General features: G+C 42.3%; 2 protein-coding genes across 4 annotated transcripts; both read left to right on the forward strand.

Moving 5' to 3' along the window:
* The first annotated feature begins 9,390 nt into the window (after positions 1 to 9,390).
* On the forward strand, positions 9,391 to 15,590 carry LOC103755580 (zinc finger protein 91). The gene is made up of 3 exons (XM_018088739.1): positions 9,391 to 9,432; positions 9,634 to 10,224; positions 10,890 to 15,590. The coding sequence occupies exons 1-3, from the start codon at positions 9,399 to 9,401 to the stop codon at positions 13,538 to 13,540; spliced, it is 3,276 nt and encodes a 1,091-aa protein (XP_017944228.1). The 5' UTR covers positions 9,391 to 9,398; the 3' UTR covers positions 13,541 to 15,590.
* A 2,255-nt stretch (positions 15,591 to 17,845) lies between these two features.
* Positions 17,846 to 49,255, forward strand: CDC5L (cell division cycle 5 like). 3 transcript variants are annotated; one of them, XM_018088740.1, is made up of 16 exons: positions 17,846 to 18,132; positions 21,175 to 21,278; positions 22,097 to 22,258; positions 23,036 to 23,163; positions 24,035 to 24,134; positions 24,218 to 24,436; positions 25,635 to 25,779; positions 25,894 to 26,082; positions 27,489 to 27,637; positions 29,294 to 29,456; positions 30,505 to 30,669; positions 32,172 to 32,252; positions 32,586 to 32,831; positions 35,577 to 35,774; positions 47,483 to 47,695; positions 48,785 to 49,255. In XM_018088740.1, exons 1-16 carry the CDS (start codon positions 18,088 to 18,090, stop codon positions 48,887 to 48,889), a joined length of 2,412 nt encoding a protein of 803 aa, XP_017944229.1. In that variant the 5' UTR covers positions 17,846 to 18,087; the 3' UTR covers positions 48,890 to 49,255. The 3 variants fall into 3 exon arrangements, with proteins under 3 accessions (XP_017944229.1, XP_017944230.1, XP_017944231.1); XM_018088741.1 differs by lacking the exon at positions 21,175 to 21,278 and having other exon boundaries at positions 22,104 to 22,258; positions 48,785 to 49,248; XM_018088742.1 differs by lacking the exons at positions 25,635 to 25,779; positions 25,894 to 26,082; positions 27,489 to 27,637 and having other exon boundaries at positions 48,785 to 49,248.
* The last annotated feature ends 11,693 nt before the right edge of the window (positions 49,256 to 60,948 follow it).

The raw sequence follows: 60,948 nt of genomic DNA on the forward strand, positions 1-60,948 counted from the left end.
ACCTACCACTTCCCCTCCCTGGACACAAGTGTCATAAGTATCCCATGGTGGGACATTCAAATCTAGGGAGGACTCTTACATCCAGAGGGTCCCCTATGTGTGGAGGAACCCCAAAATCTGAGAAAGATCCCCAAAATTTGGGAGAGGAAAAGGGGGAGTAACGGTGGGCTTGTCTTGGTGTCCTGAACATCCCATAGTGGGGCATTAAAAACTGGGGGGTCCAACATCCTGGGGGGATCTGTGGTGTCTGCTCAGTATCCTGGGCATCCCCTAAGTGTCCTTTCAATTATTTAATTGTTAATTATTGATGTTTCAAGCTTCAGTTATACAGTTCAATAATAAATCTCCTCCTGGCAGAAAGGAAGAACATGGAGTTTTTATCCCAAACTTTTTGTCTACCCTGTAGTCTTATCAAAGGTACTTCCAGTCCCCTCATCACCAGAGGTGGTTTGTTTAATACACCAGACTTGCTACTGAAATTTAGCCTTCAAGATGGTCAAAGGATAAATAGACAAAGATTGTATGCCAGGGAACAGGGATTGGATGAGGAAGCTTTTCTTTGTAAACCACAGGCCACTGGCAGCCTTGGAGTAGGTGGACAAAGGGATTAAGTATGGACTGCTGTGATAATGAAGACCATGGACTAGATCAACCACAGCAGAGGAGACTCAGGTACTAAGAGAAGGAATACACTGTTAGTACAGGACAGCACATGCACAGCCTTTTGACCCAGTGAGCCCCTGTAGGAGTCTGTGACTCACTTTGCTCTGCCAGCTCTGCTGTGAGAGTGCTGACCCTCAGCAAAACAATAATAAAAAACAGAAGCATGATGTTATCTCAAATTGTGGCACCCTGCTGCTAAATGAATGTACGCCGAAACCCTGGGGTTTGCAAAGCCCACTGAAGGCAGTGGAAAGATTCCTCTTGACCTCAGTGGGCTGTGAATCATCCTCAAGTGGGAATAGAGCTCCAGTTCCAGTGGCTGGTCTCATCTCCATGCAGGTTAGTCCTGGGGCAGGTCCCATATCAGCCATGGTGTTTGGTGGGTGATAAAGCTATTTGTTGCTGATAAGGACAAACACACCCTCATTGTACCCTAAAATGGGGATGGGATGAGTTCATCTAATCCCATTAGACATCTACATCTAAGTTAAACCCACTCCAGTACTCAGTGGAGAAAAGTCAACATTTCATCTGCAACTCATTGCTCCAAAATGGACATCTAAAATAGGTCAGATGATTCACACTAATTTCCTGTTTCTTCCCATTGACAATAAAGGGAACACAAACATGTGGTGGGAAGAATATCACTCCAAGTATCTTCATTAGACTAGCTCCAAAAATGTTTTCTTTTATAGCTGATTGCTAAATCAAACAGCCAAGTCAACACAAGATCCTAATGGAGACAGGTTCAAGTAAACCCAGTTGGCTTTCAGTTGTCTTGCGTGAACTACAGAGCTTTGCCTCAGTAGGATTTTATATTAACAACATAAATATACTCCAGTGATAAAATAGCCTTTCATGTACCCTGTTGTGGTTGCATGGTCTGGGTCATAGGTCTAAAATGGTCTCAGGTATATTTCAAAGATAATAATAATAATAATAATAATAATAATAATAATAATAAATGGACAAGAGGTTTCAAATTATCACCACGTATTAGTTCTCAGAAAGCTCTCATCCCAGTGGTGAAGAGTACACGGGGAAATTCAGCACCAAATTCAGACCTAAAGGACATGTCTACAACTGAGTTTGGACTCCCATTATGCTCAATGGAGAAGGAGTCAACAGAGACTGGAACTCACTTGCCTGAACATAGGTATCTAATTTAGAGTGACCTGAATCTAATTTAGAATGACACTAAGCTCTGTTGGCTGTAGAAAATCACTCTCCAAATGAGGAATTTGGCCACCACCTCCAATGCAGTCATGACAAAAAGAAGTCACCTAAAACTAGGTAATTGCTGTTGAATCTCATCCACTGGAAACTGCCCACTTGGTTGCCCAGAAATAACATCCTTACCTGGTCCATATCCTGACAGGATACAGTGGGATGAGATGCCCCATGTCCTGGACCACTAGGACTGTTATGTCAGGAGTTAATCATAGCATCATAGAATCATTAGGGGTGGAAAATACCTCTGAGATCATTGAGTGCAATCATTAACCCAGCACTGCCAAGCCCACCACTAAACCATGTCCCCAAGTGCCACATCTTCATGTCTTTTAAATTGCTCCAGGGATGGTGACTCCACCACTGCCCTGGGCAGCCTGTTCCAATAACTGATAACCCACTTAATAAAGAAATTTCCCTTGATATCCAAACTAAACTTCCTCTGGTGCAACTTGAGGCCGTTTCTTCTTGTCCTATCACTTGTTACTTGGGAAAAGAGACCGACTACCACCTGGCTACAACCTCCTGTCAGGGAATTGTAGAGAATGATAAGGTCCTCCCTGATCCTCCTTTTCTCCAGAATGAGCCCCCCCAGCTCCCTCAGCTGCTTCTCATCAGACTTGTGCCCCAGACCCTTCCCCAGCTCTGTTGGCCTTCTCTGGATATACTCCAGCACCTCATATTAAGATTAAAAAACAAACAAACAACAAAATAAACTTTGAACTAATAATTTTATTTTAAAGCAAAGTTTCTCTCTATATATTTATTCTAAAGCAACACTTTTATAAATGGGAAAAAAAGGTTTTGTACTTGTGGGTTTGCTCATACTGAGAATGAAAATATACTGTGAAACTTTGACTTTTACCATGAAATGGAAATGCTGAGTTTCACGTAGCTCAAGTAAATTTGGTAAAGCCTTGCAAAGATGAACTGTACAACATCTTGAGCACAACCAAACTCATAAAGTGGCTCCACAAGAGGACATGTAAGTACCACTGCCAGTCTTTGTTGTGTCAGTCTGATCCCCTCCCACCAGATGTTTCTTGGATGATAGTCCAGACAAACCAACATAAATCTTCTCATGAAATTACCCCAAACATAATAGAGCCCTTGCATATTTGAAAAGCTCTATTCAGAAACACAGCTTCTTACTTGGCACTTACCCTCAAAATATTCTTCACTGTCAGCAGCTATTAAAAACAAGAATAACAATGGCTATTTCTATAATAGCTCTGTTTTGAAATCTCAGAGCACTTTGTGAACTTAACAGATCTATCTGAGCTGTACGGACTCACATCAACTATTAGGGAATGCAGCTCTGTTTGGGGCAAGAATTGGACTTCTGTTCTCAAAAACTCTATAAAGAAATACAGATAAGCATGAAGACAGATTTATGAAAGCGGGGATACCTTCCACTATACCAAGTTTCTGGTCCAAACTGGCCTTAACCACTTCCAGGGATGGGGCAGCCACAGCTTCTCTGGGAAACTCGTGCCAGTGCCTCCCCACCCTCACAGTAAAAATCTAAATATAAAGCCTTTTGACTGCTAAATCACCCTCATAATCATCCTACTCTAATGAGCATTCCATACCATTTGGTGAATGCCTCCATCACTTCCAGCATACTGTGTAATTGTCACTTGTGCCAGGCAAAATGATGGAAAAGAAAGATTATTTTGTACTTGCATTAATTCACTTGAAACTAGATTTAGTACTCTGCAACATGCAGAGGAAAATCAATTCTGGAGAGAATTTTAGTATCACATAAAATGCCACTCGTGTTTTTCACATTATTAAAAGAATAACTTAAAGTATTTTAGGACGGAATAATCTAAGCTGGAAGGAAAATACAAAAATAGGCTAGGAGAGACATGACCTGTTTAACCAGGGAAAACGTTGCAAACACAAAAAGCTTTGGCTACTCCTTTTCCATAATTTTTCATCATTTTCAGTCTTGTCAGCATGAATAATACCGTTGATTTTTGCTATGATTGCAGAATACAAAACAAAGTTGAAAAACAGTTGAAAGACCATTTCTCTCTTTTGCTTTCAATTGAAACACCCTTTCCAAATGCAGACAAGTAATGAAGCTGACTAAGACTCCACAGAACATACCTGATCAGCGTATAGTCCAGATTTTGAGGCAACTTTTTAAGAAATATTTTTAAACAATAAAAAAGAAGTTACTTGCATGTTATAGCAACCCTGTTTCTAGATGAGGTTGTCACCTGATTTAGCAAGGAAACAAATCTTCTCTGGTCATTCCTTCTGTTTGTTTCTCTGTCTTGCTCTTTGTCCTGGGAAATTGTCCCTGGCTCATGGTAACAAACTGCACCTGGAAATTGTTCAGGAGAGTTTTAGTTTGCCTGGATCCAAGCCAGAGTAACCTGGTCAAGTGGCAGGTGTCTCTGCCCATGGCAGGGGGTTGGAACGAAATGATCTTTAAGATGCCTTCCAAACCAAACCATTCCATGATTCTATGATAAGCCAGGCCAGTACCTTGTTGACTACAGATGGATTGAGTTCTCCTGCCTTGTGCAGGTGTCTGCTGCTGTTTAATTTGTTGGTGTAGCCTGGTAGAGACAGAGAGATGGATGGATGGATAATATCCAAATGGCAACTGGGATCTAGCCATCCAATTTTGGAGGGTGAGAGAAATTCACAATAGGGCATGACCAGATCACACCAAAAGGGCTCCAGCCAGCAAAAAAGACCTACCACACAGAATCATAAAATCCTAGAATGGTTTGGGTTGAAGTGACCTTAAAGATCATCTCATCTTTGTCTTTCATATCAAAAAGGCACAAGAGAACTGCCCATCCCTGGAATTGTTCAAGGCCAAGTTGGATGGGCTTTGGAGCAACCTGGCATAGTGGAAGGTGTCCCTGCTCATGGCAGAGGGGTTGGAATCAATGACCTTTAAAAGGTCCTTCAATCTCAAACTGTTCCGTGATTCTATGAAGAGAAAAAGAGCAAATTCAGTAGAATGGACCATGCTCAATTTATCAGAGAAAAGGCTCTGTATTTCCAGGTTTTCCTGAGTTCTACCTTGTAATAGTTGTCTCCTGATTTAGGGAAATGCTGTGTATGTCAATAAATCAAACTCTGTTTCCAGTACTGAGAGCTGAAAACACATAAGAGCACTGCTCTGTTCTCTTAAAGCAATGTGAAGAGCTTGAAACACTTTGCAAACAGGAGGGATTTTCACAAACCTGCAGAAAAAAATCAGGAATAGAAATCAAACTTCCTGGCTCCTGTGCCCTAACCATAAGACTGAATTTCTTCTCTAGTCTTACAGCTTCATCAAGTTCAAGGTGAACTTAGTGACAAGGAGTTCTGCTTGGAGCAGAAAGTATTGGAACACAGAGTGGGCTGGGACTTGGTGTCTCTCAATCCCCAGCTCCATCTCTCTGTGGGTGTTTGGTGTTAGAAGGCTCTGTCCCTAAGTGGTGCTCAGCTCTTTGTCCTCACTGATGTGTTTTCTCCTCTTCCCTCTGGAACAGACTTCAGTGGAGCTGTTTGCAAAAAAAGGAGGGTGGAGGGGGAAAGGTCAATGGCTTCATGAAAAAGAATAAAAAACAACAACCCAGCAGGTCTTACAGTAAAAGAAGCCAGTTAGTAAGTCTTGGTTTGTTACTGCAACATCCTGGCTCTTACAAAGCTCTCAGTTGCTGTAGCTCCTCACAGTCCTAACACAGCCGAAACTGTGCTGACAAACCCTTCTGGAGATATTTCCCTCTTTACATCACCTGCTCAGGTAATTAATGACTTCATTTCCGACTTGTCCAGCCTTTTTTCTATGCTTTTCCAGCTGGATTTGTATTCAGCTACCACCTCTCCTGCTCTTATTGCCAGACCATAGCTGCTCTTACATTATTTTCCCAGGAATAATTCTCTGACTTTCCCTGGCTTAAAAGTGACATTATCTTTTATCCCTGGACTTTCAGGTTTTTTGTTCAAGTAAGAGATATTTCCAGCTTGATTTTTTGTTATGTGCTCTGGCTGGCAAACTGAAGGATATTGATACAAGATATTATGAAATTACTGTCACAAGCCCTTCCAACCTACAGCATTAGATGCATGAGGATAAAAAACACTGCTTTAGCAGCAACCTAAAGTCATTGCACTCTCAAATTACACATTTTAGGTCAATCTTATGTTAGTTGAGGTAAATCTGTGCAACTATTCTGGCCACAAAGATGTCCAAAATCCATGCTTCAAATAATTACATTTTATTGGGGTTGCTTCAATTTCTCATAATGTCCAATATTTCACAGAATCACAGAATGGTTTGAGTTTGTGGAAGGGACATCTTCCACTAGACCAGGTTGCTCCAAGCCCCATCCAACCTGGCCTTGAACACCTCCAGGGGGCAGCCACAGCTTCTCTGGGCAATTTGTGCCAGGGCCTCGCCACCCTCACAGGGAAGGATTTCTTCCTAATACTCAATCTAAATCTACTCTCTTTCAGCTTAAAGCCATTCCCCCTTGTCCTATTCCTTACAAAAATCTTACCACAACTCTTGTTGCATGTTAGAGTGTGGGCATAAGCACTGTTGCAGACAGACTCTTCTCACTCCAATGCAAGTTGAATTTGCAGAAGGTAGTTTTGTGTAATGGGCTTGTAAAGGCAGCTGCAACCTTCCCCACACCCCCTTTTCATGGCCACATTTATTCCTCGGCCATTGCATGATCACTTTGATCACTGGATGATGGCATCATGAAGAACTAGAGTGAGAGTTATAGTTTGTTCCTTTATGAAAAAGAGTGAAAATAGTTTCAAGGGAAAAGACTTGGCATTTACAGCTTTCTAAAGACTATGCAGAGTTTTGCAGGTTTTCTAGTGAAGGAGCTATCTTTTTTTTCAAAGTTCATGCTTTTAAAAAAAAGAAAGAATGGAAGCAGATATTAATCTCCTTTCAGTGAGAATATATGAACAACTAAAATGAGCTGGGGGTGTTTATACTGGAGAAGAGCAGGCTCAGGGAGACCTTCTCACTCTCTACAACCACCTGGCAGGAGGTTGTAGCGAGGTGGGGGTCGTTTTTTTCTCCCAAGTAACAAATGATAGGACAAGACGAAACGGCCACAGGGGAGGTTTAGATTGGATATTAGGAAATATTTCTTCACAGAAAGGGTTATGAAGCACTGGAACAGGCTGCCCAGGGAAGTGGTGGAGTCACCATTCCTGAATGATTGAAAAACATGTGCTCAGAGACATGGTTTAGTGGTGGACCTGACAGTATTAGGTTAATGACTGGACTAAGTGACCTTAGAGGTCTTTTCCAACCTGAACAATTCAGTGATTTTAAGATTCACAATGGGTTTCTTGCAATTTAGTATCTTTACAACAGCTGGGGGCTTTTTTGCATTTTGAAAGTCACCCATGGAATGGGAACAACAAATGTGTGGAATATGATCTTCCCATTAGCTTTGATAATTACAACTGAAGTTATATGCTTTCCCTCCTCAATTTCTACTTGAAACTCAGATCTTCTCTACTTCCCCTTCCGACAACAGACTGGACCAGTCGAACAGGGGCAGGATTACTGAGATCCGTCCAGTATTTCAGGTTGTTCCACTGCAGAGCCTGTGGCTGCAGAGCCATCTTGTGGAGGCGGCTCAGACGGGTCTGCCAGGACGAGACTTTTTTACTTTTTTTTTTTTTTTTTTTTTTTTTTTTTTTTTTTTTTTTTTTTTACATGCTACAGCTTGATCTGGCAGGAAGAAGTCTAGGCAAGACATCCTGCCCACCCAGCATCTGCTTCACCCACCCTGGAGTATCAACAAGTCCTCTAACTCTGTAGAGATTCCCAAATTCCCTGAGAGCTGAAACACAGAAGCCAATATTTCTCTCATAATTTCCTAATTTAATACTCCCAGCCTGGAGGGTTTTGACAATGCTCCTGTCGCAAGGTTTTGCCACTTCTACTTGAAAATATAAGGATGCCATCTGAATTTCACACACTGAACAAATGTGCCTACAAATGGGTGCAGCTCCATGTATGCCAGGTACAAGGCTCTGAAATTAAGGCACATAATTAGTTCTTTACAAGTTTTTTTGTGGGGGAAGAAGACAGGAATAGGGGAAATTCCTCTCATTGGAATGGCTAAACATGCCACCCCTTCTGGAGATACCACTACTGAGTACAGGGTCTGGAAAACGAGAGCTTGGAATCCTATAGCAGTGCAGGATGTGGGATCACAATTGAGGGGGGTTATAAAATACTGCCAGGACCAGGCTGCTGAGAGCAGGGGGTCCATGGGCTGACAGGACAAGGACCTTGCTAGGCAGGGTCAGTCATCTGTTGTCTCCAACTCTGGTCTCCACAGTTCAAGGAAGACAAGGAGCCACTGCAGAGGGTCCAGTGGAGACCATGAAGACGATGAGGGGTCTGGAACACCTCTCTTATGAGGAAAGACTGCAGGAGCTGGGCCTGGTTAGTCTGGAGAAGAGAAGACTGAGAGGGGACCTCATCAATACATATAAATATCTCCAAGGTAGGTGCCAAAAAGATGGTGCCAGACTCTCTTCAGACTCCCTTCAGCGACAGGATGAGGAGCAATGGCCATAAAGTAAAATACAAGAAGTTCCATCTCAACAAGAGGAAGATTTTCTTTACCTTGAGGGTGACAGAGCACTGGAACAGCCTGCCTAGAGAGTATTTTCCCTCTCTGGAGGCATTCCAAATCCACGTGGATGCATTTCCATGTCACCTGCTCCAGGTGACTCTGCCCCAGCAGGGTGTTGGACTGGATGATCTCAAGAGCTCCCTTCCAACCACAACTCACAGAATCAGACAAGCAAAGAATCACAGAATGGTTTGTGTTGGAAAGAACCTCAAAAATCATCTCATTCCAACCACCCTCGCGTGGGCAGCGACACTCTACATATATATAGAATTTATATATGCATATACCTACATATTTGCACACGTAAATGTGTCTGTATGCAGATTTATGTATTTCCCACTCTCACCCTTTCAGCCTGATCGGCCAAGGGGAGGGAACAGGATGAAGCCTATAGTGCTGTTTGTGTTTCTACGAATTTTGTGACTTCTGCCTGTGACTATTCTATGATTCTGTCAGCCCCTAGCAGGGCAGGACCTTATTGTGAGAACAATCCCGATCTTAAGACTCTTAATGATTCTGAAATCTACTTTTGCAGAAGGAGAAATAACAATTAAAATTGCCTAAAACGGGAATAGGTTTCGCAGAGCTTTTGAAACCCCCCATCCCAACCCAGGGCGCATGTAAGGGGCAACTTAAATTCAGCTTCAGACCAATAAAAGCACGTTTAAAATTGAGCTTTAAGCCACATTTAAAAGCCCCAGCGCTGGGACAAGACGGCCCCAAAAGAGGGGCGGGCGGGGCCACTCCTCAGGCCACGCCCCCCGTTCCGTCCAATCAAGAGGCGGTGTCCTGGCGTCCCCTGGCCTGTTCCCCGCCGCGCACGCGCGCGGGGGTGGAGGTTGGATTTTAGCGCGGATCGGGACAGACCGGGAGATGCCGGGGATTGCAGAGCCGGAGGGGGACAGCGGTAGGTGCCCGATGCCCCGGCAGGGACCCAGCGTGGCTCCCGCGGGGGATGAGGAGCCCGAGTGACCGGAGAGAGCGGGGAAGGTTGAGGGAGTGAAAGTGCGCGGGGCCTGCTGGTGCTTGCGCATGCGCACTGGGCATAGAAGGGTGGGTGGCTTGGGGTTTCCTGGGAATTGCGTTGATTGTCTGTCTCTGCCCGCAGAGCCAGACGTGTTTCAGATCGTGCTGCCAATCACTGTCTTGGTGCTCAGCGATGAGGATTTTCTCCAGGGTGATGCTGAGGAGCAGGACGTGTCCGTTCCCGAGGTGGAGCAGGATTTTAACTTAAACAACAGCGTTTGCCTGAAAGATGTTGTGGCACCTTCAAACGACTGTAGCAGTGTAGGCAGCTGGGATGAAAACAAGACTATTTCAAATGAAGATAGTTGTGTTAAATACTCTGAAGAGAAGTGGCTTGTTGAGGGTGTGTGCAACGCATCAAAATCATCTTTAAGTGATGGGTGTGGTGCAGGCCTGGAGAAATGTGGCCAAAATTGCACGTTACCTACATCGCCTTACGAAACAGAGATAAACAAAACCAGTGGTGGAAAAGAATGTGATGGTGGCTTTCAGAAGATTCCTCCTCTCCTCTCTGCTGGCAGAGAGGTGAGAGATGATACCAGCCCATTGATGTTGCCAGCGGTGCCCAAAAAAGAAGAAGAACCTGGCAGTGTTGCAGGTGTTCTTTGTGGTGGCAGTCCAGAGGGACAACCAGAAATCCACAAGGAGATGGAGCCAGTTGCTGTAATGGAAGGTAACTTGTTTAATAAGATTAGTGCAAGAGTTTAAGAAATCTGGTAAATCTCAAGTTTTTGAAATAGGAAAGTGTATAAAACAATATCAAACCCATTTATTTTAGAGTAAGCATTTAAAATTAGATTAATATCATGTTCAGCAGAAGGAGAATATTGGCTGGAATAGCCTTAGTTCTTTCACGCAATTGTGAAAAGTAGTGAAAGTACAAGAAGTTAGTACTGTTTCACTCTACTACAGTGACCAAAGGGGTGGCCTTTCATCAGGGAAAAGGTTCTGAAAATAACAAAGTTCAAAAAGGATCATATTTGTGAGAATGGAGCCCTAGCAAAGTTTGATGATAGTACTTTGATACGAATTCTGGCATGAGGCAGTTTTGTTAAAAAACTGTAGGGAATGCAGTGTTGTCCTGCGAAATTCAGCTTTGAGTGAAAAGAGAAAGTGGAAAGGAGGTGGCTTTTCACTGGGAGCAGCATTTAAATGTTGGGGGCAAAGGGGAACATGAAGAGAGGCATTAGTAGAAAAAATGGATATAGGGAAATACTAAGGAAGCAGAAGAGTGCCAAGCAAGTCATTAGGCAATTTGGGATTATTACAACCAATTAATAATGAACATTTGTGATTGTATGAAATGTCATACATGAGACTTTTTATATCTTCCTGTAGATCCTGATTCTTCAAAGAATGATAACGAAGCTGATACTGAAGCTGATAACAAAAAAATAAGCAAATTTGAAGATGAAACTCTGAGTTCTCTTCTGGAACATGGCTTAGAGGAAGAACAGAAATTTACCTATAATTGTTCTGATCCATTTCTTAATGGATGTTCTCCTACTTCTAAAGAACTTCCAAAAGATGTAGGGAAACCTGAGGTGAATGTTTCCACTTCTGCTGAATCAAATACTACTGGAGAGCATATTTATAAGACATTAACACCATTTCCTAGAAAAAGATATCGGCAACAAAAAGTTGTTTCTTCTCATGCAATACAAAAAGAATTTCAAAGCCAGCAAGAAGGTTTAGAGTGGCAGAGTAATACTTTGACCCTCTCACCCCTTTCTAAAACATCTCGTTCTACAAATAAGCATGAAAGATTGAATTTCAAGTGCAGGTTTTGCAGCTCTGTGTATAAATGCAGTGCACACCTAAAGAAACACATTTATTCAGCTCACAAAGATGAGAAAATACATAAGTGCTGCTTTTGTAGAAGAACCTTTTTCTTCTTTTTCAACCTTAAGAATCACCTTAAATTGCATAAAAAAATTACCAGGTTGCAAAAGGCAAGAAAAAACAGAACAAATGCAAGAAAAGGGAGGCAGAGAGGATCTGAAGAAGGGACATCTGAGACCAAGAAAAGAGAACGTAAATATGAGAAATTTTTTGTTAAAATTGAAAGGGACTTTACACCTCTGTGTGTGCCAGTTAGTTTTTCCTGCAGAATGTGTTTCTTTGCTTCATCAAATCCAAGGAGTTTTATTCATCACATGAAGGGCCATAAAGAGAGACCACCATACCAGTGCCCTCAGTGTGACTACTCCTGCACTACCTTTTCCTGCCTGCTCACTCACATGTACTGGCATGCTGGGTATAAGCTGTACCAGTGCAGATTCTGCAGCTTCTTTTCATTATATTTTGCAAGCATGGTGAGGCACAGCTCCATCCACACAGGGGCTAAACCATGTTCCTGGGAGTTCTGCCAGTCAGCTTTCAGCAGCAGCTTGGAGCTAAAGAGACACAGGAGGCTCCACACAGGGACAGAAACGTGCCAAGGGCAGGAACTTGACTGTGGAAGTGGAAGAAAAAGAACTCGAAGACCTTTAAAGAATTATTCATGTGATGAATGTAACCTGGTGTTTTACGCTAAAGGAGATCTCAGCTTGCACAAGAAATTTCATGAACAGTTCGAGGCTAATGGTTATACAGATCAGAGCAATAAATACCACAAAATAGGCAAAGCTGAGAGTGATTCTCAGGGCCACGTTTCTCTCTTTGGTAGAGAAAATGATTGTCTCAGTGGGGCAATGCTGGCTTCAGAAGTAGACTGTGAGCAAGCAGGTGATATGCAGGGCAGTAAAAAAATGCGCTCTGGAAAGAAATTCCCTGAAAACAGTCTTGGAAGCAACAGCCTGGCTATTACTGGGAATAGATCAGAAGTCACTCGGACTTCACACAAAATGGATGCTGTCATTTACAAAGAGGAACCTCTCTTCAAGTCAGAGGCCTCTCATTCACAAGTGCAAGATGACAGTGCATACTATAACTTTGTGGAAAACTCAAAGGATTCATGTTCTTCCACTTTAAATACATTCAGAACATACATGTGCCAACACTGCAGTTATGCTACTGATGTTCAAAACAACTTCAGGCTGCACCTAAAGATACATACAGATGAAAGACCATTTGTATGTAAAGATTGCAATAAGACATTTAAAACATCAAACCGTTTGCAGAAACACAGCCTCCTTCATGTAAAGAACGAACAGGAGTTGGGCAGTTGCCTCTATGTGGAGAAGTGTTTGGAAAATCTTGAATTGCATCGTGAAATTCATGGAGGCACGTGTCCAGAAAGGGATTTTGGTTCCTCAGGAGGTTCAAACAGCTCCTTGCTTGGTTCAAAAGTCTTTGGAGTACAGCCAGATGTTCAGAGGGACAGGAAAAACGATTTGCTAGCACAAAGTCAGCCACCATTCTACCAGTGTGCAGAGTGCAGGTACAGTACTTACAGTTTAAGCAACCTTGAACTCCACATAAGAACTCACACGGGTGAGAAACCTTACAGCTGCACTGTTTGCCAGATGAAATTTCGTACTTCAAGCCACCTGAAGAGACACAGAGTGACACATTTTAACACAGAGCATTTCAAATGCAGGAACTGTGACTACTCCACAAACCAGTGGCTGGCCCTGAAACGTCACCTGGCTTTGCACTCCGGCGAGGGAAGCTCATCTCTGGGCACAGCTCATCTCTGCGATCACAAGGAGCTCCCTGTGAAAACGTACCGGTGTGAGGAGTGTGGCTACTGCACGGCCCACAACGGGAACATGAAGCCCCACCTGCGGATCCACAGCGGGGAGAGGCCGTTCAAGTGTGGGCAGTGTGCCCTGGCCTTCCGCACCTCCAGCCACCTCAAGCGCCACCTGCTGACTCACTCGAGGCTGCGCTGCAGGAGGTGTAAATACTCCACGCTGGATAAACGGGCTTTCCAAAAGCACACAAAAACACACAGAAAAAAGTACACCTGCGAGAGGTGTAATGTGGCACTGTCTACCCAGAAACTGCTGGAAAAGCACAAGCGGCAGCACAAGGATGGGATATAAGGTTGGGAGTTGGAACTTGGTTCTAGAGTGGTTTGTGTGTTCAGTTGGCACTTGGTTCTAGAGTGGTTTGTGTGTTCAGGACAAGGGCTGGTAAGGGATGCATCCAGCATTTTGGTCCAGAGAGTGAAACTTGGAGGACTGGTTTGCTCCAGGTTTTTCAGAGAGGTTCAATTCTAGCACAGGGTGTGCTAAAGATCTTGGAGACACTTCTTCATGCCTGAGTAACTGCTTAATACCATGAGTCCTGTTAGGATTTGGCCATCACTTTAAACAGTTATTCTGTGCCACTTATTTTCTTGTAAAAAAATTAATAAAAATCTCTTTTCTAACTGAAAGAATGCTTAAAGGGAGGGAAAGAAGTACATGTTATATAAAAATTATTAGTGCATCTGGAGGCTTAATGCTACCTCCCATCTGCTGAAAGTTGCCTCCCAGGTTCTTTTGCAATACTTGTAAGAGAAGAAAAAAAGTCTCTCACAAAACTATGGAAACAAAATATTCATGTCATCACTGCATAACTGTGATATGAAGATGTTTTCTATATGTTTATAAAAGGTTTATTAGGCAGTTTCCTTGTTTGTAGTTTTGATAATTTTGTGAGCAGTCCGACAGGAAGGGTAATGTCCTGAATAATTTATTTTATGATACTGAGAATCCTTAAATTAATCTTCAGTTTTATGTTAGTGTCTAATGTTAATAACTGTGGTAGAAAATGCCTTACCTTTTCTCAGGCTGGTAGTTACTGTGTTGTTTGTTACAACAGATGAGGTAATTTTCAAATAACTTCTGTTATTTTGAGCACCTGCTGATAATTGTGAATGCTATTTAGTTACATTGAAAACCTTAGGAATGTCTTGAACTGCTTAAATTTATTTTAAGAACTTAACTGTTCATCTAAAATACCATGTAAGAGCCACCTGCACCAAACAGTTGGTACAGAGTATGGTGAAGGCAAGTGGGTGCTGCTTCCAGTTTCTATTTATATCTAGACAAATCTTTGGTTGTTTTACAGTTACAGAGTTCTAGAAACCTTGAGTGGACATCACTGACTGTGTTAAGTGGTTTTGATAACAATGTTTTACTCTCTTGTGTGAGGAAAGACAACAGCAAAGGGCTGGTGTGAACTGTCCCCTGATGTTACAGCTCAGTCCATGAAGAAGCAGAATAAACCTGTAGCTTAATTTAGAGAATGTAAACATGGCACTCGTGGTGCTTTTCTACTGCTCCTAAAATGTGTGCTTTTCTGTAGAAATACAGGTAATGTCTTGCAGAGGGTTTCTGGTAAAGCAGGAGGGAGGTTGGATATTGAAAAGCCATTACATCATCCTGGGCAACCAGCTCTGGGTGGCCCTGCCTGAGCAAGGGCTTGGACCAGATGTTCTCCAGAATTCCTGCAGCCATTCTGTGATTTGGAACACGATTTTTCAAGAGTGGACTGAAACTCATGAATAGATGCGTGGATTTAAGGCCAGATCAGCAAAGGTATTCAAGTGATCTGGTTCTTTGCAGCTGAGGTAAAGTCAGAAAACTGCCTGAACCATGGTGGTTACAGATGTTTGTAGTACAAGCTGGGAAGTCACCATTTGGGAATGAATCATTCAGATCTTGGAACGATTGAGGCAACCACCTGATACAGTTGTGAGAAGAATGTTATCCTGTATGAAGAAAGAAAAGCATTTCTGGGAAATATTAAGTTACATAAATTTGGAGGCATTTTTACCTGCATTACTGTACAATTCTGATGGCTTATTTGAAGAAAAATTCCAAAGAACAGGTACGAAGAAGAAACAAAACCAACGAAGAAATTGTAAGCCTTTATATCAGATGAGACTAGGAAAGCTAAATCTGGTAGAGTTTAAAAGTGTGGTGTACAGTGATAAAGAAGGGAGCCCAGTTTATAGGGATAATTTAATTTCAGTAAATTTTTACAAGAGTTGGTGAACATCAGTTTCTTCAAGATGTAAGAATAAGATATTTTCAGATGGAGCTTGACAATTTTGTAAAAGTATTCCAGGTTGTTGCTTCTAATAAACAGTTTTTTGACTCCTGACATTCTCCTCTGTTCTTTATACACTGGACTGCATTTTGGGGATTCAAAGGTATTCTCAGTCTGCCAAGTCAGTGAAATTTAAAAGTAGAGGCCTACTCAGATAAGACATGGGCTGTTCTTGGTAATTTTTTTGGTAGCTAAAAGTGTAATACTTTTTATTCCTGCGTACTTTAAACAAAAGCCTTTCCTAAATCATATTAAGACGTTTCCTATTTCAACCAAAAAACTTTGCTTTATTTTCTCTTTGAACATATCTTGAATAGAGACAAACAGCTTGAGCACAAGGGTGTCATTTTAGCTGCTGTGCATCTTCTAAATAAGTGAATAAAAGTTAAAGAGAGGGTGAAGTCAGTGAACATAGGTCAGACCTCTGTGGTGTGGTGGTGCATCCTCCCTCTCAGGCCACACCCTGAACTCAGAAATGCTCCTTAGGCCTCAGCCTTGAACAGCACCTGGGCTCAGCTCCTCTTGAGCTTATCAGAAACACTGTCTGCTCCTGAGGACTAGTGCTGTCTAATGAGCTCCTGGGTTTTAACAGCCTTGGAAAGTTATTTTTAATGCCTGAATAATAACCCAAGTGGAACAACATTTTTGTTACTAAACTCCCAAAGTTACTGACCTGAATTGCAACCAGGCTGGAAAATCAGTGTGACCAAAACCAACTCTCTTGTGACCCTACAAGCAGTGGTCCTAAGGGAGACCCTTGGAGCTCTCCTGGCCCACAACAGGCTGTGACCAGCACCTCCCTGTGAGCAGGATACCTCTCAGAGCCAGTGAACTCTCAGGTTTGCTGTACTTGAAGGATCACTGCCAAACAATTACAACAGATCCTGAGCTCATACCCCCACTCCTCAAGGCTCAACCCTTCGCCCATTGAGAAGATGCAAAGGCATCCAATGTGAGTATGTCTCTGAACTGGAGGGGAAATTTTCACAGGTATACCTTTTACACACTCCTTTAGGTCTGTGTGTGTGTGTGTGAATATGCCTTAGCAAATGTGCTATGAATGTTTTTCTCCTAGATTCCTAAGTACTTTAGACTTGTAAATAAGATAGGCCTGTGAGTTACTGTTCTGCCTATAGTAAATTCTACATGAATCTTTTGTTAAATTGTTTAAGTTATTGATTAAGTGCTGTTAAGTGCTGTTAAACCTTCAGGCCTAAACCACTGGTCAAGCCTGGGGTTAAGTTTGGCAGCACGGTCCCCTCTGAACCTTGTGACTCAACAGGATGGTCTCACTTATTCCTTTTTATTGTTACCCTTTCCCATCCTTACCCTTTTTTTTTATTTTGTCCCCAGCATCCACATCCATAATTTTTGGTTGATTTAGTTTTATACTGATTGATTGATTTTAGATATTCAGATTTCTCTTTCTGTGCTTTAACCACAGAATAAGTAGTAGTGTGAACATTGCCAGCTTTTACCTTTATATTAAATCTGTTGCTGATGCCTTTGCCAGTGATACTTTGAGTGACCTAAAGGACTCATTTGTGACAAACTGGTGTGGTTGGCAGGAGATATCACTGACTACTTACAAAAGGATGGAGTAAGTCCAAATCCTCAGTCCTCAGACGGATGGGCTCAGGGTAACTGGCATGATTGGAAGGATGTGGAGGAACATTTAAACGCAGCTGGGTATAAAGTCTGGGAAAGACTGCAATAAAAAGACACGTGGTTAACCACCAGCGAAATTTACCTACAACAGAAGGAAATTAGACAATTTGGGGGTTACTTTATTGAACATTATTATGTGCTGCTGCCTCAGTGTCCATTTGGGCTACATGGAATGGTTTGGGTTGGAAGGAACCTTAAAGACCATCCAGTTCCAACCCCCATGGCAGGGACACCTTCCGCTATCCCCGGTTGCTTCAAGCGCCATCCAGCCAGTCCTTGAACACTTCCAGGGATGGGGCAGCCACAGCTCCTCTGGGCAACCTGTGCCAGGGCCTCCCCACCCTCACAGGGACGAACTCCTTCCGTCCATAAACGCACGGGTTGTTTCCTCAGATTAACAAAACACACTATAAAGACGACATTACGGAAACTGATTTCCTTCCTGCCGTTCCTATCCTTCCTTATTTGAGTCCCTTGGGGAAATGTGAAGGAATTTTAAGCAAACCCCCTTTAGATCCCCGGCGTCGCCCGGGCCCCTCTGCCGGGCGCTCCGCCGGCCGCTAGGGGGCGCCAGCGCGGAGAGACCCTCAGGGAGCGGAGGGTGTTGCGCATGCGCGGAACCGCAGATCCGCTTCCCTGGGAGAGCAGTGGCCCCGCTTTCCTGGAAAAGCCGTCGGTTCTTCTTCCCTGGAAAACCCGCCGACCCCGCTCCCTGCTTCCCTGGCAGATCAGCCAGCCCCGCTTCCCTCGCCCTCGGCACCCCCTCCGGCGCTGAGGGCGCCTGCGCGCGGTCCGGGCCGGTCCCGCTGAAGCGAGCGGTGCTCCCGTCCCCTCTCCGCTCTCTCGCTCCAGGGACTCGTCTCCCCCTCCCTTCGCCGCCAAGATGCCGCGGATTATGATTAAAGGCGGCGTGTGGCGGAACACCGAGGTAGGACTCGGCGGGGTTTGTTTAATGCCTTGTTTCCCCCTCAGGGCCCGGGGGGAGCCCTCCCTGGTGCGCAGGCGCGGGGGGAGTGGGGGGGAGTCGTTTGCGCTTGCGCGGGAGGCTCAGGTTTTAGGGTGTCTTTGGGAGATTGGGATTTGCTGGGTCCTGCTGGATCCCGCTGGGTCCTGCTGGATCCCGCTGGGTCCTGCTGGGTCCCGCTGGGTCCGGGCATGCGGAGGGTTTGGGGGCTGCAGGAGCGAGTCCAGAGAAGGGCAGCGCAGCTGGGAAAGGGTCTGGAGCACAAATCCAATAAGGAGCGGCTGGGGGGCTTGGCCTGGAGGAAGGGAGCCTCGGGGAGATCTTATTGCTCTCTGCAGCTCCCTTAAAGGAGATTGTAGTCAGGTAGAGGTCGGGCTCTACTCTCAGGGAACTAGCAGTAGGACAAGAGGGCACAGTCTTAAGCTGCGCCAGGGGAGGTTTAGGTTGGGCATTGGGGGGAAATTCTTCACAGAAAAGATGATTAGACATTGAAAGGGGCTACCCAGGGCAGTGGTGGAGTCACCATCCCTGGAGGTGTTCAAGGAAGGACTGGACGTGGCTCTTAGTGCCTGGTCTAGTTGACAAGGTGGTGTTCAGCCATAGGTTGGACTCCATGATCTCAGAGGCCTTTTCCAGCCTAATTGATCCTGTGATCCCGTGGCTCTGTTGGACTGCATTTCCCAGCAGCCTGTGCCTCCCTCCTCACCTGCTGCGGCAGTGGGCGAAGGTCACATTGATGTTGTTTCTCCTGAGGGCTGCAGATTGGGAAGCTCAGCCATGTGTGTGTTGTGTCCTTTCCTCCAGGGAAACCATCCTCACAGCCCTGGAGGGAAAGGGTGAGCCCTACAATGCTCCAAGATGTCCCTCTCACAGGCTTGTACTGCATAGTCAGGTTTCTTATGCTCTAGGGGAATGAGGCAGCAGGAATCTCTTGCATTTGGAGATCTTTCCGAATGTGAAAATGGCAGAGTCACAGAATTTTTTGGGTTGGAAAAGACCTTTAAGATCACCCAGTCCAACCATCAACCTGGCACTACCACCACGGTCACAATTAAACCATGTCCTCAAGTGCCACATCCACCTGTTTTTTTAACAGTTCAGGAATGGTAACTCCACCGCTGCCCTGGGCAGCCTGTTCCAATGCTTTACAACCCTTTCCATGAAAAATATTGTCCTAATAAGTAATCTAAACCTCCACTGGTGCAACTTCAGGCCATTTCCTCTTGTCTTGTCGATGGGTATGGGCTCTTCCTCTGCAGCCCCAAGTGTTCTGTGAGTTGTTCCAAAAAAGAGCAGCCCCCCCTTCCCCCCTGTTTTTGCTGTCACTTGCTCTCAGAACTACAAGTGGTCATGAAAAGGAAAACTGTAACAGGAGAAATCAAGGATGTGAGTTTTTTTAGAGACAAGTTTAAAGCAAAAGGATGTACCTGGCACTGTAAAACCCAGAACCCTGTCACTGTGTGCTGTGAACACCAGGCATGTGCACAGTTCCAGAAAGCAGTGAAGAAAAAGTAACAGAAGATAAAACGTGCTGTGTTTGCTTTTTAAGCCCTTGTGACATGTCAGTGATGTGCCAGGAGGCAGCTGAATTGGGGGTCAGCAGAGGACAGGAAAACCCAGGTTAAATGTTCACCCCATTCCTATGGCCTTCCATAGCTGATTAATTTTGGTGACTGTGCATTAAACAGAATCATAGAATGTCTTGAGTTGAAAAGGACCCAAAAGGATTATCAAGTCCAACTCCTGGCCCTACACAGGACACCACCAACAAACCCACAGTGTGCCTCAGAGCTTTGTTCAAATGCTCCTTGAGCTCTGTCAGGCTTGGTGCCATGACCACTGCCCTGGGCAGCCTGTTCAGAGCCCAAATAGGTCACTGTTTTACCAATTTTTGTGCACCAGAGATAAAATAGGTGCAATTTTTTTAAATTAACATTTTGGTTACACGTACAACATTAAAAATACAGCGTGGAACCAGCTGATATCAGGTCATTCATAAAATGACCAGTTACTTGCAAAAAAGCCTGTTAATGTCACCAGTGAGGCTCCTGTGTCCCATAAAGCACCAAGTAAATTTGGAAAAAAGCCAAAGGGAGGGTTTATTATTTATTTCATGACAGTAATTACATGAATTGTTTCCTGTAGCAGCTGGAGCCAGAGCTGATCATTAGGTCAGAGTTAGAGCTGCTCTGGGAAGTGTCTGTGAGACAGTGCCTGTCCTTGATGACAAACATGTGCACAGTGCAGCTGAGCACACTGAGCACAGCTACCCTCCCTGAACACTCACTGGATATGGAACAGGAGCATCTGTGGCTGATGAGACTGCAGGAACAGTTTTGATTTTAAAATACCACTTGATTTAAAATACCACTTTCTCTGAGTAAACCGGAAATACTGAACCCATTTATCTGTGAGGAGGGGAGAGAGGGATTGATGGATGAACTGACAGACAGCTGATAGAGTTCTGGCTTTTGATCAAATCTCAGTGCACACTTTGACGTAGGTGAACAACATGACTCCCAAGCTGCATCCATTACATTTTCACTCCATTTGAATTAAGATATGAAATAAGGAGATAATTTTATGGTATTATTTAAAACAAGCCACCCAGAGGTATCATCAATTCTACTTTTTTTTTTTGCAATTGCGATGCAGACAAAAACTGCCCTTCCTCTTTGTTGCTGTCCTTCAAGGAAGGCATACAGAGCCTTTAAAAACTAGTGCATTAGAGAGCATTGAATTTTGGAAGTTCTGTTGGATATATGAAGTTTGGAACACTAATCATATGTCTTTTTCATTTAATCTTTATTGATTTCATTGGCCTTCGAAATTCAAATCCGTATTCATCTTGAGAATAAAATGTGGGAAAGAAGCAGCAGTGCTGTGCTGTTTCCACTGGGTCACCTCTTAGATGAAATACACTGTGTTCTCCTTTGGTTGAGCTCACATTTTCTGTTTTGCAAGTTTTTGTGATCCATAACAGTGTTTATTTATTTTTCTTTTAAGGATGAAATTCTGAAAGCAGCTGTTATGAAATATGGCAAAAACCAGTGGTCTCGTATTGCTTCGTTATTGCACAGGAAATCAGCAAAGCAGTGCAAAGCCAGATGGTGAGTGAGAGGTGCCATGTCTGGAATATAAGGTTCATAATTAGTGGAAGTTTAGACATTACCACAGACTAATTTATGTCCTCAGAACAACAACAGATTAAAAAGTGTTTAATTTTATTGTGGGTATTTTGAATTCTTATTGTTTGAAAATAGTTGAACAAAAGTAGCCAGATGTTTTCTTTGCCAGTGACTGCACTGTTACCAAATGCAGGATCACTTAAAATTATATACTTAAAATTTTTTTCCCTGTATTGAAACATTTTTTAATCAGTGGGTATTGCCAAGGAAATAAAATTGTAAGATATTAATCTCTTTTACATATAATTTTTTAATTTCTTGTAATAGGAGTTTGGCTTGAGACTAAATGTTTGGAAATTGCACTGTGAAATTTAATTTTTTATAAAAAATAGGAGCTTAAAACTAATTCAAATACATACAGTATGAGTCTGTTTGAAATTCAGACTTAGTTTGTCAAGTACTGAACTGCACATATTTATTATAATACTTCTTATAAAGGTAACAGTACTGGAACAGTTGGGGATTAGTAAGATAATTGTTGAAGGCTCCAGACCAAACAAATCTACCATTTCTGGTATCTTTGATTGTTGCAATTTTTAATTTTCTTTTTCAGGATTAATTTTGTGACTCCTTACTTTTCCAGAGTAGAGTCAAGGAAAGGAAGAAGAGGCAATATTTGTATGAAAAATGCTTGATAAATAATACATTTTAGAGCTCAAATATGTATGTCATAAAAATGCTTGAAGACAAATCAGTGGGTAACTTGGATCTGTCATCCTTAATTTTTTCCCTTTTTGCAGGTATGAGTGGCTGGACCCGAGCATCAAAAAGACAGAGTGGTCCCGGGAAGAGGAGGAGAAGCTGCTGCACTTGGCCAAGCTGATGCCAACCCAGTGGAGAACCATTGCCCCCATTATTGGGAGAACTGCTGCCCAGTGCTTGGAGCACTATGAATTTCTCCTGTGAGTTTCTCTTTGGCCAGAGGTGCAGATACCTGGAAAATCTGTGGAGTTTGCTGTAGGGATGGTGTGGAATTATGGTAGTTTCAAGTTGACTGAGTCCTTTTGTAAGGAAATCTTTAAGGATTGTTTCTTTTCACTCACTGTGTCTGGCTTGAAAGAAGAAGCTCCTGGAACCAGGAGAGCAGGCTGGAATAGAGATAGGTGTATATTTTCTTGCTCCTGGTCATCCTGGCTTAGAGGAGTATCAAGACTGATGCTTTTATTAGGCTTCCATTTAAGTTTTATTTAGGTAGTTTTTGGCTGGCTGATCAGCAAGAGTGGATGTGTAAGAGAGGAAAAAAAAAAGAGACATCTCTGTATGAGAAGAGAAGGAAAGTGCTATTTTCCTTTGTGACTTTTGGTAATTCTGGTGAGATTGGTTGAGTATAAAAGCGTAATGGGAAACTTGATATTTTGTTTTGTCACACTGCTTGAATTCATGGTTTTATTGTTAAAGATTACCTGAGGAGATTTCTCTTACAAGCTGTATCACTATTGTATTTTATGTAATATTTTAATGTTCTAGTATGTTGGTTTCTTTCTCATGTCTGATTTAAGATTATGTAACTGTACCACACTCATGAATTGTATAAGAAATGTATTGTCCACAGTACAATTACAGATTACTTTTTTATAGTCAGTCTTTGGGGACATATATTATTATTATTGGAACAGATATTACTATGAGCCTGGGGCAAACAAAGAACCAGTGGTGAAATACCTACAATGTGTTTTTAGGGACAAAGCTGCTCAGAGAGACAACGAGGAAGAAACTGCTGATGATCCTCGGAAGCTGAAACCTGGAGAAATCGACCCAAACCCAGAAACCAAACCAGCCAGGCCAGATCCCATTGACATGGATGAAGGTGGGTTAGGAGTTTGTTTACTGTTTTTGACAGAAATCTGATTTCTTTCATTTTTCTATTTACTCAGCCTCTGTACCCTGGTTTCTTCTGTCTTTTTTTTCTCCATCCCCTGATCATTAATTTTCTTACAGGTTTTGTCTTATTTCTGTATCAGGCCAGTCAATCATACTTTTCCAGTTTTCCTTTTCTTAGTGTGTTCTGCCTCCTTATCTCTCATCTTCATCTCTTACAATGACTGACTGACCTTTGCTTTGACAACTGCTCTGCTTGTTTGCATTCAAAGTTGGGTATATTTGTCTTTTCCCATCAGCTCACACCTCTCAGATGAATCCATGCTGAAGCACTGGAAAACTACATGACTTTTTCTTTGCCTTGCACATAGCAGTGTTAAACTGTTTACTAACTGTTAAACTGTTTTTTGTTAAACTAACAAATGAATATTTCTATAATTCCATGAATGGAATAGTTTTAAACAGTCACAGGTTCACAAATACAACGCTCTTCTGGATGAAAATGCAATTAACAAGTTCTCAATATAATACTCTTAGATAAAGATGTAAATGAAATTTTTCTTCCATTAATGTGGTCAGTTTGCCTCTTTATGTAAATATTTTGATTTGCTGTAGGTATTAGTTGAATTATTTTCAACATTAGGCTTTTTTCTAAAAGTCTTCATTTCATCTGGCCAATGATTTAGTAAATATATTGGGGCAACTTGAAGAAAACTAGTTTAGTGATGATGCAGAACACCTGTGAAAATACTGATTCATTCAACTTTTAAAAGATTGTTTTATGATCTCAATGTCACTTTTCTCCTTGCCCTCATCTTGTAAGTGCAAAGTCATATCTGTGTTTATCTGTACTGTTGTAGATGAGCTTGAAATGCTGTCTGAAGCCAGAGCACGTCTGGCTAATACCCAAGGAAAAAAGGCCAAGAGGAAAGCCAGGGAGAAGCAGCTGGAAGAAGCTAGGTAAACTTTTGTTTGGTTTCATAAACTGGGACTGCTTTTCTTCCCCCTGCACTTTAAACCATATGGTGTTACTGTTCCTTTAGACGTCTTGCTGCTCTCCAGAAAAGACGAGAACTTCGGGCTGCTGGGATTGAGATCCAGAAGAAAAGGAAAAAGAAGAGAGGGGTGGATTACAATGCAGAAATTCCATTCGAAAAGAAACCTGCCCCTGGTTTTTATGATACATCAGAGGAAAACTACCAGTCCCTGGATGCAGATTTCAGGAGGTTACGTCAGCAAGACCTGGATGGAGAATTAAGATCGTAAGTGTGGGTTATACTAAGGAGGGAATGGTAAATATGAAAAAAACCAACTTATATATGTGTGTGTTAAGTGTATATATATATATATACTTATATATTTAATATATATTAATTAGTGGGCAGGAAATGTGTTTTCCATGGGACAGATATTAGTGCAGGTTGATTCTACCTATTCAGTCTCCTGTATTTTTATCTTTCCAAAGGGTCCAGTTCACCTTTTATCTATAATCACCTTTTATCTATAATCACCTTTTATCTATAATCACCTTTTATCTATAATCACCTTTTATCTATAATCACCTTTTATCTTTCTACTAGTTTACCCTTTGTCTATGGGAACGAAATTCCTCATACATGTTCTTCCTCTTTAAATGGAAATGTTTTTTGAGGTTTGTTTTCTTTTAGCAGTTCATTTGCTTGTGTATTTAAAGTCCTCTGTCTAAGTACTAGCCTTATTGAGATTGCTTACAGGAGTAGATTTTGCTTGTAGTATGACTTTTGATGGAATTGATTTTAAGTTGAAGGTCCTTAAATGCTTAATTTCTCCCCATCCCCCCAAAAAATCCCCAAGCATGCAGCTGAGAAGTTAAATGGACCATGAGCAGTATGGTACAGATTTAATTCTACAGTTGCATTTCCCACCACTTCTGCCAACTGCTTTTTGCTGAGAGTCAGTCCAGTGCCTTGTACAGTTTGGTTTATTAACTTGTGAACTGATTTTTCTGTATGGCTCCTTATTCAGAAGGTCGGGCTGGAGCTTCAAACTGAAGCTTATAATTTCATAGTCTACCTCCACTGCTATTTGAAGAAAATACCATTTTTGCTAAATACTCAAGAGAAATTGGTTCCCATATCCCACAGAAAATGTTCATCTTCCCTTAGCTGTTGCTGGAGAAAAAGAGACTGTTCACATCTCCTTATTTTTACTGTCGCAGTTCTTGGCCTGACATTTTCTTCTTGCTCCAGTGACCCTGTTGATTGTAGTTGAAGCAGCCTAAGAGCTGAACCTGTTGGGTGATTCTACAATTTTGAAGCAGGTTCTGCTGCAAGATCTGCAGATCACATCTAATTACCCCTCAAGGTGCTTCACTCTTCCTGCAGCACATATCCAACTTTTGATTAGGGTGTTCTTTGCTTGTTTGGTTTACTTTGTAGCTGTTCTGTGTGTTCTGAGATGATTCTGTTGTCCACATGACAGGGAAAGGGAGGGAAGAGAGCGCAAAAAGGACAAGCAACATATGAAACGGAAAAAAGAGTCAGACTTGCCCTCAGCTATTCTGCAGACGAGTGGAGTGTCAGAATTTACCAAAAAAAGAAGTAAACTCGTGCTTCCAGCTCCTCAGGTGAGGTGTTCATTGATAATAAACAATTTATAAGTTGTGCCAAACGATGATTTCTGTTTTACCAAGTGGGGTTGTATCCTATCTCACTGTGCCTTGGGATTTTCTCTTTTAAAGATCTCTGATACCGAACTTGAAGAAGTTGTAAAAGTTGGCCAGGCCAGTGAGATTGCTCGCCAGACTGCTGAGGAATCTGGAATTACAAACTCAGCTTCCAGCACTCTTCTCTCTGAATATAATGTGACCAACAACAGCATAGCACTGAGGACTCCCAAAACTCCGGCAGCACAGGACAGGATCCTACAGGTAGAGCATCAGTGTACAGAAGGAGTTCTTAGTTTTAGAGCAGTGGTTGACTGAAGGTGTAAGTACCAGAGAAACATTCCTTAGACTGTTCAAATACTGGGATTTGAACTGACACATGATCTCCAGGACACACTGAAGGGCACAGAAGTAGATCCTCTGCTACCTGATCATTTGTCACTATGTTTCAAAGCACTACCATACTTTTTCCTTCATCATGTATTGCCTGAAGCTTTTAACCATTCTCCTAGTGTCTTCTATAATTTCCCTTTCTCGGGTGTCTCTCCGTGTTGAATATATATTTATGAGTTCACGTCCTTCAAACAGTGTATTTTGTGTTCAGCTTTTATTTCAGTTAACAAGTAATTAACTGCAACAATATTTTACTAGCACTTGATTGGCTTAAAACCACTTAAGATAAAGTTTGCCAAAACATTCCTTTGCAACCTCCAAATTATGTTTGTGTTACACTAATTGTGTGAGTGCCTGGATTTTTTCAGAAACCAGTAGTGTTGGATATTATTTTGTTGAGTGGAGGGAAATGGCTAAATGGAATCAGTGTGGCTGGTGTGTAAAATAAACAAAATTCCACCCCAAAAATCCCACCTCAAAACAAAAACCACCCCAAACCCCATAATGGGCTGTATTTCAGCAGTTTCTTGATAGGAGAAAAGGGAAGGTTCCTGACTTTACAGATAATGACCTAAGTCTCTATGCAGTATTTGCAGGAATGGTCATATTCACCTTCAAATGGAGTATTCTGATCCAAATTTATATCACAGTATTGTGCATATATGCACAGCTCTCTAGATGGATTAGTGTTCTGGGAAGATAATTGCTATTTGCAGTAGTATAATTTCCTCAACTCATTTTCAGAGTGACTTAATTCTTCATTGTAACAAGGAAAAAGAAAATAAATATTAGGAGGATATTCATTAGAACCCAAATTGGGTCATGGACCAAAAATCTGAATAGTGACCATCTCTTGGACCATTCTCTTTGAAATGCAGCTTGGGTAACTTCATCAAATTTGGATTTCAGAGTGTAAGTATACTCTTCCCTCTGAAAATCAGATTCCTTGGGATGACTGGAGTATTCAGTCACTAATAAATCTTTTAGATCTATAGAGTCTGGCAAACTGAAAGAAGTTGAAACAATAAGTAACCCATTCATTTTTGCAGCTCCAGTTTATAATATATTTTACTGGAAATGAAGATTCAAATCCCTTTCAGTGTTCGTAAATATCAGTGTATGGGTGTTAAAGTTTTGAACTTTTAAACATTTTCCACAAACTGATGTTCAAATGACTCTTCAGCTTTTTTTACTGCTACTGAACCTGTTAAACATGTATAGCAGAGTGTGACTGTGAATGTTGTAGTCAAACACTGCATGTGTTTTCTGTTACACAGGAAGCCCAGAATCTGATGGCTCTCACCAATGTGGATACCCCCCTGAAAGGAGGTCTGAATACTCCTTTGCATGAAAGTGACTTTTCAGGGGTAACACCACAGAAACAGGTTGTTCAGACTCCAAATACTGTGCTTTCCACACCTTTCAGGTAAACAGACTCCTTTTCTGATGGGTGCTTGGGTGGGTGTGTATCTGTTTGGAGGTGGGTGGACAGAGCAGATTTTGATGTGTGAGGTAATAGCTCATGATCAGTCCTTCAAAACAGATTTTAATTCGCTTTTATTTCAAGCCCTTGTACAAATTTCTCCTTCTCCATGTCTTTAGAAAGCTCAGCCATGTCCTCTTCATTTGTATTCATACAGTGTATGGCTCACTGGAGTTTTGGTCCAAAATGTGGCTTTCTGTGGTCTGGAGCAATATAAAATATACTGGAGTAATACAGGAGTATAAATAGTAAGATGGAGAGTCATTCTGTGTGTGGATCCTGGCCTTTCCAAAGTATTACCTTGGAGTCAAAGGTGTGGGAGGTCCCTTAGCCAAACCCACACTGAATTTTTGAAAAGCTGGAGTAAATATTTTACAAGCCATATATATCCAAAATAAAATATTTCTTATATTGCCAGTCTAAATAGTACAGAATTGCTGGTTTAACTCTTACAGTGGGTCCTGAACAAATATATATCCCACAAATGCCAAATACCATAACAGCTAAAACATGTTACACTTGGTACATTTTGTCTGTCAGGTTTTTCCACTTAGGTTCTAATTTTACTTATATCATGCTAGTAGGAAAAGTGGAGAATGAAATAAAAAGGACCTTTATGGCAGCTTTTCCAAAGCAGCTTTATTTTGTTTAGAAGCTGTGTGCAAAAGCCCTGCTCTTTTAATTCAAAGAGCAGCTATGAAGCAATGAATCCTTTTTTTGGAGATCTGTTGATGTCAGCGTGGTGCAGAAAGAATGGAGTGATCTGGCTGTTCATTTGGGTTATTTTATATTTAAAAATGTAAAGACATTCTGATTTTGTTGTTTGACTGAGATTTTTCTTTGTGGTGGGTTTTTAGCGTCTGAAGTTCAGAATTGCACATGTTATTGTGGTGCCCGTGTATCAGCTTGGCTTGCTCCCAGAAATGCTCTGACAGTGGGAAAATCCAAGACCTTGAGCAGAGGGAAAAATAAATCCAACCGTGGAGTGGCACAGGATTCATGTAGTAGGTCACTGGGATAGAGAACAATAGTCCTTCCCAGTCTCAAAGAGAAGCTGAGGCCCACAAAATCTGAGACTTAGTCCATTCTTCCTATTCACAGGTGCTTAGAAGTAATTATTGTAATGTAATTACTCCTTCAAGAGTCAGTGAAAGCAAAGAGGCGTCTATAGGGTGATTCATTCGGCTGTAAGATGGGACAGCTGTTGAGCCAGCTGATTCTGGAGTGAATGAGCTGCCCAGGTGGTGGGGAAGGCAGAGCTTGCAATTCAGTCCTGATTACTGTATCCCAGGATAATGCCTGATGACTGGGAATCTCGTCTCTCAAAAGCAGCAGTGGGAGTTTGTGTTGGTGTAGTTCCTGAAGCTTCTCTCAACATGATATGCCTGCATTTTAGCTTGACAGGTCCTTGGTTACCCCTTGGCAGGTTTAAACAATGTGTTTTTTGGATTCTTCTAATTGCACATTACAGTTTCACTGCCTCACAAGAAAAAACTCTAAATGGAGTGTATTGACTGTGTTTATGTAACATTTTCCAGCATTCAGACTTCAAGTAGACCTCTTTAGGGAAAAAAGTACTGACTAACTACACTTCTCTAGAACACCCTCTCAGGGATCAGAGAGTTTAACTCCTCGAGGAGGGCTGACTCCCAAACCTGCGCTTGGCACAACTCCTGGAAGAACTCCACTGCGGGATAAACTGAACATCAACCCAGAGGAGGGAATGGCAGATTACAGTGACCCATCTTATGCAAAACAAATGGTAAGAAGTACTTAAGCAGTGGAATTCAGTGCTCTGTAATTTGCAGGGTTTTTAATTTTCATCTGCTGAACAGAATTTCATTTTGTAATAAAAGCAAGTGTTATTTCTTCCACCTGTCTGCAAGTCTGTCCTCATCACATGATAAAATCAAATCTTTATATGAAAGAACAAAAATCTTGCCACTTAGAGTGGCTTTTGGTGTGCTCAGTAAAGCTCTCTAAAGCTGTTTGTTGAAGAAGACATAGTTAAGTTTCCATCCTACTTGTATCTTCAAAGCTGAGCAGAAAATATATATCAAGCAAAGATTGGTTGTTCTTGCAATCCTGCACAGCCCTCAAATCCCTTGTCATTTTGGCTTCCCCATTTACCTACAGGGCCTTTTCATCAGTCTGTCGTGTTGACAACACTGAGCTAAAGGAGTTTAATTTTTGCCATTAGGAGCACTTGGATTTGAGATGTGCAGTAATCTGAGTCCCATCCAGATTCTTTCATCACCTTTGGCAACAGATGTTTCCATTCTTGGAGATGCAGCCAGATGGACCCTGCCAATTAGACATGGTATAAAAGGGGCTATCCCTAATAGGGAGCACCTTGGGAACTCCTTTTATGTGGCTGGTTCTGCAGCCTCAGCTGTGGCTTTGGATATCTCCCACCTGAGCTATTGACAGTTCTCTTTTTGGCCTAGGTGAGGATATCCACTCCAGGTTTTTGGCTAGTTTTCACAAAAATAACTCATGTTCAGAATTTCAGATTTCCTCTTGACTTGAAGCGAGTCCCTTCCAACTCAGAATATTCTGAGAATATCTGAGAAGTTTTATTGGATGTCTGTGATTCTGTCCTAGCCTTTTTATAGTAAAAAGGCTTTTTGTTGCTAAAAGGAAAACTGGGACTTCAGTTTCCTGATGGACTCTGCTGGTGCTTTCTGGCTTTGCAGCAGACTAAGATGGACAGGTGATATTAGCAGTGTACTGTTCTGTCTGCTGATGTAGGTGATTGTACTGCACCTCAGTGCTTCCAGAAGCATCACATCTTCCTGCTATTCCAACAGGAGAGAGAGTCTCGTGAGCACCTGCGCATGGGACTCATGGCCCTCCCTGCCCCAAAGAACGACTTTGAGATTGTGTTACCTGAAAATGCAGAAAAAGAGCTTGAAGAACATGAAGTAGATGAAACCTTTGTGGAAGATGCTGCCGATATAGAAGCCCGCAAACAGGTTGGTGTGTGTGAGATGTGGATACAGCCTTCTGTTTAAAATAAAATGTGTTCTTTGTATGGTTCCTGTAGCTCAGTGGAAGATTCTTCTACAGGATAACAAAGGGGAATGTGCCTGTTTCCTTTGCTGCCATTGCAATATACATACACAGAATAAATCAGTTTTCTCTCTAAATCCTGTTCTTAATTTGTTAATGTTACATATCACATAACATTTTCCATGATGAAACGTCTTTGAGTTTTTTTCCCCAGAAGGTAAAAATGTGATAGAGGCACATGCTTGATTTTAAGCACATGAGAATTGTGTTTTGGTTTTTTTTCCCAGTTTTAGCTTATCCTCTCAAGGCTAAAAGTTGCTGAAATGCAAATTCAGGCAGGCTGGTGGCACACAGATAGAAATGTGCCATGCAGTGAATTGGTACCTTTGACTTGTACCACAAGATTACCCAGACAGCCAAGTTGTGAATGTGTCCCTGTTTTTTTGTTTTGTTTAAGAATCAAGGAAGGCTAAGAATCAATACTTGATTTTATTTAAGAATCAAGGATAAAGTACTAGCTTAAATTCTGCCAGTTAAATGGTTGTACTGGCCAGTACTTAGAGACACTTCAAATTTTTATAACAACAGTCCCTTTTTCATTTATTGCTTATCCTAATTTTTGTGATTCAAATACCTTCAAATAAATGGGTTTTTTGAGTCCAGAGAGGTTTTTGCCAGTGTCTGTGCCTTGACAAGGGAACAAAATATTTTAAAAAATCCTATGCTTTGTTATCTTTGAATAGGATAAACATTTCCCAGAATTTGATTCCTAGCATGCCCCGTTTGGGGAGGAACATGTTATATACATGTATATGTATGTCTTGTGCATAAAAAGTCTGAATAAATATTAGTATAACAGAGGAAAGAATTTGAGTTGTACCATCATACAGGAGAGGTTTTCTGCCTTTCAAGTGAAGATGTGATGTGCTGGGATTAGAACATGGAAGATCTTGGTCATTGTTCCTGAAGTTTTGTACAACACTGACTTTTCCTGTTATTCATTGCCTAAAAGTGTATTGTAAAGAGAACTCATGTTTTTACACTTTGACAAGTATTGCTTTAGTGAAAAAGTCATTGAAGATGACAAGTAGAGTCCTGGCTGTAAACTTAAGAGTCTTTCTTTTCCTGATGGATTTCATCTCTGGAGAGTTAGAGCAGTTGTCAAACTTGATGTGGAGAAATGTGTAAAGAATGATGGAGTTGAGGCTGAAAGAGAGCTTGATGGCTGGAAATGAGTTTGGAAGATCTTTTTTTTAGAGTTAGTCTGCTGTGCTCTTCCCATTCACTTTAGAGGCAGTAAATTATGTTGTCATCACATTATTTAGCTCTGGCTTCATAACATGAAGTCTTTATTCTTTAAGGAATCTTCACTGCATTAATCAATTAGTTTTTATATCACATACATTTCTAGGAAGCATCTGATTGTGTTACAGTAGCTGGAATAACTCTTGGCTTGTTTGTGTAGGCCCTCCGGGAAGCAGAGCGTGCCAAGGAGCTGAAGAGAATGCACAAAGCTGTGCAGAAGAATCTACCACGGCCCTCAGAAGTAAGTGGAAACAAAATTCACTCTTAAAGAAAGAAAAAAAAAAGAAATAAAGATTTTAACTGTTATAGGAGAAAATACAGTCTAAGTAGATCATGAGAAAGTGAAATCTTTATTTAAGTGTGCTGATTTCAGCTTGAAGGGAAACTCACAGCAAAGTTGTCATCTCCACAGGTGTTCAGATTGCTGTATGTGTATCACACCACAGGGGATTTTGGCACTTGTTCTCCAGGGTTTAGCTGATACATAAAATATATACTTGGGTGGAGATCTATGAACTTAATGTGATCTTTGGTGTATATGATGTTTATTAACTTTCTTTTTATTCCTGGGCAGGTTAATGAAACAATACTGAGACCCTTGAATGTGGAACCACCTCTAACAGACTTGCAGAAAAGTGAAGAGCTAATAAAGAAAGAGATGATTACTATGCTCCATTTTGATCTTTTACACCACCCATTTGGAGAACAGCTTAGTGGTAAGAAAGGGAAAGGCCCAGGATTTGGAAGCAACAATGCAGAGCACATGGCTTACTTGGAACAAAATCCTTATGAGAAGTTCTCTAAAGAGGATCTCAAGAAGGTGAGAACTATATGGCCTAGAGAGACCTAATATCTCCTTATTGACATCATACTGTAATCTCACAAAAAAAGGAGAATCCAAGCCTGCACAGAATTCAGTTAGGAGATCTCCAGAGGGCTGTATGAAGAGTTGTAATCATACAATCGTTGAGATTGGAAAAGATCTCTAAGATAATCAAGTTCAATCATCCAGCACTGCCAAGCATTAAGTAAGGATAAGTTATGAAGTTATTAAGTGAGGATAATTTAGGTGCACGTTCTCTTTTCTGTGAGTTGATGTTAATGTGGGCACGCAGCAGAATGGTGGGGATGCTGTATGTGCCCATAGACATTGTTATTTAGATACAATTTTGAATATGCTAATCATTTTAGGTAAGGGTAGGAGCTGTAATACCCCAACAGTTACCAAATTCTACTTCTTTGTTTCTGTTTAGGGTTAAATCATTGAGGCTTTAACTAGGTGTGCTATCCACCATCTGCTGCCTCTGTATTTTATTAATCCAGAATTGCAAAGCACTTTTTTTAAAGCAGTGCAGACTAAATAGGACAGTGGTATCAGCTTGTAACTTGGAGCAGGAAATCAAGTTGTTTAATTATGCTCGTCAGGCTTGATCCAGGAGAGCTGTGCTGGTGCAGAGCCTGCTGGGCTGTGGCAGCTGATCTGACAGCATACCTGGTGCAGAAGTGCTGAGCAGGCACAATGGTTGCTGGCTGGAGTGAGTGGGTGTTCTGGGCACTCTGTCCTGTTTTGCATTGTGATCCCAAGTTAAACAGCAGCCCTGGACCAGGGTTCCGGTTCGGAGTGTTCAGTTATTTAAGCAGCTACAGATGTTGCCTTTTGCTGCCAAGTGACAGGCAGGCAGTTCAGGCACACAGGGCTGTGGTTTGGGTCTTTCAAAAGAGCCTCACCTGTGAAGCTGTGCCAGTGACCTTTGACCAAATGCTTACAGGAATAAAAGTGAGTGGAAAGGACAAACTCACTTGCCACCAAGTCATCTGTTTTATGCAGAGTCCTGCTTTCTGAGACCTGTGCTCTGACAGTAGGTCTGGTGTCTCTACACCTAAATCCCTTATTATTTTCAAGTGACTCTAAAGATACACAAGCAGTCTCCTTGACCATATCTGACCAGTGAATCGAGCCTAAAATGACGAACACTGAACAGTATGTACTTCCAATTCTCCGTTAAAAGAAAAATTTTACTTGAAGATTTCTTAGTAGGAGAAGTTAAAGATGGAAAATACAGTTAGATCATGAATTTCACTGCCCTGCCAGTGTCAGATTGTTCCCTTAGGAATGCTCTCCAATTGCTTTTTCTGGTTGTTTTGAAGTTCAGTAAGGTTTTCTATCACTTCCCTTAGAGACTATTACATGGTCCAGTAGCTTTTGTCTGGAAACTTTCTTCAGAGTCCCTGGAAATTCTGTCTCCTAACTGATGGGCAGAAGTTCTTTTGCATCCTTGCTCCTGCTTACTCTTTAACATTCGGCATAATATTCCCTCTTTGTCTAAAATCCAGTTCAAACCAGGAATTTTTCCTATCTCTCTGCTCTCATCTGGGGCTTGTTTATTTTTCTTAACTTCCATTTGTTTTTAGAACAACTTCCTCCTAAAATCCCTATACAGAATGCTCTTTTCTTTTCCTGATGTGTAGTGTCTTTTGGGAAGGATTAGCAGTGGTGCTGAGCACAGTGTGCTGAGCTCTTAGGGATGGGGAACTCATCAGTGTCACAACTAAATAGCCTTAAGTAGTTCCTCACAGTGTACTAATAGAGGCTAATTGAAAGAGAACCTTTATAAGATTCAGCTTTGTCAGGTGTGGTTAGATGATTCCTATTTTATCTGTGTTGACCATCAAGGACAAGGAATTAATTTTCCTTTCCCTGAGATCATCTGATCTGATGATGCCTGAATTACTTCCTGGGCAATATGCTGTTATAAAATATAATGTCTGCTTGAAGATACTGACTGCTGATATGGAAATTTGTGATGCACATGCAAATCCTGTTGAAAGAGAGGACATGGCCATGCACTTAGAACCAATGAAATCCAGATCAGCAAATATATTTTAGCTTTTTGGTTACAAATAAATTCAGATGGACCTGGATGCCTGTGTAGTTTCGTGGGCCAGGCTCTTTGTCAGAAATAGTAAGAGTTGTGAGAACAACTCAAAACGTTTCAGTTCACTGTAAGTTACTTTTTAAGCTGGAAAGAGCAGAGTGTTCATATCTCACTAGTTCTCTAGCCACAGAATGTGTTCAGAGGAGTGTTTCCTGCAGTGGAGCTTACACAGCTCACCCCTTACTGTTTAGACTTGACTTTCCAGGTTGTGTGGACAAGGGCAAGCAAAAGGAAATGAAAAGTGATTTTTGTTTCATAGAACAGCTGCTTCTGTCTGTACAGTTCTCCCTCCCCTCAAGGTCCTTGCTTTTATCTCTGTTCTTCTGCAGCAAGATGAAGTATCTTGCTGTGCCACAGCTTTCATTAGCCACGGCAGAGTGATGTCAGGCTTGGCCAAATTATATAAAATGAGGGATAGTTGCACTGTGAGCAGCCTCCTAGCCTGGGTTTCATTTATAATCCACAGCATCTGTCTTTGATTTCATAGTTAGCTTAACCTGGTGGTGAGCTTTTAGTATGAAAGGAAAAGCTGCCCCCATGAGTTGCACATTGAAGGATTGAAAAGAAGAAGAATTTTCTTGTATCCTGTGTACTGTAACTGCAATTTATTTCTCATCCTTTCCCAACAGGCACAAGATCTACTGGCACAAGAGATGGAAGTGGTAAAGCAAGGAATGGGGCACGGAGAGCTGTCAAGTGAAGCTTATAACCAGGTGTGGGAAGAATGTTACAGCCAAGTGTTGTACCTGCCTGGACAGAGCCGATACACGAGGGCCAACTTGGCCAGCAAAAAAGACAGGATAGAGTCACTTGAAAAGAGACTTGAGGTCAGTGTCCCTTTTTTTCCTGTTTTTTGCACCTGTTTTTGGGGTTTTTTTTTAGAGTTTCTCTCCTTGTGTTTCGTTTCTTTTTTCTATGTAAGAGTTAGAGGTTACTGTATAAATCAGGCAGGTGTTTTGGTGGGATTCCTTTGAAAAGGTCATTGAAGGTGTAGCACAGCTCATCTCACCCACTTTATTCTCATCTGGAGAGAAAGTCAGGTTCTGCTCTCTCGTAATTCCATGTGGACTTTTTTATTGTTTTCCTGATCTCCACTGTTAACAAATCAGATACCTGATCTTTCTACCTTTGCACTTTGCTCCTAATAGTGACCAGTGTGAGATATTTCAGATAAAGATGCTTAAAACCAACATTTCTGGATCAAAGCTCCTCTCAAGTTCTCTTTCCAACTTAACATTTGGTTTCTGATTGACTATGACATACATGAAGGTCCAGATAGTCCTGAATTCCTGCCAGACTGGCATCCTTTGGCAATTCCAGTGATTCCCTCCAAAAAGAAAACGATGGGTGTTTGTGATCCCATTCCACTTTATCAGACCCTTTTCCCTGTGCCCTCTCTAGAGCTTCACTCAAACACTCCACACAAAAACCCACAAAATAGCATTTATGATAACAAGTGAGCTGATTTGAAATGGTTTCTTCCCACAGAACATGTGTTTGTTCTGACTTGCAGTAAGTCATTAAATGTTTTCCAAAATACCATTTTAGCCTAAAAGTCTCTTTAAATTCTGCAGGCATCAGATTATTTTGTTCCACGGTAAAAGGAAACTTTACTAAAAAAGTTTTTCTGTATTTAACATCAACATAGCTACTGTTGCTAGAAGTAACCCCCCCCAACAGCTGCTGCCAGAGAAATAACATGAGAGAGGCCAGAAAGGCTGAATTTTCATTTGATTCATACACATGAAACACGGTGTGAAGGTGTTTTGTGAAGCCTGTCAGTCAAGAATGTCATCCAGGTATAGACTGTAGTTGTTTGTCAACCTCTCAGGCCAGGAGCAGTTCACCTGTGTGTAGAGTGGTAGTAAAGGTTTAGTAGGAACAGCAGAGCCCTTGTTGTGCTGCTGCTCCCCCAGCAGAGAGCACCATTGCCTTGCCCAACGCTGCCCAGCTCTCACTCTGCTCTGATTCCCCAAAACTGCTGTCAGAGCACAGCCTGGCTATGCATGGCAGTGCGGCCAGGTGGGCACCATGCCAGGAATCAGAGGGCTGCACCTAATTTGTGTACAAATGCTTTTGAAATTTAAATATCTCAGGCCCAAAACGACATTAGAAGGGCGTTACTAAAGTTGCAAAGTCAAACAGTCCAAGTTAGGGAATGCACAGCCTTAATTTGCCTATGCATGTGCTTTATGAGACAGTCTTTAATTTTGTGATTGCAGTCCTAGTTTTTCCACAGACTCATTTGCTGCACAGGGTGGATGGTACTTGCTTAATGAGTAGCTCTTGAATATTTTGTTTTCTCTTTATTGTTCGGTGTGTGGCCCTGTGCCTTTATGCTCTGTACTGTTTCTCCAGTCTAAATTGGTTACTTCTGTGTGGGCTTTCTTATGCTGTTGATCTCTGTCCATCTTTTCCCAATATTTGAATGAGTAGTTGGTGGTGGAATGCTTATTAAGGACACTGAAGCAAAGTAAGTCAGGTCAAGTCATCTGTTCATCAGATTCCTGTATGTTTGTTCTAAGTGTTCGTTGCTCTGTAGTCACAAGACAGTCACCCAGGAAGCAAAATACAAATCAGAGGTCTTACCAAAAAAAAGTAAAATTGGTTTTTATATGCTGCCAACATTTACATGGGAGTCTGTGGAACACACTGAACAAAATCCAGGGAGCTGTGTCCCGTCAGGTCAGGGAGGCAATCCTGCCCCTCTGCTCAGCCCTGGTGAGGCACATCTGCAGTGCTGTGTCCAGTTCTGGGCTCCTCATCACAAGAGAGAGTTGGAGCTCCAGGAGCAGGTCCAGCAAAAGGTGACAAAGATGATGAAGGGACTGGAGCATCTTCTGATGAGGAAAGGCTGGGGGAGCTGGGACTGTTCAGCCTCTAGAGGAGGCTGAGAGGGGACTTCATCCATGTCTGTCAGTGTCTGCAGGGACAGGGCAGAGTATGGACCAGGCTCTGCTCGGGGATGCCCAGCAATGGGACAAGAGGCACAGGCAGAAACTGATGCTCAGGAAGTTCCACCTGAATGTGAGGGAAAACTTCTTTCCTGTGCAGTGTCTGAGCACTGGAACAGGTTGCCCAGAGAGTTTGTAGATTCTTCCTCACTGGAGATATTCCAGAACCATCTGGCCACAATCCTGTGCCAAGTGCTCTGGGATGACCCTGCTTGAGCAGGGAGGTTGGATCAGGTGACCCACTGTGGTCCCCTCCAGCCTGACTCATTCTGTGATTCTGTGACAACGATCAGTCGCTGCAATCATGGGATTCTCTCCCTAATGTAGCTGAATAACTTGGGCGCTCAGAGTGCTGCTGGATGAGGTTGATGGCTTGGTGCACTTCTACACACAATCCTGCTCTCCTGTTTTACTGTGTTCCAAAATCCCATCCCCCAGTTCAGTCAGGCACTGGGGCCAGCAGAGCTCTCTGTGCCCCACGGCTGCAGGTGCAGCACTGCCTCTCACAACTCACTGTTTCCTGAGCGCAGGTGCTCTTTGCAAAGTTAAATTTGAGCTGAAAATTTCTCCCAAGTGTGTGCAGAATGCAGTTTAGTGCAGCTCTGTGGCCTGACCTATTTAAAAGGCCCATTTCTAAAAGCAAGATATGTATTTACAGTTTTTTAAGCATAGGTCACCTGCTGAATTGTTTTTTAAATAATGAATAAAAACCATAGCAGTTTAATGAACAAATGAATATGCAGTAAAAAAGCACAGCAATTTTTTTCCCCTAACCCATTCTCAGCAATGGCAAAAGCCACCTTCATTTTAATGTTTTTCCAAGGAAAATTGTCTGAAAGCAATATCAGTTGAAATAGATATTTTAATGGGAAGTATCAGACAAGCTTAATGAAAAGCAGGGACATTAGCTCAGCTTTCAGTACCCTAAGATACTTGCTTTACTCTTAACTTCCTTTGAGAGAAGAGTAGAAACTGTAAAATAGTTTGCCAGCAACAGCAACTGATATTGGTCAGCTCTGGGGCTGCTGCTTCTGCTTTATGTTGTATTAAGATCACTAGGGAAGAAAAAGCCATGAGAGTTTATTGATATTTGGCACAGCTGCACCTCGGGTAGTCACTGTCTAACACTTCCATATGGGACTGCTGACACCCTGCAGGTCCTGTGCAAAAACTTCCAGCTCTTTCTGAGACTGTTCATCGCTCAGAGATTCCTGGCTGGATTGATGGTGTGGACACACAGTCATCTTCCCTTAATTGGCCTGTTCTCACTGCCTCAGTGATTCTGTGGTGGCAGCCTGGTGGATGTTGACACGACATTTATCTTTCTGGAATGGACGGTGATACCACAAACAGATTTGGGCTGTTACTGATGAACTCGAGGAGGGAAAGCAGAGCGGTTGTGGAGAGCTTCTGTTTGGCTGGGTTATCCTGTCCAGGCACCCCCAGCAATAGTTCCAATGATGGACTGTCCTGCTGTGTGTTAGTAATACTTTCCACTTCTCTGTTTTGAGGGTTTTGGACTCTTTGAATGTGTTACTTACTGTGGATAAAGTGTGTTACAAGACTAGTATGTGAACTCTTTTGCATTACAGAGGGGGAGTTTCAGGTCCATGCAAGTGAATCTCTGTGACCTCACTATGTGTCTGTGGTACAGCTTAGATTTGTGGAATTTTCTGATGTTTCTAATAGCTTTGGGAAGTCCAGCATATTTTTTCAAGGCTAGGCTACACTGGAGAACAAGTCATTTCAGAAATGGGAGTTTGCTGATGCTTACTACTGTAAGTTGCATTTACTACTTCATTTCTCTGCTATAGCTTTTATTCCCTTCTCTTCCAAACAATATATTTACAAAGAAAAGCATTCCTGCTAAGGTGTGTGTTACACTAGGGACCTTATAAGATGATATGAGATAGCAGAGGCATCTATTTAACAAAATAGTTGCTTCCCTTTGTAGTTCATAACTTAGGAACTTCCTGCCAGCATTATTTTTTCTTTGAAGACAGTTCATAAAGTTGGCTTGCAGCATACAAATATTTTTATTAAAATTGTGGTAGTTAATGTTATCATTTCATTTGATGGTTAAATTATAAACACTATTGAAAGCCCACAGGGGAAGGCTCAAGGTACATTGTCTATGCAAAATTTAGTAAATTATCTATTCTTTGCAGTATCCAAGATATATCAAGGTGATAATTTACCAGTGTCCATTTTTGCTTTTGATTGCAGCCCAAGTCCTCTGAATTAATTCAAATTGAAAACCACTTGCTTAGCTGGAGTTTTATGGTTTACATGGTACATTCTGCTGCAGGGTGTATCACTAGTTTATTGGAGATTGTATTTTAATTTCTCTGTAGTTTACATGCTTCTAAAGTTTGCAGTTTCTTTTGCATTTTCAGATATGCTATTACTGAGAAAACACCTGGAGAAAATAGGAGATTTTATAAGACTAGGAATAGAGAAAATATTCACAAAACTAAAATATGGTGGAAATCCTGAGAGTCTTGCTTTTATGCTCATGTATTTTATTTTGTGCTAATGTGTTGCCTTTGTGGAATAGGCTTTTTTTAATAAGGTCTCTTGGGAGAGTAATTGGAACCAGAGGATCATAGCAAAGGGTTATCAGTGATCTTCACTACCAAGTTGTTCAGAATCTGATAATTTACAATGCTTAGAAATAAAGTTCAGCATTGACAAAGCTCTTCATTGCAAAGGGCCTTTGCACACCATCACTGTCCAAAATTGACTGCTGCAAGTTCACCATGAGGCTTCTGCTGGGTATTGGGAGGGAACCAGGCTGTTTGCTGACTTGTTTAATACCTGAGCTTCTGCAGGATTGTCAGCCTCTGCTCTGGAGGAGACCAGTGCAGGCAGTCTGGGTTTGCAGGGCTGGTTTTTGAAGGCAATTACACTGTACTTGCTGCCCTGTTACCTCACAGACACAGCAGTGACCTGTGTTTGCTTACAGGTAATCAGAGCTCTTGGCCTCGCTACTTGTTGCTGCCTGTGATCTTACTGCAGTTTTTTGGGTTTTTTTTTTTACTTTTGAATGGTAGAGAGTTTCCAAAAAAGTTATGTAAAAATAAATTAGTTGTTTTCCTTCTTGAACTGTGCTCTTCTAGACATGTTTCTACTGCGATTGAGCTAGAATCATAGAATCATTAAGGTTGGAAAAGACCTTTGAGATCACCAAGTCCAACCATCAACCTGACACCACCACTGTGTTCACCACTAAAACATGTCTAAAAGTACCATATCCACACAATTTTTGAACACTGCCAGAGATGGTGACTTCAGCACTTCCCTGTGCAGCCTGTTCCAGTGCTTGACAACACTTTCTGTGAAGATTTCTTCCTAATATCCAGTCCAAACCACCTCTGGTGCAACTTGAAGCCATTTCTGTTTGCCCTGTCACATGTTACCTGGGAGAAGAGACTGACCCCCACCTGGCTCCAACCTCCTTTCAGGGAGTTGTAGAAAACATATATGGCTATCACTGATAGTAGTGCTTGTCTTAGAAGCAGTTCCCAAATAAAAATGTTCTAAGTGGGCTTTAATGTCATCACTGTAGATCAGCAGTGGCTGCTAATTTACCCAGTAGCTTTCTAGATTATTCTAGTTCTGAGAAGTTGGATGCTATGAACTCTGTGGGAGCACTAGCTCTTGATATACCCTGTACTATCTTTACCCAACAGTCATTCCAGCTTGTGTTAGTGTTTGAAGACAAGTCATTATAATTTAAGGAATGTAGTTCAGGTGGAGACTGCTCTTGGGTTATTAGATTTGGCTGTGAGTAGAGGAAATAGTGTCCTACAGACATCAGTAAGTCATAATGCTGTGTGATGTACATGGCAAATATAGGAGTTTATATCCAGGCTTCCCTATTCAGTTGGGTAAAAGTGGCTCTATATTGGCATGCAAGCTCTGAATATTTGATCTGGGTTCAGTTGTGAAGTTGCAGCTGCTTACCAGCAGTGCCTTAATTTGAGGATCTTTTGTAACTAAATCTTCCCATGAAAAACTTGGTAGGATCCCAGTCAATCAGAATTAATTCCTTTTTTTTTCTCTTTAAATTTGCACACTCTGTCCCTCTTTGACTGTTCTGATACTTATCAGCCCTTTTTCTTAATGCTCCTTGTTTCCCCCTTGTACGTTAAGTAAGTATTTTACTGGAGATGGAGGTGTTCAAGGCCAGGCTGGATGAGACCCTGGTAAGCTGCTCCAGTGGAAGGTGTCCCTGCCCATGTCAGGGATGATCTTTAAGGTCCCTTCCGACCCCAAACCATTCTGTGATCTTCAGTGTTTCAGCAGAGATGTGAGATTGTGTCAAGCCATGGAGTGGTTTCAGTTGATGAGCTGAGCTCATGTCAGTTTGACAGATTTGAGCCCATATTCTTCTACACTGGAAATGCAATTTTTGTTTCATGTTAATCCCAAGCCTCAGTTTGCAGCAGTTGACTGTTACCTTTTACTAACTCAGGGGTAAGTGAAAGGCAGAGCTCTACAGAGAGTTTTCCCTGATCAAGCTGTAGAAAGATGAAACAGTCTTTCAAGCCAAAAAATGGCAAATCTGTCCAAGGGCATGGAATTGGAAAAGTATTTTTAAGTAGAGCAATTAATGAGTTTTTGTTTAAAAAAAACTTGCTATTGTTGAGTGCACTATCAAGGTTGTGAAGGCAGATGACCCCACCATGCCCAGAGGCTGCTGTGGTGTTTTGATCATCGTTGGCCCCAGGGTGGTTGGAAATGCTGGTGAATCCCACTGGGTGTCGTGGTGTGTTCTCATTCCAGCTCCTCCAGCTGGCTGAGCCAACATGAGGCAAGTTCACAAACCCTGCTATTTAAATTGAGTTAATCCATGTCCTGCCAGCAGAATTGGGTATGGGAGGGCCACTTGTGGGTCTGAGGTGAGGAAGGAAGTTACAGTAAAGTTTAGAGTAGAGCTCTATATGTTCCAAGAGTAACCTATTCAGCGGAGCTGGAGCTGGCACAGGATTTCTGTGCACAAGTGAAGCAGCTTTATGATGATATGTTGATTCTCCAAGGTCATGGAACAAGTTGGTTTACTTTTGACTTTGGCTCCAGTCAGAGCATGCAGCAGTTTTTCTTCCATGTTTGTTTAATCCATCAGGCATGATTAAGATCAATTAAAAGACAAGAGAGCTTAAAGCTTAATGCTGTTCAGGGATTACCAGAAGCTCCACATTTAATAGAAGGAAAACAAAATAGTCAGTACAGGGAAAAAGCCCTTTGAACTTAGGAGGGGTGTCCTCAGTAGACTTGGTGAGATGAGGAGCTCTGAAAATGCAATTTTGAAGGCAGTTGAGCTCTTCCTTCCTCAGGGTCAGTTTTTCTTAAATCTTTCCCAGTGGATGTTTGTTCTCATTAGAAGTTCTTCCCTCTTCTTTATTGTCCTTAGTTAAACCTCACAACTAACCTCCTATCTAAAATTTCCCTGCCAATTTAAATCCCTCTTTCTTTCTCAGTGACCATAAAACCAGATTAATTTTTCACAATGACCTTTGGGATATTTAAAGCATGGTGTTGTGTCTTTATTCTTTTTCTCTATTTTTGTTAGACAGAGGAAAAACAAACCAAAAAGCACTGTTTTTACAGTCAGTCTCCCTTTTCTAGATCATGTTTTACGAACTTCTGGTTATGTCTGTTGCTCTGTTTTGGTTTCTCTTCCTCGGTTCTCTAGTGCTGTATTGAAAACTGAGCACTACTAGACATGAGGAAAGGCTTTTACATCAGAGATTTGGGATGGTATGAGGCTCTCACACTTGCCCTGACATCATATATCATCTTACCCTGTGTCTGTACATGCTGTTCTCATTTTGCTGTAGCTGGTATAGAAGTCAGCAGAACCAAAGCTGGCCAAGGAGTAGTACAAAATAAATAAGTAGAGAGATCTTTCACATCTTTCCTTTTTCTGCTAGGTTCAGGGGGGAAATGGTTGTCAGATTTTACTGAAATCTATTTCTTAGCTTTAAGCAAATAATGTAGACTACTGTTTAAACACACCTTTTCATAACTGCTTGGAATTTTTAGCTCGGTATCTGAGCCTTAAAATTTTATGAAGCTTGAACTAAAATTATATGCAGTTGTTGGCATTTATGCAGCAGTCAGCAATTTTTCATAAATAGTATTTGTTACAAAAGTTAAGACCTCCCTTTGACCTTTTCGTAGTAGGTCCTAAAATCTTGTAGTTGGGAGGGAGGAGGAAAGGTGGTTAGTGTTCACATTTCTCTCTATAACCAGAGAAGGAAGAAAGGGTTGTTATTTCTGAGTTTAGATATGTGGGAGGCTTTTTTCTTTTTTTTTTTTCTCCCTTCTTTTCTTAACTTTTTCTTGCAGCAGTGAAGCCTCTGATAATCCAAGATAGACAAGGAACTGAAAAAAGCAAGGGCTAAGAAGCAGCATAAAACCTAAGGGCTCTAGTAGTTAAAAGTAAGAATCTGTATCCAGAACACCTCGAAAAGATTAAGTCCAATTCTCATTGTCTGAAAATTTCAGGAGTACTTAAATAATTGGGGTCTAATAGGCATTAGACTTGAACTGGCTTTGTTTTTCTTGGAGAAAAACAATGCTTTATTATATACAATACCTTAAAACAGTAAACACTTCGGGTGGGATTGGTCCACCTGACCTTGAGTAACGTGCCTGAGCCAGCAGTGTGTGCTCCTGTTACAGTCAGTGAGGAGCCCTTCTGTGAGCTGTGGATCAGATGAGCCATGCCCTGCAGTTGCCAATTTCTCTCCTGCTTATGGAAGGGCCTGATGTGACAAGCTCAGATGTTCGTGTCTAAAGCCAAGCAAAGTGAATCCAAACTGAAGTGTGTAAAAGTGAGAGACCGACCCAGTGCTGCCACCACTACTGATGATACTCAGAGCATGTGGATAATCCAGGACCTCTGCCCACAGTGCCCTGGTCCAGCCCCTTTTCTGTACGGTGGAGTTAGTGCTTATATCTATATTTATGTCCTCAGGTACTCAGTGTTAAATATTCCATTAGAAAATTAGGTTGTTGAGAGATCACAGAATGGTTTGGGTTGGAAGGGGCCTTAAAGACCATCTCGTTCCAAGCCTCTGCCATGGGCAGTGACTCCTTCTACTAGACCAGGTTGCTCTAAGCCCCATCCAAGCTGGCCTTGAACACTTCCACGGATGGGGAGTCCACAATTTCTCTGGGCAACCTGTGCCAGGGCCTCACAACCCCCACAGTAAAGAATAAGATCTTCACTCAGGACGACAGAATAGTGGAACTTCTCTAAATGATCTTTTTTAAGCTGCTCTAGAACAGTGACACTGGGAGTTTCATTTCACACCAGGCATACTCGAAGTTGTCTATAATGCTGTGGAGCAACGTGGACAATTGACCTTTGTTACACTAGGCCTCTGTTACAAACAAAATTCTGTTTGCCTGTGCATCCATCTATTCCATGATCTCTAAATGTCAGTGGCTCTCAAGACACATTTCTCATCCAAGGAACAGTAATTGGAAAATAGTTCATTGACCGCACAGCTGTATTTGTTGTTGCAGTAATAGCATATTATTTACCAGTGAAGACATTTAAAGCTTTCATACTTTTCCATCAGAGAGTATCCTCACAAATCCCTAATCTATTTATTTAATTTTCTCTAGATTTATATAAATATTGAAAAAGAGGCGCCTTTCTGTATGCTTAAAGCACCTTGGGCATAGCTTAAGTCTACATTGCAAACAGAGTTTGAAAAGCACAGCAGTCTGCATCTCTCTCCCCAGGAGCAAACTAGACAGCTCAGAAAGTCAAATTTCTCTTTCACTCACCCATTAACAGTTTGCTCCCTTGACCATTCACTTTGTTTATCTCTGCACCACCAACCAAAACTGTTTCAAATGAGTGAATAAATTGTTGAGGAGTAGGAGGGCATGTTACAGAAACGTGCAGCTGTGTAACAGAGGGTACTTCAGTACAGTTGGAGGGTTGGAAGGTTGATGAAATGCACTTTGCAGTAGCTTGGTGCATGAGACTGTGATAGCTGACTGTGGTTATCACTGTAAAGGCAGATCAGAAAGTAGTTCCTTCCCAATGGAGTTCAGTTTCATTGGTAAGAGACAATATATTGGGTAATTGTAGCAGTGAAAAGCTTCTGCTTTTGGTTGATCATTGGTAATTTCTTTGTGTGTAACAACATTCACCAGTAAAACTTTGATTTTTAAAGAAACAAGGTGAGGGCTGATGACTCAGAGACTGTGGTTCTGAGTTAGCCTTTTATATTTTATCACTTGAGAAACTTAAATATTTTCTTCCTCTCCTGCACTAATTTATCTTTAACTGTGCCAAGAATCAAAATCTGAAAAGCCTGATTCCTTTTTTTTTGTTGAGTTTGGCATCATTCACACAATGCTTTCTGAAAAAAAAGGATTCTTTTTTAAGGAAATAGCATTAAAAAAGCCTCAACCAGAAACTTTATGTCTCTGTTCAGAGATGTGAACTGCTGCACCTCTCCACAGTTGTGCTCAGTGGTGTAGTCCTGTGTTATTTGTTGGTTTCATAGGATCATAGAATGGCCTAGGTTGGAAGGGACCTTAAAGCTCAGTTCCAACTCCCTGCCATGGACAGGGACACCTTGCACTAGACCAGGTTGCTCCAAGCCCCATCCAGCCTGGCCTTGAACACTTAATCAGGTCCAGCATTCAGCTGGTGTGAATCCAAGAGTCTTTCTGAGATGCCTTACGATGACACCTGTGGAGTTCTCATCATGGCACCTGGGTTGCTCTTGGGATGGTGACCATGTTGTATTGTGTTTTTTGGTGGGATTTGCTTTTCATACCCTTTAGAAGCAGGGTATGAATTGTAATTGGTGTCACTATCCTGTCCCACCTCAGTGAGTTACCAGGATTTTGTCCTTTGTCTCCTGATGTGGCTGTCCTGGGAAAGCACATGCAGAGTGGTGGTAGGAATTATTTCCCCTTCAAATAGTCCTGCTGTTCCTTGCAGTGTTTCTATGCCCAAACACTGCCGTTCATTTGCCACTTAACATCAGTCTAAAGTATCTTCATTATGGCTCTTTGCAACAGAGAAGGATTCAAAGCTGCCTTAACATTCCCAGTGGTCTTCTCCTGTGTGGAATATGATTTAGGTGAATTCTGTTGGGATAGGTAGGATTGATAGATGTTTTTGCAGACTAAGAATATGATTTTGAAAAGGTGGAGCATAATATCTTTATTTAGTTTTCCATTACTGAGGCAGATTACATCTCCTGTGTAAGTGGGATATGGCCTCACAAGCAATCGTGTGGCTTGGCCACTTAGCTCAGCAACTGCAACAGTTCCTGTGTGTGAAGCTGTGCTCACAGTGTGTCATCAACCCTCTTTGGTTTAGTGGACTTCACCCCTGGAATAATGTATTTTGTATATTGTAAAGATTTTAATCCGGGAATCTAGGTTGGTGCAAAATGTGAAGAACTATTTTTTAATAGAAATCAAAGAACTCAATCAACTCGATACAATTCCACAGATACATTTTTACTGATTTTTTTTTTTTCTCTTGACTTCTGAATTCTGGGTAAATAAAATAATTCTTGTGTTCCTTGTGGCAGATAAACAGAGGCCACATGACAACTGAAGCAAAGAGAGCTGCCAAGATGGAGAAGAAGCTGAAGATCCTGCTGGGTGGTTACCAGTCCCGAGCCATGGGCCTCATCAAACAGCTGAATGATTTGTGGGACCAGATCGAACAGGCCCACCTGGAGCTGCGAACTTTTGAGGAGCTGAAGAAACACGAGGATGCTGCAATCCCTCGGAGACTGGAGGTGAGATTCCTAAATGTAATGCCTGGGGTCAAACACAGGCATTTTGTGGAAAAGAAGTTTTTACAAGATACGAGCTCTGAGCTTCACAGCCTGAGTTGGTATCAGGTTTTTAATGTTCTTTTAAAATGTTGGCTGTTACCAGATTCATCTGCTGTTTACTTCAATATCAAAGATTCTGTGATACATGTATTAGAAGCTGGGACTAATCTGCCAGTGTGTTCTTTAACTTTGGGGTTTTTTTATTTCCTTGTGTGGTTTATTTTATAAACCTTCTGAAATGCATATCAGCAGAAGTTCCATATCTCTCCTAATTTGACTTGTTTTGGTTTTAATTACAGTTAGAACTTGTAAAACTTGTGTAAAATCTCTTACTTTCATAAAAGTCAGTGGACCAAATGCTAGTATATACCTGAAATCAGTGCTTTGGAGCCACTTTTCTTAGTTCAAGGATCTCCAGGATATTCTCTTTTTATTCATCTTAACGAGGCAACCCTCAACCACAACTCAGTCCTATGTCTGAGCGAGTGCCAGGCTTGCTTTCCAAGGACTTAGTACTCACCTGAGCACAATTTTTCTTTTTAACACTTTTTTTCTTCCAAAACAGAGGGTTCCATTGAGTCTCAGATCTTCTCAACCTTTTGCTCTAAAAACATTAAAACAGATCAGTCCTTAAAACTGGTGGTTTAGAAATGCTGGTAGATGTTTTTACAAACTCCAAAGTGATTAATTGATTTGGTGAAAGATAACAGTAAAAACACATTAAATCAGATGATAGCTGCTAATAGCACCTGTTTTTAGTACATGGCAAGGTTCCAATTTGAAATCTCTTCCTTTTGAAGCATTTGATCTTAACTGCTGCCAAAGACAGGGTGAGATACCTGAGATTTGAAATAAGATAACTGTGATTCTTGATACTTTACATCAACTGCCCTGTTTTACTTTTCTATTTAAAATAAGTAATTTTAGCAATGTCCTGTCACAATTCTGACCTCTTCCTCTGAAGCAACTAAACTATAACCTTTGGTAAAGCTCTTCATGGGTGTGACTGTTGGAAAACTGACTGGTTGTTTAATGATATTTTCGTTACAGTGTCTGAAGGAAGATGTGCAGCGACAGCAGGAAAGAGAAAAGGAGCTCCAGCAGAGATTTGCTGACTTCATGTTGGATAAAGAGACTTTTCAAGCAAAGTATTAAAGCACAAAATTCCATTTGTCACTGATGTAACATTTTTAAAGTGTGCAGATACTTCTCCAGCAGCTTTTGCCAGCAGTTGCAGAAATCAAGTGTAGCCTGCTGTTTGCATCTTGTCAACTTTTGTTCCTTTAATGGACTGTTCCAAATGATCTAGGTATGAATAGCTCTGGCCAGTGTTAAAAATAGATTTGAAATGTCCAAAATTTTATTGAAAGAAAAAAATCACTCTGGTATGATTTTAGCCATGTCTTCATTTGCTAGGGAACTCACATTATTCCTAGTGTTTTATCAGTCTTAAGACCTGTAAGATACATGCCTGCAGAATAATGTCTTTTGAATAAACCTGGAATGTTAAAAAACAAAGAAGTAATAATATGTCTGTCTTTTAACTAAAATTAAATCTTCCCCTATCCCAGCCCCCTTTCATATTTCTGGTAAATTGTCTTTCTTCCCTTTCCCCACTGCTACCTTTATTTTCCGAGGCTGTAATTTGTAATAGGAAGTACCTGTGCAGGATAATTGTGGCCCAGGTAATACCCTGTTCCTAATTCTTCTCTGTGGATGTGACTAAACACTCCCAGCTTTATCAAGATGCTCAAATGGTCATAGTGGCATAATTTCACCATCCCAGCACAGCCTAGTGGTTCCCACAGACTTCAGCAGTACCATTACATTTTCTAAGTATTAATTCTTTTAAAACCATCTGCTTTGTTGCCCAGAGCAGCCATGGTGTGGGTTGGGAAAATAGCTCCATATTTGCTACTCTTCTCCTTTCACCACATCCCAACAGGATACAGTTTTCTCATTACTTTGACCTAAAGGGTAAGGATAGGCTTATGGAAGGGGGTAAATTCATTATTTCCTATTCTTTGATATTCTTCTAAATTTTATCCAAAAATCTTCTTGTCACACCACACTTGAGTTAGATGTTGCTGTTTAAAATTTTGTGTGCCCTTCCCAATGTTTTTAATACAGGAATTTGCCACAATCAGGCATCTCATTAGAGATTTCTATAAAAATTTTTCTTAAAAATAAAAAGACACTTTCACATTTTTATTTTTGCAGTGGTGTTCATCACTTCTTCAGAGATCCATCTTACTCCCAGAGTAAGTCTTTTGTTTGTGGCAATGCACAGGAAAAAAAAAGGCAAAACTGTATTTTCAACAGCACAGAATTCAGCAATTAAATACATCCAGTTGGATGCATCTTGCAATTTTGCTTGTACATATTTGGATTTAAATGAGGATTTTGCTATTTGCAGTTTTACCAGATTAATGTCACTTTGTGTCCACTTGGGAATGTTACTGGGGGACACTGTCAGGGCTGTGGCTGTGTAGCTGTTTCAGTGCCATCCATGGAAACCAATGATAGTCATATTTTTTTAAATGTAACCTGTCCGAATTCTGCTGATCATTGGCAGGAGTAGGTACACAGCCAGCCTTGGAATATCTTTCCCTTTACTCACCAGGACATCATTCTTCTGAAGTACTAATGCAATTATAGACTACATACTTCTAGAAATGTGTTAAATATTTAACTAAGCCAGAGCACATCTGGAACAAAGTATTAAGCATCAATCTTGTAGCATATGGGGTATTTTAGCTTGAATGGTTATACCCAAAAGGAAAAATCATGGCATATCATGACAGTTCTTGTGGTTGTGTGGTGGCTGGAGATATTAACTGAAAACCCTTGTAGGTTTACCAATACCACAACTACAATTATTTGCTTTCTTTTTAGGGCTGCAGCAGAGCCACTTTGGTGTTTCCTGTATTTTTGACAGCTTGGGATGGGAGCTAGAGAGATACTCAAACATTTGGCCTTAACAAATAGTTTTAAATGGCAAATTCGGAGGGACTGATCAATCACAAAAGACTTTTCTTGAAATGCATGCAATTAACCAGTCATTAATTGCAGCAGGTAGGGATTTGTGGCATGCAAAACAGCAGATACCAGGTGGTTGTGTTTGAGAAGGTACCTGCAGGAGGTTTGCTCAGTGTTTTCTGCAGTTCAGTTTGTTTACACAACACTTTAACTTAAGTTCACAGTTTTCCCTGTCTTTAGTCAGAGTTTTAGTCCTAAGGTTTATGTCCATCTCAATATTGACAGAAAACTAATGAAGTCTCCTGCCTTAACTTTAAACTTGATTGTGCCTTACTTTAGGCTTTTACCTGCCCTGAGCTGCCCTAAGGCAGCCAGTCCTAGATCTGGTGAAATTACCCCAAAAACTGCACACTGGGTGCTCTGTGCATGTGACTATTGGATCCAGAGGGATGTGAATGGAGCAGCAGAGCCTGGCTAGAACATGTCAAGATGAAGAAATTCAGGTGTGGTAGCTTAAACTGGAGTGCTTGGAAAATCTGTTCAGCTAAATTTGAATGCTGGTAGATGTCAGTGCTTCCAGCCACAGGTGATGATGGAGCTTGGGCTTGCCAGATCTATTTCTTGGGCTTAGGCCCGGTTTTATGTCCCAAACTGCACTCCCTGAATCTCTTTCTAAGTTGCTTCATAATTGAATACAGATGTTTGGTGGACATAAGTGACCAGTACACCTTGATACCAAATTTTTACTTTAAATTTCTGAAGCCAGCCACTGATTTGATCTTTCTTTCCAAAACAATAGTAAGTATAACCATAAACATTGCAAACTAGTGAATACTTTGCTGCAGTGGGTAAACCCTACCCTGCCTGACTGACAGAGGTGGGATGGGGGTTGTGCTGTGTGTGTTAACAATTATTTTGAGAATTATTTAACATTCTCCCTGAGAAATTCATTTCCATTTAGCATGCCAAGATATATCTGCAAGCCTTTAAATAATTTCAGCTGATGATTTTCCTCCCTTCCTGGAATCAGACTTGGCGTTTACATATTGGATCAATCCCGTAGCTGGAGCCTGCTTCAAAGTCCATGGAGTTGATAAGACCGTCATTTACTTCAATTGAGTTGGATTCAGGTACCTGGGAAAGCCAAGGGGACAGCAGGGCTAAGTTATAACAGCTGGGTGTCTCATCCATACCCGACAGATAACAGGAATCATGAGCTAGCGGAAGGGGGAGACTTCTCTAAAGCACAGGAGGTTCCCTGTGAGAAATCCATCGGAGCTGGAGCCAGCTCTTCCAAAGATGGCAAATCTCCAGAGGAATAAGAACTTTGTAACACTGTAAGTAGTCACTGCAGCCAGGGATGGCCAGAACACACCAGAGTTCTCTGGCTGCCTTAAGCAGAGAGAACAGAAAGAGCACCTTGTTGTCACCCATTGCTGCTTATTCTGGTTGTGCCCTGTTGTTTGCTGGGGCAGCACATTTGGTTTAAAATATGTTAATGCAGCTTGATTGTCCAATCCCCTGCACAGAACAAACATGAGCCAGGCCAGATTTCACAGAATCATGGAATATGCTGAGTTGGAAGGAACCCACAAGGATCATTGAGTCCAACTCTTAGCCCTGCACAGGACCATCCCCAAGAGTCACACCATGTGACTGAGAGTATCATCCAAATGCTTCTTGAACTTCAGCAGGCTTTGTGCCATGACCACTGCCCTGGGGAGCCTTTTCCAGCCCCCAACCACCCACTGGGTGAAGAACCTTTGCCTAAAATTCAACCTAAACCTCCCCCGACACAACTTTCAGGCCATTCCCTCTGGTCCTGTCACTGGTGACCACAGAGCACAGATCAGTGCCTGCCCCTCCTCTTCCCCTCACTAGGAAGTTGTAACTGCAATGAGGTCTCCCCTCAGTCTCCTCCAGCTGAACAGGCCAAGTGACCTCAGCTGTTCCTCACACAGCTTCCCCTCAAGGCCCTTCACTATCTTCGTTGCCCTCCTTTGGACACTCTCTAACAGCCTAATATTATTCTTATATTGCAGTGCCCAAAACTGCCACAATATTCAAGGTGAGGCCACCCCAGTGCAGAGCAGAGCAGGACAATCCCCTCCCCTGACCAGCTGGTGATGCTTTGCCTGATGCTCCCCAGGACACAGTTGGCCCTCCTGGCTGCCAGGGCACTGCTGACTCATATTCAACTTGTCCTCAGCCAGGATCCCCACGTCCCTTTCCTTGGCACTGCTTTCCAGCCTCTCATTCCTCAGTCTGTATGTTTGTTGAGGTCTCTTTGCAGGGCCTCCCTGCCTTCCAGGGAGTCAACAGCTCCTCCCAGTTTTGTGTCATCAGCAAACTTACTGAGTATCCCTTCCAGTCCTGTGTGCAAGTCATTTATGAAGATGTTGAAGAGCACAGGGCCTTAGATGGAGCCCTATTGTACCCCACAAGTGACAGGTCGCCAGTCTGATGTTACCCCATTCACAATTACTCTCTGTGCTCGAACTGTGAGCCAACTGCTCACCCACCACATGATGTGTTTATCCAGCTGTGTGATTCTGTGAGAGACAGTATCAAAAGCTTTACTGAAATCCAAAAAGGTTACATCAACTGGCTTCCCTTGATCAACTCTTGTCATAATCAAGGTAGGAAGAGCAAATGAAGATGGAAGTGGTGCAGAACAGCATGTCCAAAGAAGGGCAACAGAGCTGGGGAAGGATCTGGAGCACAAGTCCTATGAGGAGCAGCTGAGGGAGCTGGAGATGCTTAGTCAGGAGAAAAGGAGGCTCAGGGGGGACTTTATTGCTCTTTACAACTCCCTGACAGAAGGTTGTAGCCAGGTGGGGGTCAGTCTTTTCTGCCAGATTACAAGTGATATGACAAGAGGAAACAGCCTCAAATTGCACCAGGGGAGGTTTAAATAGGATATTAGGAAAAATTTCTTCACAAATGTTGTCAGGCACTGGAACAGGCTGCCCAGGGAGTCACCACCCCCGACAGTGTTCAAAAAACATGCAGCTGTGGTGCTCAGGGACATGGGTTAGTGGTGGGCTTGGCAGTGATGGGTTAATCCTTGGAGTCCATGATCTTAGAGGTCTTTTCCAACCTTAATGATTCTGTGATTGCCTCTGTCACAGGATGTCCCACTTCATTGTCTTTGTAAAGTGAGTGAGAAACACAGGCTGCAGTGCTCCCAGGCCATGAGGCAACTACCCACAATTAACTCCTCTAACCAACTCAACTGGATCTGAGCCCCTGATGAAAACGCTGGAGATTCATTGTTCTTTGTGATCATGGCCTGAACATCGATTTCCACATAAAATGCATCAAAAACCATGTCTGAACTTTTCGTCTTGGCTGCAAACTAGCTAACAGTATCATAAACCAGTGTGTGAACTTTGGCTTGCCTTCGGCATCCCCGGACAGTGATGTTGCTGGAGAAGAGAGATTATTGTGGTCTGGACTTAATCTGCCTCACATTCATCTCAGAATCCAGCTTGCAGTTATCTTCCATAATGTGGGTTCAAAGCAACACCTGTCTTCCAAGCAGGATTTAAAAGTGAAGTATCAAATAGCATTTCCCCCATTTTCCTAGCTGAGTGAAATGCATATTGAAAAAGAGCCAGAAACTCATCTAAAGGCAAAATGTCCTCATAACTGATTCCAGACCTGCGCTCTCTACCTTTCTAGGGCTCCAGCTTGTACCTTTCCTTGCAAACACAAAATACCTGGTTCTGCTGGTCTCGAGGACTTACACGGACACCAGGAGTGAGATCAGGCTCTGAAAAAGTCTTAAAAGTATGTTTGACATATATCTAAGCCAATTCATCCTTATATCTCCACTAAGTGCACACAGTTGTCTCACTCTTAATTTAAAAGTTCAACACGAGCTCCAAACACTTTGCTGAATCAGGACTTTAATAATTTTGAAGGAAAGGGGAGTAGCAGATAAAAAAAGAGGAGCTTCACTGCTCTGGTTGCATGCAGGCCCTTAGATAAGTCATCTCCCCTGCAACAAACCTCATTAACGTTTTTATGCATTTAAATGAGGTGGCTTTAACCAATTCCTGCTGCCTCAGGCACAACTGGTGCACACAGTAGGTGAAAAGGTAAAGGAGTGGGTCTGAGCAGCGTTTTGTAGCATCACTTCTGCTGCTGGTGTGATTACTCATAGCGGGTTTGATTGTTTGCCAGTTGTTTGGGGGTGATGTCTGGGTTTATTATAATTTATTGAGAGATGCCTTAGTGTCAGGATTAGAAAAATCTTGCTTTCAACTCAAAGTCAGAGGTTTTTCGCATATCAGGTTAGACAGGGTCTGCCTCATTAGATCACTTTCAGGTTTCCAAGTTACAACCGTGGTTCTGATGTATTTGGATTCCTCACAGATTCCTCAAAGGAAATGCAAGTACCTCTTTTAAGATCATTTATGTGCATTGAAAGCATTTATGAATTGCGACATGAGGAAACACAGACTATTTTATTATTTATTCAGTTCATATATCAGATCTTTTGCCAAGTACATGCTACTGGTAAATGCCTCATAGGATGAGACAAATGTGTGTTAGGTTCCCCTCTTCTCTCTCCTGGAACAGAAATGTGGGCTCTATTTTGTATAATTATCAGGCCAGTAGCATTTTAAAGTGTGTTATGCAGCTTAGGTGAGACTGTGGCCCCAGTGAAACCAATGAGAGATTTGGCTTCAGCTTCAATGGAACTGAGATTTCCTTCCCTCTCCTCTTTTGTCTGTATTTGATGAGCCTTTCTGTCAAGAGAAGAAAGAGATCCTCTTTTGAAAAATAGTCATAGATGCTTAATAAAGCTGAACGAGCCAGCCAGGATTACATTTTTAGCTCTACAGCCAGCAAAATCTATTCCAGAACTAATTCTGATTAAAAGAACTGAATCTACTGGTTGAACCTCAGACACAAAGGCACCCCTGGAGTAATTCAACTGTATGACATATTTATTTTTTAAAAACAACTAATTTTTGCGCTGATCTTTGTAATATCTGGCCCTTGTGTAAAGCATTGATTTCAAAGCTGTCTCTCTCTTATCTATTATTATTCATGAATTATCTTAAGGCTTGTGCAGGACCATCACTGTAACTGACCTTTAAAAAAAGAGTGAGTTTACTGGCCACATTAATTAAGCTGCATGGCAGACCATAAAATAACTATAAATAGAAGTTAAATTATTCCACAGACTGTGTCCTCCCACTTTACTTTTTTTCTTAATTCTGACGCAACCAGATCAATCTCTAGCACAGAACAGGCTTGTCCATTCTTGGTCAGTGCTCCTCCCAAGCACTTCCAAAAGTCTGAGAAGGGGTAGGGTCTTTCTTTAGACCATATAGGTGGAGAACACAGATATTCACAAAGTCCTGAACTCTGAAACTAGACTTTCACCTCCCTTTTCCAACTGGTTTATTCAAAGATATTCTCTACAGAAGAACTGTGCTGCTTCTACATCCTGAGCTCATCTTGGCTCCAACAGTGACCGCAAAGGTTTTCATTCCCTGTATTCCTGGTGCTTTAGTTGCAAAGAGACAATTCTGGTCATCTTGCTTCAAGTTCAGAGGAAAACAAGACAAAACTAGGAACAGTAGTTTGGTGGAAGTAGAGAATGCTCTTACTAATGTTCCCCAGCTCTCAGTGTTTTTTTCTCTTGGCACCTGTGGCCAGCATCCCAGCAGGATTCACACGTGTACCACCAGCAGCCCTGGCCAAGCTGAGTCCTGCAGGGTCACCAACCTGTGTAGCCATTGATGGAGAAAGGACCAGGTTATCAGGAGAGCAGAGGAGAAGCCTCACCATCCCTGGCTGTGTCAGGACTGAAGCACTTCCTTAGGGAGGCAGAGCAAAAGTCTTACAGATGTAACCTGGAGCAGAGCACAAACCCTACTTTTCCTCAGGCTAGGAGAGCCCCAACCCTGCACTGCTCCCTCACCCCATGGGGTGTTTTCACCCCGTTAAATGACCAGTCATTGCTTTAGAGGGCCCTGACCAGTTTCTGTCCCTGTTCTGGCAAGATGTTTAGTGACACAAATGTATAATTTAACCATGATAAAGTGCCTTTCTGGAGGAGATGCCAAACCTTCAGCCCTGTCATGGATTTGAAGGTCCAAACCTTCGGTGAAACTTTTGCCAGCCCCAGAAATCAACCATCCAGCATCGCTGTGTTGCTTGGAAAGCATCCAAATTCTGGTGAAGGCAGAACTTTTTGGCTCTGACCTCCTGCCTGATCTCTAGACAGGAAGGTGGGAGTAGCTGGCCATCCTCTACCTCATGGAAAGATTGTACAGCAGGGAAAGAATTGTGTTTATGTATTTCATGCTTGCTATAGCCCATCCTGTGGATTTTATAGAATCATAGGATCATTAAGGTAGGAAAAAACCTCTGAGATCATCAAGTTCAACCATCAACCCAGCACCACAACCATATGTCCCTAAGTACCATATTCACACAGTTTTTGAACACTTGCAGGGATGGTGACTCCACCACTTCCCTGGGCTGCCTGTTCAAATGTTTGACCACTCTGTCTGTGGAGAAATTTTTCCTAATGTCTAATCTAAACCTCCCCTGGTGCAACCTGAGGCTATTTTGTGCTGTCATTCTTAATAATGGCAATGCTACCAACGTCCAGGGAAGAAAAAAAAAAAAGAGGTCCTTGAACCTACAATCAAAATAAGATATCCCAGCTAATTCTAAATCACATTAAACTGGGGGTGAACTTAATCATTGGGGTGGGGATAGAATAGTGAATCCAATTTCCTAGCGAGTTTTTAACGCTTTTCCTAATGTGTTTTTAGCAACAAAACAACCCCTCTGGCACTGTGTTCAACTTCCTTTTATTGCAGATGCCTTTTGGTTAACAGCAAGGATCTGATTTAGTTTTACAGTTACCCCGTGACCACAGGAGGCGGATTGTGCATCACCAGGGAATGCTCCAACGTCTGTCTGCCTCCCCTGCTTCCAGCAGGAACAAGGGATCCCAGGAGCACGGCCAAGCCCATGTGGCTGTGACAGTAATTGAAGAAACTGCTGAATCAGCCAAAACAAGGGTTCATAGCGAAGCTTGAGCCAGGCAGACACATGTCCTGGAAGCACCAAGCAAAAGATGACCACAAAGACTTGGCCAGGAGAGGTCAAGAGATGCCAGCTGGCTGGGAGGCACCTCCTAGGACATCACAGGGGTTTGCATCTTCCTCATGAGGGCAAGAGGAGGGACACACACTGATCTCCCTGATGATCAGTGACAGGACTCAAGGGAATGGCATGAAGCTGTGTCAGGGGAAGTTTAGGTGGAATTTTAGGCAAAGGTTCTTTGCCCAGAGGTGGTTGGGCACCGAAACAGGCTCCCCAGGGAAGTGGTCACAGCACCAAGCCTGACAGAGTTCAAGAAGCATTTGGACAGCTCTTTCAGGCACATGGTGGCCTCCAAACTCAGGCTCAGGTAACCCCTTCAGAAGACAGTGCTCAGCACGGATCAGCCTTTCCCCACCCTGGTTTAGGGAGCAGAAGCCCAAGAACAGCTGCTCAGTGGCTGAGAGCCTGTCAGAGCCCACAGATGGAAGCAGTTTTCTTCCAGAAGCTGAGCGCAGCTTCCAAGCCCCAGGGTGGAAGGAGGATACTGCAGGGAAGCGGGGCAAGGCAGAGGAAGGGAGGGAGACAAGGAGGAGTAATGAAGTGCACACATGCATATGTGTGAAGGAACGACCTGACACACGAGATGTGTGCCAGCGAAATTAAAAAAAATAATAATAAAAAGTGAGTCCTGATGCTTTCGTGCTCATGCAACACATGCAGGGCTGACCTCAGATGCCTTCTGCCTGGCATCACCACACTCCCACAGATGATGGGGCTCAGGTGACGTATTTGGTCTTTGGCCATCTCTGGCTCAAAGGTCCTTGACAGAGAACTTGGCCCAATAAAAAACAAGGGAAAGGGCAGCCGTAACTGGAAGACACTCATCGTCATAGTTCTCTGCTGCTGAGCAATGCCTGGACCAGGAGCTGCCCCGTTTTGTGCTGTAGTAACAAGGCACTCAACTCCTCTTCACCCTTTCCCAGACCAGGCAGACAGGAGCACTTCAAGGAAGAGCTTAGGAGGCTGTGGCCAGGTTTGTCTTTGTTTATTTTATATCCAGTCACAGTTAAATGAAAAATATCTGAGCAGTCCTCAGGCCTGGTTGTAGAGTCCAGGGCTGTTCACTGCTTGCTGCCTGCCCCCATGAGGTCACAGGGTGCTCTGTGCAGGGCACGGCCACATCTGGAGAGGCTGAGGTCACTTGATTTCTTCAGACTGGAGAAAAAGAGGCTGAGGGCTGACCTCATTGCAGTCTACAGCTTCCTCGTGGGGGGAAGTGGAGGGGTAGGCACTGATTTCTTCTCTCTGGTGACCAGTGACAGGACTGAAGGGAATTGCATAAAGCTATCTCAGGGAAGATTAAGGTTACATACTAGGAAAAGATTCTTCACACAGAGGGTGGTTGAGCACTGGAACAGCCTCTCCAGGGAAGAGGTCACAGCATTAAGCCTTCCAGACTGCAAGAAACATTTGGACAACACTCTCAGGCACCTGGTGGGATTCTTGGTTGTTGTGTGCGGGGCTGGACTTTGATGATTCTTGTGGGTCCCTTCCAACTCAGGATATTCTGCAGTGGGCAGCCCATTCCCATATCTAATCATCCTTTCTGTGAAGAATTTCTTCCTAATGTCCAACATAAACCTCCTCTGGTGCAGCTTAAGATTGTGGCCTCTCATCCTATCTCTCATTATCTGGGAGAAGAGACTGATCCCCACCTGGCTACAACCTCCTTTCAGGGAGTTGTAGAGAGCAATAAGCTCCCTCCCCCAGATCCTCCTTTTCTCCAGGCTGAGCCCCTCCAGCTCCCTCAGCTGCTCCTCATCAAACGTGCTCCAGACCCTTCCCCAGCTCTGTTGCCCTTCTCTGGACCTGCTCCAGCACCTCAATGTCCTTCCTGAACTGGGAGGCCCAGAACTGGACGCAGGACTCGAGGTGCCTCAGCAGTGCTGAGGTTGTGTCTCTGCCCTGCAGCCCTATCTCCTGATGAGCACAAACCCTTCCCAGCTCCATCCAGCAACACTCCATTTCCACAGCCTGAGGCAGGACACCATCCCCCCAGACCACCTCTGCAGTGCCAGACACTGGCTCTCCTGGCTGTGTAAACACCACGGAGGGACTAAAGGTAGTGCCAGATCATTGCTCAAAATCACATCTTTTCTTCTCTGCAGAGGCTAGAAAATGGCAAATAGGATGCAGGGTTTGGCTCCACAGTGTTCACTGTTGTCATGACTCATGAGTTATTTTTTTTCTTTTCTGTAACAGAACATATGGCTGCAGAAATTATTCCCTGTCTGTTCTGACAATGGCCTGGCCAAAACACATTATGTTTTTACATACAGTCAACGTAAGAAGAGAAGCACAACAGCATCATGTGTGTGAGTCAGTATTTTAAATATTTTCTTTAAGTGTGTTATTTTACATGTTTAAAATACGCTGATGTGCGGCATTCAGCGTATTAAATAAAGTCAAAATGAGCAACAAGTGCTGCAGCACAGGTTAGCTGCACAGCTATAAATCTCTGTTTTGAAGCTCAACCACATGTGAAACAAGAGCTAATCAAATCATGGCGAAGGCAAAATTAATATAAGTCTTTTCAAGAGGATCCAATCCCAGCGGAGGATTTTGCTCGGCCAAGCTCCTTCCAACTTTATTGGATGATAATTATTTCTGTACAAAAAAATGTTGCAATCAAACACTCCCCAAGCAGTACTTTTGTTTTCTGCAGAGCTGGTTGAGCAATGAAAAGATTTATTAGTGGAGAATATATTAATGAGGAATTTGTGGAGAAACAACCAAAAAGTCAGCGAGTGGAATTTCGATGAAATATCTCCAGGGTGTGAATTTGCCAAGCACAAAACTTGAAGATGCCCAGTGTTCCCTGTGGGGTAACAATCATACCCCAAACTCTGGAAACAAGTATTTTTGCCACCCAGCATGCCCAAAAGAGAATACCAATTTACAGTAGCATCAGAGCATGGTTTGGGTTAGAAGGGAACTTAAAGACCATCTCATTCCAATCCCCTGCCATGGGTAGGGACACCTTCCACTAGACCAGGTTGCTCAAAGTCCTGTCCAACCTGGCCCTGTGTAGTCCAAATCTACTGACACCAACTGTGAGCCCAAAGGAGCAAGTGTTTCATCTTCTGAGTTCAGGC

This window comes from Manacus vitellinus, unplaced genomic scaffold, assembly GCF_001715985.3.
Source record: "Manacus vitellinus isolate BGI_N305 unplaced genomic scaffold, ASM171598v3 scaffold_11_pilon, whole genome shotgun sequence".
Classification (NCBI taxonomy): Eukaryota; Metazoa; Chordata; class Aves; order Passeriformes; family Pipridae; genus Manacus; species Manacus vitellinus.

What these genes read in the sequence shown, in the direction of transcription:
- LOC103755580 (XM_018088739.1), top strand. Translation starts at nt 9,399, where the DNA reads ATGCCGGGGATTGCAGAGCCGGAGGGGGACAGCG. An exon ending in AGAGCCGGAGGGGGACAGCG is followed by an intron (nt 9,433 to 9,633) that starts GTAGGTGCCCGA and finishes CTCTGCCCGCAG; the next exon opens with AGCCAGACGTGTTTCAGATC. An exon ending in GCCAGTTGCTGTAATGGAAG is followed by an intron (nt 10,225 to 10,889) that starts GTAACTTGTTTA and finishes ATCTTCCTGTAG; the next exon opens with ATCCTGATTCTTCAAAGAAT.
- CDC5L (XM_018088740.1), top strand. Translation starts at nt 18,088, where the DNA reads ATGCCGCGGATTATGATTAAAGGCGGCGTGTGGCGGAACACCGAG. An exon ending in CTGGATGGAGAATTAAGATC is followed by an intron (nt 24,437 to 25,634) that starts GTAAGTGTGGGT and finishes TCCACATGACAG; the next exon opens with GGAAAGGGAGGGAAGAGAGC. An exon ending in CACTTGAAAAGAGACTTGAG is followed by an intron (nt 35,775 to 47,482) that starts GTCAGTGTCCCT and finishes TCCTTGTGGCAG; the next exon opens with ATAAACAGAGGCCACATGAC.